Genomic DNA, 72089 nt, shown 5'->3' with positions numbered 1-72089 from the left:
AATTAGTCAATTTTTGAAATCCATGACACTATGATGAAGTTTGAAAATCATGATAGTATCCTGAAATTCATTTGTTTAAGTTTGAAATCCATGACATTGTTATGGTGTTTCAGCATAAAAAAGAAATTATTTTTTAACTAAGCAGTTAGCATTATCTATTTTCCAAAAGAGGGTCCGAAAAGTGGCTATGCTTACAATTTAGGCCGAAAGGTCATGAATCAAAAAGGTATAACTATAACTACACTATAAACATGGGCTAGAAGTCATATAGTTTGGTCGAATATGACATATCTAGCTTATCCGATGGTTGGCAAGTCAGTCCATATTCAACCCAATTTTCTACTAACATTTTTTTTTTTTGAATTTTGTCAATCCAATGGGCTAATTATTAGTTTCAAGTAATTGCACGGGTTGGGCCTTTTTTTTTTTGCACAGATGGACCTTCAAAGGCGGTCTTTAATTTTTGACTCTCAAATTGTTGGTTTCCCTTAAAAAGTGGCCGAAAATATCCCAAGGTTCTAACCTACTCAGTCAAAAAAAAATAAAAAAATTTCAAGGCAAGGCTTCGCAAAAAGTCTGTCTTATAAGACAGAATTTGCCTTAAAATATTTGGGTTCAAATGAGCTGCTCTGTAATTTTTACCCTTCAAAATCGAACTTATGCCTAGAGGGGCATAAGTTCTTTAAGGGAGCTGACATAACTTGTGTATATTTTGAGGTAACCTATGGCCCTCTAAGCATAAGTTCGATTTTGAAGGATAAAAATTAAAGACCAACCCATTTGAACGACAAAGATTAAAGGTCATCACAAAATAGGGACAAAAGTGCAAATGACCCCGAAAAGATCATGAATCAAAAGGCATAACTACACCATAAACATAATTTTTTGCGTGGATTTCCTTCTTTTGGGATGGTCTTTAATTTTTGTCCCTCAAATTAGTGGTCTTTAATTTCTTCCCTTCGCTTAATACCCCTAGGTTTTGGGTTCGAACTCCAACTCAATAAAAAAAAAGGGATTTCGCAAGGTAGTGGTTTAGATTCACAAGATAGAATCTTGCCTAAAAGTAAAATTCTACCTCAAGGCAGTGTTTGAAACTCTGCCTGCAGGCCTAACTTTGCTACAAAACTTTGGTTTGCAATTTTTTTTTGATTGAACTGAGATTTAAACCCAAAATCTCATGGTATTAGAAGAAGGAGACAAAAATTAAAGACCACCCCAAAATAAGGCCATTCCTGCCAATTGCCCTATAAAAATTGGGTTAGGGGTCATATCAGATGGTTGGCCCAAGTAAGTCCGTGTCCAACCCAATTTTCGACTAACAAAATTTTCGAATCTCGTCCATCCAAACAATTTTTTTGTGCGGTGTGACCTTCAAATGCACCGTTCTTTAATTTTCGTCTCTTTCGTCCAATACTTTGAGGTTTGAATTTTAGCTCAGTAAAAAAAAGTAAAAAATCGCAAGGCAAATTTTTATAATAAAGTTAAGCCTTTTTGGACTAAAGTTAAGCCTTGTGGCAGAATTTAAGGTAAAAACTCTAATTAAAAGTAGCAAAATTCTGCCTTGTAAGTCCAAACTCTACCATTGCATTTTTTTTTTTTTAACTGAGGAGTCCGAATCTGAAATCATGAACTTCGCTTCATGAATTTCTAGCGAAGGATAAAAATTTTCTAGCGAAGGACAAAAATTAAAGGCCATCCAAAATAAGGGCATTGCCCCAGTCCAAATGGGTTTAGATCCATATGGAATTTGAATAAAAAGATAAAAAAAAAAGAATAAAAGAGAAAAAGCTTAAACCATAAACCCTAGGCAGTTCCCCTTGTACTTCCGCATCAAACTTGAACACCATTACTCAACACAGTTAAGCAATGGTGAAAACTTACCTCCGTTATGAACCAGCTTTATCATTTGGAGTAATAGTATCAGGTGAATCAAACATTACTTATGACAGTTCAGGCAAACACTTGTTAGCTGCTGCCTTAGAGAAAATAGGTATATGGCATGTTAGACAAGGTGTTTGTACCAAAACACTAACTCCTTTACCTTCATCAAATTCAAAAGGGTCATCACTTGCTGTTACATCAATTGCTTCCTCTTCTTCATCATCCCATGTAAATCACTTTTCCTTTTTTTTTATTTTTTATAAATCTTATTGTATGTTGCTATTACTGCCTATTATAATTGTTGTCTATCGGAAACAGCCTTCTTACCTCACAATATAGGGGTAAGGTCTGCGTACACTCTAACCTCCCCAGGGCCAGGGGCGGAGCCAGCGTATGTCCAGGGGTTCCTCGGCGAAAAATTATAGTGTATTTTCGAAGTTAAAATTATTTTATTATGTATATATAATAGATGTTGAACCCCTGACTTCTTCGTATATTTACCTTTTAGAATTTTTGAACTCCCTGGATGAAAATCCTGGCTCCGCCACTGCCCAGGCCCCACCATGTGGGAATATACGTTGTTGTGGTAAAAGGGGAAGTTTTAAGTTTAATTATTTCTAAATATAGAAATGTATCTTTTTTTTGGGATAGACTAAAAAGGAAAGTGTATCACATATATTGAGACGGAGGGAGTAATATAAGTCACAATTGTAAATCATTTCATTACGGGTGATAGAGATAATTGCTAAATTTCAGTTGTATATATCATTTCTATAGTGCTTTGTTTGATACAGTTAGACCTCTCTATACAAAAGTCGTTGGTTTTGATATTTTTTGGCTGCTATATCGAACTGCTGTTATAGAAAATATTCGTGATAAAATACATGAAAAATGGGTTCTAAAAAATTTGGCCGTTATAGTGTAGATGGGTAGGTGTTAAAAAAAGGGACGGGGTTCAGTCGATTATTTCCAAACAAGGGTGTTCTATTCTGTTGGTAATAATGGAACAATTCTGTTCGTAGGAACAAAGAGAAGCAGATTTATTCTATACTCGATAAGTACCAATGCGCAAATGGGGGAGTTGATCCCATTTTCTATGAGCGAATGAGTCCATACTTATTTATCATTAGAAAGACCTATTCGTAATAATTTGAGACTTAAAATCATAAAGTTATCGCGAATGATCTAAAATTTAGCTAAGATAATAACACAATCAAAGCACACACTCCATCATCAACCTACTAGCAATGGGGGAAGGAAACATATCTCGTCTTGTAATAAAAGCTTGGTTCAAGCAGTCTATGTGGCAGGTGATACCAATTGCTCTGCTTTTTCTGCATTTTTCAGTATCTGTGTATTTATAGTGTTAGAGACAATTGCTAAATTTCAGTTGTATTTGTCATTGCTATGTTGTTTTGTTTGATACAGTTAGACCTCTCTATAACAACTTCGTTTGTTCTGATATTTTTTGGCTGCTATAGCTAAATGCTTTTATAGAGAATACAACAACGACGAAAACCCAGTGTAATCCCACAAGTGATTTCTGGAGAGGGTAGTGTGTACGGAGACCTTACCCCTTCCTTGTGGAGTTAAAGAGGTTGTTCCCGATAGACCCAAAAGGAAATAAAGAAAAGGAAAGCATTTCAAAGCAGTTTTGGACACAGAAAGTATGAAAGTGAAACGCTGTTATAGAGAATATATATATATATATATATATAAAATATAAATTAACATGAAAAATCGGTTCCACAAAAGTTGGCCTTTATAGTGAAATGTTATTATAAAGGATGATTTTTATAGAGAGGCGGTACTTGTTTTTTTGTTCTTTGGTCATGCCTTTCACAGACGTGCTGTTGCAGTAGAAATGGTGCAGACAATGGGTGCTGAAAAAGGAATGGGGTAGGCGTAACATCATAAAGTTATTGCTAATGACCTAAAATCTAGCTAAGATAATAACACAATGAAAGCATATACTCGATCATCAACCTACTAGCGATGGGGAAGAAAACATAGCATGTCTTATAGTAAAAGCTTGATTCAAGGCGTTTAAGTGGCGGGCAATACTAGTTGAGAGTTATTAAGTTGTTATTGTTTCACTTACATTAGATCGTGTGTTCTCAATTATTGGAAGGTTTTATATAACCAATCCCAACTAGTCTGTGATTGAGGTGTATTTGATTTTTGGATAAGTTCTGGTACGCGTATGGTAAATGGGGAAAAATTATTTCAAGTATGATTTTCTCCAGGTAAGTATTATTTCCTGTATGTCCCTAGGGCTTTGGTAGTTTGGTTCAATAGGAAAGGTGGTGTACAGTGCATGATGTGTTGTGTGGGCACATCACATGTTTTGCGTCAAGATTGTTTAACCAATTCTGGTATTTACGTGGAGAATTGTAGAGGAGCGATTTCATTATCCATTGAGTTTCAAACCTGAAAACAACGGATTTCTCGTTTTATTAAGAAAAATACTTTTCCTGTATGACTTATTTGTAGTGATACAGGTTCTGCGGTCATGCTACTCGTTCGTCTAAGATATAGTTGTATCTAAAATGTAAGGCGTTATAGAAAATAATTTGGATGTAGGGCAGGAAAGTTAAAATGTCAAGATGTGTTCTGAGGTCAATGTTTTGTGCTCTGTTTGTTGGGTCAGAATCAATATATTTGTTTGTTATAGTGGTTTATTTCATAGGAAAAGATTGTGAAACTTATGACTTGTATTCATTGTTTTAGTAGTGACAAATTGGACTTAATTGCAGATAGCAAGTGGTTATGCTGAAGGAAGCATTAGAATCTGGGATTCTGAGAAAGGGATATGTGAAACCACACTGAATGGGCATAAAGGGGCTGTGACCGCCCTTCGATACAATAAGCTTGGATCATTACTAGCATCAGGAAGCAAAGATAATGACGTTATTTTATGGGATGTGGTGGGTGAGACTGGCCTGTTTCGCCTTCGGGGACATCGTGATCAGGTTCATACTATCTTCAAACTAGGCATACTGGCATAACACATTTTTCATTACTGACTTCATCATGTGTTACTTGTGAAGTTTTAATTTTGTTCCATTGCCATCTGTGTTGCAGGTTACTGATCTCGTTTTCTTAGATTCTGGCAAAAAACTGGTAACGGCTTCTAAGGACAAGCTTTTGAGGGTATGGGATCTTGATACTCAACATTGCATGCAGATTATAAGTGGCCATCATACTGAAATTTGGTCCATAGATATTGACCCCGAGGAAAGATATCTAGTCACTGGTTCTGCTGACCCTGAGCTTCGTTTTTACACTATAAAGCATGATTTAGCTGATGGACAACTGATTGTTAACAAGAGCGAGACAGATGTAAATAAGGACTTGCCTACAAAAAACAAATGGGAAGTACTGAAGTCATTTGGTGAAATTCAGCGCCAAACCAAGGATAGAGTTGCAACAGTGAGGTTTAACAAGTCTGGAAACCTGCTGGCTTGTCAAGTTGCAGGGAAGACAGTGGAAGTATTCCGAGTGCTGGACGAGACTGAATCTAAACGCAAAGCGAAAAGAAGAATGAGTAGAAAGAAGGAGAAGAAAGCTGCCAAAGAAGGCTTGGAGGCAACGGCAAACGGAGAGATAGATATTGGAGCTGAAGGAGGCAGCAATCCTGCTGTTACAGTCTCGGATATCTTCAAGATTCATCAGACCCTACGGGCTGGAAAGAAGATCTCCTCAATTTCATTCTCCCCAGTTACTTCAAAGAATTCACTGGCTACCTTAGCATTGTCTTTGAACAATAATTTACTGGAATTTCATGCTATAGAAAGCAGTTCAACTACTAAATTGAGTGCTATTGAGCTTCAGGGGCATCGCGCTGATGTCAGAAGTGTTACTCTCAGCTCAGATAACACTCTTTTGATGTCAACTAGTCACAGTGCAATTAAAATATGGAACCCAACTACTGGTTCTTGCCTGCGCACAATTGATTCAGGATATGGTCTCTGTGGACTGTTTGCTCCAGGCAACAAGTATGCGGTTGTTGGTACAAAAGGTGGAACCCTTGAATTTATTGATGTTAGAAGCGGTACTTGTGTGGAAGTAGTGGAAGCCCATGGCGGTTCTGTTCAGTCAATAGCCTTAACTCCAGATGGAACAGGTTTTCTCACTGGCAGCGCCGATCACGACATTAAATTCTGGGAATTTCAAAGGGTGCAAAAGGCTGGCGAAGTGCGTAATCTAACTTTTCTATATAAAAACATATGCCAATACACGGATATCTCATGCTAAATTACTCTGCATCTCCATCCTTCTTGACTTTGTAGTGCTGTTATCTGCACGTTTATTCCAAATGTTGGGATTTCATGTTGAATGGTTTAGGAGAGAGATCCTTGGATTCTTATGAAAAAGATTATTCACACTTAACCACGTAGTAGTATAATTGCTCAACAGCTATAATGGTGGTCTTATACTTATTAAAAAAGGGGCTATATAGTGCTTATAAACAAAAGAAATAGTAGCATAGAATAACTGATTTTGCTGTACTTTAGTATTTCTATGGAAGTGATCAGCATAGTGAAGTTCTCATTTGACTTGGCATTTGTCTAATATAAACATGTCAAATCCTTGATACAAAATGGATTCTTACAACCACACTTTTTTTTTTTGACATGCACTAGTTTCTGTATTGATAAAAGAACCTGTATTCCTGCTGGTGAATAATGATGGGCTCTATTTATTGATATACAGGGGTCTAAGCATTTAACTGCATCTCCCACAAGGAGCTTAAAAATGAATGATGATGTTCTAGTCGTTGCTGCAAGCCCTGATGGTAAATTTATTGCTGTTGCCTTGTTGGATAGCACAGTAAAGGTAACAGTCTAACTTATTTGAATTATCCATGTTATGATTTCTGCAGAACAGCTTTAAAGTTAGAAATTCTCATCTCTCGGGACTTGGAAGTATTCTTCATGAAAGTATTTGTGAAATTATCTGAATATCTTGGTGTAACATTTTTTATCCCCCCTTCAAGTTAAGCTCTTCGACGGTGATAGGAATATTGCCTACAACAGTCAACTGCATTTTTCATTTTCAGTTTCCTTAAGATGGTGGGTGGAAACATTATTTGGTACCCATGTTTTGAGAAACAAATGCTGCTTGTCCTATCAGTTCCCTAAGGCTTTGCAATTGTCATTGTTCGCCATAGCCCATATATTTTTCTGCCCAATTCTGAGTTTAATTTTAATCATTGGCTTACCCATGCTCCTTATTTACTATTTTGATGCTATACCGGCGTCCTCTAACCTTATGGAATAGAAGAAAAGCAATTTTCATAACTACACCTAGTCATTTCTCAATATTTTAGCCTTTAATCTTGATAAAGGATACATTTGATATTTAGTCCTAATACTTATGACGTCCATATGTTTTCAGGTCTACTATATGGATTCACTCAAGTTCTTTCTTTCACTCTACGGTCATAAGCTGCCTGTATTGTGTATGGATATTTCTTCAGATGGGGATCTGCTTGTCAGTGGCTCTGCGGACAAAAATGTGAAGATTTGGGGTCTAGACTTCGGGGATTGTCATAAGTCACTTTTTGCGCATGCTGATAGGTGCTTTGATTAGAGTATTAAGTAATCTAGTATTCAACTGGGTAATGTTTTACAATTAACAAATGCTGATACTCTGTTTTCATGGCAGCGTTATGGGAGTTAAATTTGTGGGCGACACCCATTACTTTTTTACTGTGGGGAAAGATCGCTTGCTGAAGTACTGGGATGCTGACAAGTTTGAGTTGCTTTTAACCCTTGAAGGTCACCATGCTGAAGTTTGGTGTCTTGCTATGAGCAACCGTGGTGATTTTATTGTCACAGGATCGCATGATCGGTCCATACGCCGTTGGGATCGTACTGAAGAACCATTTTTTCTTGAGGTATTCTGTGTTAATGTCTGAAATACTGCAACAGTTTTTAGACAGTTTAAGCAAATAATTATAAGTTTCTACCTGGATTTGCAGGAAGAGAAAGAAAAGAGATTGGAAGAGATGTTTGAATCAGACATTGACAATGGATTCGAGAACAAGTATGGACCAAAGGAAGAACTTCCAGAGGAGGGAGCTGTGGCATTAGCGGGGAAAAAGACTCAAGAAACTCTTACTGCTACAGATTCGATCATTGAAGCCCTGGACATGGCAGATGCGGAACTGAAGCGAATTGCTGAACATGAGGTTTCCTTTCCACTTACCTGGAGGCATCTTCTTACTGTTCTTCTTTCCCTGGAAAAAGAATGAAATTAAGTAGAGTGGTTTTAGGTTTGATATAATCTTTTTGTATAGACCGAAGCCTACTTGATACCACATTGATAAAATGATTTTAAATTATCGAAAATATTTTCAGTGAAACTGACGAACAAGATTTTTATAGAGAAACTGACTGAATTAAGGTCTTCAAAAGAGGTGGTTATCTAAATATATGTGTTTTTTCCTTGGTCTCCCTTTTCTTTGGAACTGGGTGATTGGACGTGGAGGGTAACAAGTGGCTAGTTAATTATTCTTTTAATAAAAAAGGAAAGTGTTATCATAAACTTTGACTTGGTAATTTCTTGAATGGCGAATACTATTTTTACATGTAGGAGGACAAATCAAAGGGCAGAGTTTCAGAATTCAGGCCGAATATTCTCATGCTTGGACTTTCTCCTTCTGATTATGTTCTTCGTGCATTATCTAGTGTTCATACTAATGATCTGGAGCAAACATTGCTGGTAAGTGATTATTTTGAAGTAAAGATTTCGTTTTAATTAGGAAATCAGTTTCCTCTCAGTAATTATTTCCTGACCTGAAATGTTATTTAACTGTTTCAATTCAAATGTCATCATGGCGATTCCATACACTTGAGGTTAAAGCTTTGACCATGCATATTTTATTGAGCTTAAGTTTGCAAAGTTGTTACTTGGAGATTCTGTGCCTAAATGTGGGCCCTGGGTTAGGTTTGTTTTTGTCCGTCCTATTTAAGTTCTGATGGATGTGGAAGGTTGTGTGGCATCTTGGCACAAAACTTAACTGAGTTTACATGGTTGTGTGGTTTACTCAAAATTCATATAGTGCTTTGAATCCATCTGCTCTGAAGGCATCCCAAATTACCTTATGTGGTCATTGCTTACATCACGTGTCACCCAGAAAAGAAAGACTTCGGACACCCCAAGATTTTCCTATATCATATCATCTAACATGTGTTAGCGTCTTGTAGAATGACATCGTTGAAAAACCTAGCTTTAGTTTATTCTAATCGCCCTAATGGTCGAATTGTGGGTTGTATATGTCACTCCAATAATGTGTTATCCTACTCAATCCCACAGAATCTGTAATTCAACTGTCCAAGCTTTACATATATTAACATTTGGTATCTCTTTGAATTTCGCTTTTCAATTGAGCGTAAATGGTTTTTTTCCCCGTCAATTTTGATTTTGTCTTATATATATATGATTATATTTTGGAATGAGGATATTCGGGACAAGGTGGGAGTGGCCTCGGTGGAAGACAAGATGCGAGAAGCGAGATTGAGATGGTTTGGGCATGTGAAGAGGAGAGACACGGATGCCCCAGTGCGGAGGTGTGAGAGGTTGGCCATGGATGGTTTCAGACGAGGTAGGGGTAGGCCAAAGAAGTATTGGGGAGAGGTAATTAGACACGACATGGCGCAGTTACAGCTTACCGAGGACATGACCTTAGATAGGAGGGTTTGGAGGACCCATATTAGGGTAGAAGGCTAGTAGATAGTCTCATTACCCTGCCTTATTAATAGTCGCATTATCGTAGTATAATTTCTTGTGCTCTAATTTATGCTATTATGCTATTATCTGTTATTTCCTGTGCTTTGATTATTCTATGTTATCTGTGTCGCTTGCGTTACTTCATTTCCATATCGCTTTGAATCTCTTAGCCGTATCTGACCTCTTTTTATGTTTTTATTGAGTCGAGGGTCTCTCGGAAACAGCCATCCTACCTTGGTAGGAGTAAGGTCTGCGTACACTCTACCCTCCCCAGACCCCACGTTGTGGGATTTCACTGGGTTGTTGTTGTTGTTGTTGTTGTATATATGATTATATTTTAAGTAATCTTTGCAGGCTTTACCCTTTTCTGATGCTTTGGAGCTCTTGTCGTACCTGAAGAATTGGATCTCTATACCAGATAAGGTTAATATTTTCTTTCAAGGAGATGTAGAATTTGTTGCATTTATATTCTGAAACACAAATATTGTGCTTGAGCTTTTGAAAACAAGATAATTGAGTAGAATCTTCTCATATTAAGGTCAGTCTCCGAAAGAGTGGAGAATGGGTAATTACAGTAGCAATCAACTGTTCTTTTTCTGTTTTTTGTATAAAGTAAGTAGCAATCAGCAAATTTTTGCAGAGTCAACATCAAGTAGGTAGTATTATGTCTTCGGACTTGTAATTGTACAAAGTATGCTTTGCTGGAATGAAGTTCCCGTCTTTGCTGTTTACAAGCTATGTCCAATCTTGAATTTCACGGTAGTTATCCTTCTACCTTTCTTGCAGGTGGAGCTTGTTTGTAGGGTAGCAACACTGCTATTGCAACTACATCATCACCAACTGGTTTCAACTGTCTCTGCCAGACCCCTCTTGACCCTTCTAAAAATTGGTCTTCATGCAAGAGTCAAGGTAAGTTCGACGACTACATTTGGCATGACTTTTTGGAGATATTTTAGCAAATTTGTGGATGTTTCTTGTGTTTTTCTTTTCTAAATTTTAAAACTGTTCAACCATGTCTATGACTTCCACTACCTGCACACCTCACCCCATTATACTATCTTTTTATACAGATTTTAACTTCACAAGTTGCATAATTGCAGTTAGGAACTAAATTGGACCAAATATGCCCTTAAAGTATGCGTGTAGGTCAAGATATGCCCTTAAACTACGCATGTAGGTCCAAATAAGTATTGTGTGAAACAAGAGCATTTGGGCCCAACTAAGTTACGGCAGGGGCATGGTTGGGCCAAACTATTAACGGAGGGCAAATGTTGTGAATTTTGCATACTTTAGGGGCATTTTTCAGCCTTTTCCGTTTTGATAAATTAAGCTTGTAAATGGAGAACCAGTGTCCTCATAGGGGTTTCTATTTTTGACATGAATCCATGTCTTGACTACCACAGGAATGCAAAGATACCATCGGTTTCACACTTGCTGCAATGGATCATTTCATGGTAGGTCTTTTGTGATTTTTGATTTTGTCAGCCTCTTTTCCAAGTTCATGAGGATGTCAATAATTTACTATTTCTGTTGTCCTCAGCAAATGTTGTCTTCGAAGTCGGATGCTCCATTTCGAGATGCAAAGACTAAATTATTGGAGATACGCTCACACAGCACGAAACGTATTGAAGAAAGAGCAGACACAAAACAAGAAAAGAAGAGAAAGAAGAAACAGAAGAAGTCAGACGGGGGGCATGTTTGGTCATGATTATAACGTCAACTGCAGTTTTAACCTTATGTTTGTACCTTTGTATATGCCTTCACTTCTTAGTTCCATCTGGAGGAGGGGTGGGGGCAACAATTTTGGTCATAGCTTCAGCAAGTATGGTTAAGCTTTGATATAAAATTTTGTATATAATTTTATTATTGAGTTGTAAAACTTTTGTAGCCGTACCTAGTAATTGCTTCATTAGACCAATCATATTGAATTGCAAACCTTGATGAGTGTTAATTTCTTAAATGACAAGAACATTGTCCTTGTACTATTACACTCAGAAGCAACATGTGATTTTTAAGTCTGCATTGGTATATTTTAGTAATTGTGAAAAACCTCTCATTTACTTTTTTGAACTTTAATTTCCAATTAGGTAACTTTTACGGTAGTCTTTAGAGTTTTTTTTCCTTCTGATGCGCCAGTGAGGAGGTGTGAGAGGGTGGCTGTGGTGGGCCTGAAGAGAGGGAGGGGTAGGCCAAAGAAGGCCTGGGGAGAGGTGATTCGGCAGGACATGGCGTTACTCCAGCTTACCGAGGACATGACCGGTGATAGGAGGGGGTGGAGGTCGAGTATCAGGGTAGAGGGCTAGTGGGGGGTCGCGAGGTTTCCTTTCTCGTATTAGGAGTATTTTTATCCTGCTTCTATGTGTTGGTCTTGTCTATCTTTGTTATTTTATCATGACTTCGTTGCTCTTGCTATTTCTCATTTTCACATGGTTTTGATTTGCTTGCCCGTATCTGACTCTTTTTCCTTGTTTTCTTCTGAGTCGAGGGTCTTTCGGAAACAGCCTCCCTACCTTCCAAGGTCGGGGTAAGATCTGCGTACACTTTACCTTTCCCAGACCTCATGTTGTGGGATCCAACTGGGTATGTTGTTGTTGTTGTTGCTGCTCCATATTTTGATGGAATCAACCAAGATTGAACACTATAGCCCCATTTTGTAGATGGGTGGGAATTAGTCTTCTATTTCAGTGAACAATTTTCACTGAATAGGCGGCGAATCTATAATCTTCAATGAATGAGTCAATTTATTAGTGTTATAGTTCTACGTTTTCTGCACTTATTATAGTTGTTGCAATGCGTAATGTATGAATTAGGTGAATGTCACGAGTTCAAACACTATTGCAACAAAACTTGGTGTTTAAGTGAAGAAGGTATTCGGCGTGCTAGCTGGCCTCGAAATTTCTTTGATTATAAACTAAAAATAAAACCAATTCTTAAGAGTTTGACCACACTCTCAGCATATTCCTAACCCTTGCCTTCAATAAACACTTCTCAATTCCATCAAATATTTACGAACTCTATCTGTGAGATTTGCGGGAAACTATGAAAATAAAGGAAATTAGCAGAAAATCACATATACAAGTGATTTTGTAGTTTGTGCTATTATTGATTTATTTTTAGAACTTGGTTCAATTTTGGGATGTAAGTTCTACCATTTCTATTATCCTTGTAGTGCCTAGTGCCATCTTTGAACTAGTTTGCTCTTAAAAGTGATATTATGGGTTGACTTTGACTAGATTGGATGAATGGGGAGGCTGTGACCACACTAAAAATTCCGCTAATTTGCACGATTGTCCTTATTTGGGGGAGGTTTTAAATTTTTATCTTTCGACTAAAATTCTTCGAAATTTTGTGTTCGAACCCCGGCTTGGTAAAAAAAAAATCACAAGGCACAGTTTTGTTCAAAAGTAAGCCTATTCGGGCAAAAGAATTATAGCAGAGTAATTTTTTTCCTTAAGGCAAACCTCTGCCTTAAGAAAAAATTTGTTCTGCGTTATAAGTCAAATGTTTTGCAAAGCCTTGCCTTGCAAACTTTTTCTTCTTCTTTTGAATGAACGGGGGTTTGAACCTAGAAGATCGGATTATTTTCGGTCACTTTTTTAAGCGAAAGATAAAAATTAAAGAGCAGCAATTTGAGGGACAAAAATTGACAAGTAGAGCAATTTAAGGGCCAAAAATTAAAGACTAGTGCCTTTGAAAGATAATCCGTGCCAAAAAAATGTAAAAATTCATTAGCAAAATTGTGAAACGTCTTCGTTAAGAGTCGCTAAGTGAAACATTTAACAATCTTTGATTTGGTTATTTACAACGGGATGTTGGAATAAGCAAAATAGGTTTATGCTGAAAGTTTGATTGAATTATAATTTCTTGAATGATATGTGAAAATCCAGAAAAATGGGCAATGAAGAAAAAGAAAATTAATAGATTTTGGTAATTTAGATTTGAACAATGGACTGAAATTATTGCACCACGTTATTGACGAGTGAAGAAGATGTAGTATAATGCTGGAACATGTCAACACTTTCTTTTTAGTTTTATCTAAGCATTAAAAATTAACTGAATAAATAAAAAAGCAAAACAAGCATACGTACTAATAAATGACGTTTAATGAAAGATATATATTGCTAAGGGCAAATAAGTCATATTGTAATTTTTGTACATTATTATTGAATGATAAATAAAAGAAAGAATTGTTACATAGAATGCAAAATAAAAGAGTTAGACGTAATATTATAAACCAATTATCCCAATTAAGAATAAAAAAAATTAAAAAAAAAAAAAGTTACTCGATATCTATTGAATTGTAGTATTAGATACCCTTAAAATTAATTAGGGCATGAACAAATTTCTTCACACATTGTGATTATTATTAAAATAATAAGGTAAAAGCAAAACAGTAAACATAGGAAAGAAAACAGAATTAGAGCTTAAACCCTAATCCCTAAGCGAGACTTAAACCCTAAACCCAAAAAATTAGTTACTCGATATGTATTGAATTTGTAGTAGATACCCGTAATATTAATTAAGGCATGAACAAACTGCTTCACACGTTATGATTATAAATAGCAAAACAAAAACATAGGAAAGAAAACATAATGACCTTAAACCCTAAACCTTAAACCCTAATAATGTTGAAATCTTACCACATGTATGAACCGGCATTGTCATTTGGAGTAATAGTATCAGGTGAATCAAACATTGCTTATGACAGTTCAGGCAAACACTTGTTAGCAACTGCGTTAGAGAAAATAGGTATATGGCACGTTATGCAAGGTGTTTGTACCAAAACACTAACTCCTTTACCTTCTTCAAATTCAAAAGGACACTCACTTGCTGTTACATCAATTGCTTCATCTTCTTCATCATCACATGTAAATAATCTCTCTTTCCTTCGTTTTTTCCTGCATTTTTCTATGCATGTGTATTTAAGGTGACGTTTTGGTAGTGGGTTAGAATTATGCATGTATTACTTATGCACGTATTAGTTGTGCATGTATTACTTATGCAGGTATTAGTTGTGTATTACTTATGCAGGTATTAGTTGTGCATGTATTACGATTTGTTTTCATGGTTTTAGTAGTGATATATTGGACTTAATTGCAGATAGCAAGTGGTTATGCTGAAGGAAGCATTAGAATCTGGGATTCCGAGAAAGGGATATGTGAAACCACACTGAATGGGCATAAAGGGGCTGTGACGGCCCTTAGATACAATAAGCTTGGATCATTACTAGCGTCAGGAAGCAAAGATAATGACGTTATCTTATGGGATGTGGTGGGTGAGACTGGCCTGTTTCGCCTTCGGGGACATCATGCTCAGGTTCATACTATCTTCAAACTAGGGATAACACATTTTTCATTTTTGACTTCATCATGTGTTACTTGTGAAATTCTAATTTTGTTCCATTGCCATTTGTGTTGCAAGTTACTGATCTCGTTTTCTTAGATTCTGGCAAAAAACTGGTAACAACTTCTAAGGACAAGTTTTTTAGGGTGTGGGATCTTGATACTCAACATTGCATGCAGATTATAATTGGCCATCATACTGAAATTTGGTCCATAGATATTGACCCTGAGGAAAGATATCTGGTCACTGGTTCTGCTGACCCTGAGCTTCGTTTTTACACTATAAAGCATGATTTAGCTGATGGACAACTGATTGCTAACAAAAGCGAGACATATGTAAATAAGGACTTGCCTACCAAAAACAAATGGGAAGTACTGAAGTCATTTGGTGAAATTCAGCGCCAAACCAAGGATAGAGTTGCAACAGTGATGTTTAATAAGTCTGGAAAGTTGCTGGCTTGTCAAGTTGCAGGGAAGACAGTGGAAGTATTCCGAGTGCTGGATGAGACTGAATCTAAACGCAAAGCGAAAAGAAGAATGAGTAGAAAGAAGGAGAAGAAAGCTGCCAAAGAAGGCTCGGAGGCAACGGAAAACGGAGAGATGGATATTGCAGCTGAAGGAGGCAGCAATCCTGCTGTTACAGTCTCGGATATCTTCAAGCTTCATTAGATCCTACGGGCTGGAAAGAAGATCTCCTCAATTTCATTCTCCCCAGTTACTTCAACGAATTCATTGGCTACCTTAGCATTGTCTATGACCAATAATTTGTTGGAATTTCATGCTATAGAAAGCAGTTCAACTACTAAATTGAGTGCTATTGAGCTTCAGGGGCATCGCGCTGATGTCAAAAGTGTTACTCTCAGCTCAGATAACACTCTTTTGATGTCGACTAGTCACAGTGCAATTAAAATATGGAACCCAACTATTGGTTCTTGCCTGCGCACAATTGATTCAGGATATGGTCTCTGTGGACTGTTTGTTCCAGGCAACCATTATGCGGTTGTTGGTACAAAAGGTGGAACCCTGGAATTTATTGACGTTAGAAGCGGTACTTGTGTAGAAGTAGTGGAAGCCCATGGCGGTTCTGTTCAGTCAATAGGCTTAACTCCAGATGGAACAGGTTTTGTCACTGGCAGCGCCGATCATGACATTAAATTCTGGGAATTTCAAATGGTGCAAAAGGCTGGCAAAGTGCGTAATCTAACTTTTTCTATGTAAAAAACATATGACAAATTGCCGTTCATGTTGGATGATTTAGGAGAGATCCTTGGATTCCTATGAAAAAGATAATTTATACTTAACCACATAGTAATATAATTGCTCAACAGCTATAATGGTGCTCTTATACTTATTAAAAAAGGGGGATATAATAGTGCTTATAAACAAAAGAAATAGTAGCATAGAATAACTGATTGCTGTACTTTAGTACTTCTATGGAAGTGATCAGGACCCTGAGGTTCTCATTTGAATAGGCATTTGTCTGGTATAAATATGTCAAATCCTTGATACAAAAGGGATTCTTACAACCACGTTTTTTTTTTACATGCACTAGTTTCTGTTATGATAAGAGAACCTCTATTCCTGCTGGTGAATAATGATGGGCTCTATTTATCGACATACATGAGTCTAAGTATTTAACCGCATCTCCCACAAGGAGCTTAAAGATGAATGAAGATGTTGAGGCTGTTGCTGCGAGCCCTGAGGGTAAATTTATTGTTGTTGCCTTGTTGGATAACACAGTAAAGGTAACAGTCTTAACTTATTTGAAGTGTCCGTGTTATGATTTCTGAAGAACAACTTTAAAGTTGGAAATTCTCGTCTCTTGGGACTTGTGGAAACATTATTTGGTACCCATGTTTTTAGAAACAAATGTTGTTTCTCGTATCAGTTTCATAAGGCCTTGCAATTGGCGTTGTTCGCCATATATCTTTCTGCCCAATTTTGAGTTTAATTTTAATCATTGGCTTACTCGCTGCATCTTATTTACTATTTGTTTATTTTTTATGCTTTACCAGCTACCTCTAAGCTTATGGCATAGAAGAAAAGCAATATTTTTCATTACACCTTGTCATTTCTCAACATTTTAGATTTTTGTCTTGATAAAGGATACATTTGATATTTTATCGCCGACCTCATTATTGGTGTGAGCTATGTTTGTTGGTGACGCTGAAAGCAGGAAGCTATAATACGTTGAAGTAGGATCTGTAAATAATAAAAGATCAGAACTTCTCAAGCAAAATCAAACAATGGTTTTCTCCAGTTAAAGTGCTACGCTAGTAAGCTGAACAGAGAAACCTTAGGTTTAGCCCTTGAGGTCCTTGGTAAAAGTTAACCTACTTCCTAAAATATCTTGTTCCCTAACTTAGACCCATTTGAACAGCCTGGAAAACGTTTGTGACTGAGACAAGATCCTAAAATCAGGTTCCAAATTTTCTGTCTAGCTTTGAATTCTAGGTTGTTTCCATTACACTGTTAAAACTTTTAAATCAATTTGTTTTTCTGTTGTATCATTGTTGTTTGTAGTCTAGTGAATGGATTTGTGTTTTAGTTCATGTCAAGGCTCTTGTTTCTGTCTGATCTTATCTAGTCCTAATACTTATGATGTCCATATGTTTTCAGGTCTACTATATGGATTCACTCAAGATATTTCTTTCACTCTACGGTCATAATCTTCCTGTATTGTGTATGGATATTTCTTCAGATGAGTATCTGCTTGTCAGTGGCTCTGCGGACAAAAATGTGAAGATTTGGGGTCTAGACTTCGGGGATTGTCATAGGTCACTTTTTGCGCATGCTGATAGGTGTTTTGATTACATTATTAAGTAATCTAGTATTCAACTAGGTATTTTACAATTAACAATGTTGATACTCTGTTATCATGGCAGCGTTATGAGAGTTAAGTTTGTACGCAAAACCCATTACTTTTTTACTGTGGGGAAAGATCGCTTGGTGAAGTACAAGGATGCTGACAAGTTTGAGTTGCTTTTAACCCTTGAAGGTCACCATGCTGAAGTTTGGTGTCTTGCTATGAGCAACCTTGGTGATTTTATTGTCACAGGATCTCATGATCGGTCCTTACGCCGTTGGGATCGTACTGAAGAACGACTCTTTCTTGAGGTATTCTGTGTTAATGCCTGAAATACCGCATCAGCTTTAGACAGTTTAAGCAAATAATTATGACTTGCTACTTGGATTTGCAGGAAGAGGAAGAGAAGAGATTGGAAGAGATGTTTGAATCAGACATTGACAATGGATTCGAGAACAAGTATGGATCAAAGGAAGAACTTCCAGAGGAGGGAGCTGTGGCATTAGCAGGGAAAAAGACTCAAGAAACTCTTACTGCTACAGATTCTATTATAGAAGCACTGGACATGGCAGATGCGGAACGGAAGCGAATTGCTGAACATCAGGTTTCTTTCTTCTGATTGTTCTACCTTTACTGAAAAAGAGTTAAAATAATGAAAATAAAGTAGTGTGGTTTTAGTTACTTGATGCAAAATTCATAAAATAATTTTTGAATTATCCAAAATATTTTTAGTGTAACAGACGAACAAGATTTTTATAGAGAAAATGCTGAACAAAGGTTGTCAAAAGAGGTGGTTATCTAAATATATGTGTCTTTTCCTTGCTCTCCTTTTTCTTTGGAACTGGGCGATTGGATATGGAGGGTAATAAGTGGCTAGTTAATTATTATTTTTTTAATAAAAAAATGAAACTGTTATCAGGATTTTTGACTTGGTAATTTCATGAATGCTGAATGCTACTTTTACATGTAGGAGGATAAATCAAAGGGTAGAGTTTCAGAATTCAGGCCGAATATTCTCATGCTTGAGCTTTCTCTATCTGATTATGTTCTTCATGCATTATCTAGTGTTCATACTAATGATCTGGAGCAAACATTGCTGGTAAGTGATTATTTTGAAAATAAGATTTCATATTAATTAGGAAAATCAGTTTTCTCAGTAATTATTTCCTGACTTGAAATGTTATTCAACTGCTTCAATTCTAATGCATCTTGGCTATTCCATACACTTGAGGTTAAAGCTTTACCATGCATATTCTATTTTTTGATGACATGGGAATCCGCAGCCGTTACCCTTCGGGTGCGCACAGGGTAAACCCACCTCCAGTGCAATAGCTCGCAAACCACACAGAAGAGGTAACTCGCACTAGGCAAACCCCGTGCGCCGAGCTCGACCCAGAAGGCAAATTACCTGCTATCGCAGGCAGGGGGTTTCGAACCTGAGACCTCCATTATGAAAGCCCCATGCTCAACCAACAGAGCGAGCCTTGTGGGTTTTACCATGTACCATGCATATTCTATTGAGCTTAAGTTTGCAAATTTCTACTTGGAGACACCGTGCCTAAATGTGGGCTTCAGATTAGGTTTATTTTTTATAATGGGAAGCTTATTGGTCCGTCCCATTTAACTTCTGATGGTGCGTAACAAGAGATAAAACTTCCTTTAGAGGGTGGTGAAATTAATTTGAAACTAGCCCAAATGGAAATCTTATGTTCAATCTCGTAGGGTTTTATAATTTTGCCATACTTGTGTTTTTCCTAAATCATATCATCTAGCTTGTGTTAGCATCTTATAGAATGACATCATTGAGAAACCTAACTTTAGTTTATTCTAATCTCTCTAATGGTGGTTATACTTATATATCTCACTCCAATAATATGTTATCCTACTCAATCCCACAGAATCCTTAATTCAACTTTCCAAGTTTTACACAATATTACTCCCTCCGTCCCATAATAAGTGTCACCTTAGAAAACTAAGACATAAATTGGCTAGTTTTTTCCAATTTTACCTTTAGACAAAAACTGATAAGTTAAAGTAGATGATTGGAAAAACCACATAGTAACTTGGTATTGTTGGATTCCCAATGTCAAAAGATTTACTACTTGTGCATGCTCTAATCAAGAGGAAAAAGTAATTTGTTTTTATTATATAAGGGTAATTTGGTAAACTTCACGTTGCATTATTGGTTTCTTAATACGCGTGTTTTTGGCTAAGGTGACACTTATTATGGGACGGAGGGAGTAACATTTGGTATCTCTTTGCATTTGGCTTTTCAATTGAGTTTAAATGGTTTGTATCCTGTCAATTTTGATTTTGTCTTATATATACATGATTGTATTTTAAATAATCCTTGCAGGCTTTACCCTTTTCTGATGCTTTGGAGCTCATGTCATACCTGAATAATTGGGCCTCTATACCAGATAAGGTTAACATTTTCTTTCAAGGAGATGTAGAATTTGTTGCATTTATATTGTAACGCGAATGTTGTGTTTTTTTTTTTTAACAGAATAATTGAATAGGATCTTCTGATATTAAGGCCAATCTCGAAAAGAGTGGAGAATGGGTAATTTCAGTAGCAATCAACAATTTTTTTTTTCTGTTTTTGTACAAAGTAAGATAAGTAATCAGCACATTTTTGCACGTCAACATCAAGTACGTAATATTATGTCGTTGGACTTGTAATTGTTTTATCTACGGCAGCTAGTGCTTCTTTTTCTTAGACTGCTTTATCATGACTTTTACGCTTTCGTTAGTTTCATTTCCATATTGCTTTGAACTGTTTGTGCTTATTTAACCTTTTCTCGTCGTGTTTTCTCTTGAGCCGAGGGTCTTTCGAAAACAACCTCCCTATCTTCCGAGATAGGGGTAAGGTCCGCGCACACTTTACCCTCCCCAGACCCCACATTGTGGGATTTCACGGGGTATATTGTTATCGGACTTGTAATTGTAGAAAGTATGCTCTACTTGAATGAGGTTCCTGTCTTCTGCTGTTCACAAGCTATGTCCAATCTTGAATTTCAGGGTAGTTATCCTTCTACTCTTCTTGCAGGTGGAGCTTGTTGTTAGGGTAGAAACACTGCAATGTCGACTTCATCAAGACCAGCTGGTTTCAACTGTCTCTACCAGACCCCTCTTGACCCAACTAAAAGACATTCGTGTCGGACATAAGGTAAGTTCGATGAACACCTTTGCTACGACTTTTTTAAGAGATTTTAGCTAAGTTGAAAATGTTCCTTTTTTTTTTTTATCTAAAAGCCGAAACTAGGAGTGTAAAACGGGCGGGTCAATGACACCCCCCAACCCGCCAATTCTTTTATAATTTTTGAGTACCTAATATTTTGTTAAAATTTATGACTATATGTAACATATCAAGCAACAAAAAAAAAGTCTTACAAATATTCTGACAAGGTTTATGTGGGTCAATTCGGGCTACATATAGCCTACTTTTTATATGGACTGAAATGGGTTGGGCTAAAATGAGTTGAGCTAATAAATAGGCGGGTCGACCCGCCCATGCTTGAACTGGTCATGTTTTCATGGGCTAATTTTGCTATGCCTATCCGAAACTATTAAACCATGTCCATGAATTTCAGTACCTGCACACATCACCCCATATTAAGCCTATAAACGGAACTATTGTCCTCATAGAGGATTCTTGTTTTGATATGAATTGTCTGACTATCACAGGAATTCAAAGATATCGCTGGTTTCAACCTTGCTGCAATGGAACATCTCAAGGTAGGTTCTATTTTGCGATTTTGATTTTGTGTCAAGACTCTTCTAAGTTCATTAGGTGTGAATAGACTATATTTCTGTTGTCCTCAGCAATTGGTATCTTCGCGGTCAGATGCTCCATTTCGAGATGCAAAGATATTGGCGCTACGCTCAGGATTCACGAAACGTACTGAATCAAGGGAAGACACAAAACAAGAAAAGAAGAGAAAGAAGAAACAGAAGAAGGTTGATGGAGGACATGTTTGGTCATAACTTATTATAACCTCAACTAAACTTATTACTATATGCCTTCATTTCTTAGTTCCCCTGGGGGAGGGGTGAGGGTAACAATTTTGGTCATACAGCTTCAGCAACTATGGTTAAGTTTTGGTATAAAATTTGTATATAGTTTTGGTTATTGAGTTGTAAAGACTTTTATAGTAATAACTAGCAATTGCTTCATTAGACCAATCATTTTGACTTGCAACCATGATTGTGTTGATTTCTTAAGGCATAATACATAAACAGGACCTCAAATCCTTAGCCTTAACTGGTAAGTATGCCCTTTAAATTTGGTGTGCACAAGTAGGCACCTCAACTTGTACAAAGTTGAACACGTAAACACAAATGCCGATGTGGCACTGACGAGACACAAATTTTGAAGGTGTCTAGATGAACATTTTGTAAGTAGGAGTGCTCAACTGATAAAGCGGAGACGAGTTGAGGTGCCTAATGTGCACAACCAAAGTTGGAAGGCATACTGAGGGCATGTTTGTTAATTATGCCATTTCTTAAAGGACAAGAGCTTTGTACTGATAATAGAACGTTCAAATGGTCAGGTTTAGAGGAGAAATTTGGATTCTTAGCAGCAACCTGAGTCCATTACATGTTCTAGTTTTGTAATTGTGAAAAACTTCTTCTCGTTTATTTTTTGAAATTCTGTGATGTCCAATTAGGCAACTTTTAAGGTTTTCTTCAGGATTCTTTTATTTTTATTTTTTATTGCTCGAGCATATTTCTTCTTCCCTACCAAATTTTAGAATTGTCTTTTTGTTTTGTTGTCCCAAAGGGGACAATCTGGTGCCCAAATAGGAATTTGCTCTAGGTAAGAATGCAATACAAGATCTGCAAGAAAGATAATTAGACAATATTGTTTTGTCTTTTTCACAAACTTACAAGTAGGAAGTTTCTAATTTAATAAAAGGATCAATATAATGCAAAATTTATCCACCTATTTCTTCTAGTCGAGCTGCTCGGCTTGTCATTATAAGAAAATGAATTACAATCCCCATTCTTCCTAAATTTGTAGAATTCATTGATTTTACAATGGATTCGTAAATCAGGTTGATTGGTTTGTTTTAAACTTAAAATTCTTCTATCAAGTCTTTTCCTATTTTTTCAATGTCACAGGTTTATAAAAAAAAAAATTGTTGTTTTCTGATGTTTTTGATAAACTCTTGTAAATTGAATAATATTTTTGATAATATTTGTAGTTGTTATGATCACCCTTTTTATCCATATCAACTTAAGTGGAGAAAAGTAGGGAGCATTATCCAAAGTGCTAGTTGGCCTATTTCTTGATTATAAAGTAAAATAAATAAATATTACGAGTTTGACGTACCCACATAGCATAGGCCTAATTATATGATCTCACCATAAAATAAATGGACGGTTAATAAAGCATTTCTTCAAATACTTTTTAACTCTAGTGATGCAATAATTTTAGCCTTCGACAATATTTATAGCCTTTTACACATGCACACAACACCTGTCAATTCTACAAATCTGAGTACAACCTGTTGCTTCGTTGTCCTCGTACGAGAAAATGACAAAAATGGTCCCTTATGTTTTAGGGTGATTTCAAAATAGTCCCTTATGTATACTGTATACATTGAACAATTTTAGTCCTTTAAGTTATCCAAAGTTAATACTTTTAGTCCTGCGGAAACTATGAATATAGAGTGCAATTTTTTTTAGTTTTTTGCGGTTATTGATATATTTGTAGAATTTGATTCAACTTAGGTGTAAGTTTTGCTACTTGTATTATTGCATTTTTTATTTTATTATTTGTATTATTATTATTATTATTATTATTATTATTATTATTATTATTATTGTTGTTGTTGTTGTTGTTGTCTCTTCTGCTATTGTTTCCTGATGTTTTTCTGCTTTACTTGAACCGATAGTCTGCGTACACTCTACCCCTCTACCTCACAAGGTAGGTGTAAGGTCTGGTCTGCGTACATTCTACCGTTCCCAAACCCACTTGTGAGATTACACTAGGTATGTTGGCATAGTGTCTAGTGCAGTTTTTTATGTTGCATATTTTAAGATTTGATTAGACTTTCTAAGGGGTTGTTTGGTTTGAACACAAGTTATGGTGGGATTAATTATGTTGAGATAAGTTATATTGAGATTAGTTATCCTGATATTATTTCTTATTGATTGTTTGGTTTGTTGTATTATAAGTAACATGCATTGCATAACTTTTAAGAAAAAGTTGTTTGTTTACAAAAATACCTTCCACCTTATGTAGTAGAAAAAGAGTTTTGAAAATCTCAGGGCTATTTTAGTCAATTTTATTGTTTTATCCTGGGATAACTTATCCCAGGATTACTATTCCACCCTCTGATGGGTATACGTTATCCTAACACTATTTTTAATCCTGGGATAACTTATCCCACGGTTAGTAACCAAACAAAGAATAAGGTGATACTAAGGTGCCGTTTGGCCATAAATATAAAAAATAAATTCACTTTTTTGGAATTTTTGAAGTTGGAGTTGGAGTTGTGTTTGGCCATAGTTTTTGAAATTGTAGTTTTTGGTGAAATGTAGTTGTAAAAAAGTAATTTTTTTTTTGGAAAATAAGTTTTTTGAGTTTTTGGTATTCCGGAATACAACTTCAAGTTGTATTCGGAATATTTATGGCCAAACGCCCAAAAGTGAAAAAAAATTTCGGAAAAAAGTGAATAATTTTTATGGCCAAATGACACCTAAATTTTTATTCCATCACTATTTTTGCTTATCCATCGTACCAAACCATCCCTAAGTGTTTATAGTTAATTATTTTATCTCGCTATTTTCATCAACTTGTTAAATATTTTAACAAAAGACTAAATATTTAACCCTGTATACTTTAGGGTCCTATTTTGAACCTACTTTCAAACATAAGGAACCATTTTGGTTCATTTTCTCTCTACTTGTATCTTCTTTCATTTTTATTTTTTCACAAAAAACTCTGTTTTTGGTTAGTTTTTCCTCTGTTTTGGCGATCTCCTAAATTAATGGCTTCTTCCAGTTCTGGCAATTATGTACCTGCTGCTGGTAACCCTTTTTGCCAATATTCAATTTAATTAAAAAAAATTGTATCTTTTTGGTATTAGATTTAATTATTTTTTCTCTCTTTTGGATTATTGGTTGTTGTGTTATTATAGAGGTAGTTCAAGTTAAAAAAATTCTATCTTTTTTTGGATTGGATATTTTTGTGTTATTGGTGTTGTGTTATAGAGGCAATTCAAGTTAAAGATTCTTTCTTTTTGGGTTATTGGTGTTGTGTTATAGAGGCAATTCAAGTTAAAAATTCTTTCTTTTTGGTATTGGATTTACTTATTTATTCTTTTGGATTATTGGGGTTGTGCTAATATAGAGGCAGTTCAAGTTAAAGAATTCTTTCTTTTTTGTATTGGATTTATTTATTTTAAAATTTTTGGTTTGTGGGGCTGTGGTATAGAGGCAGCTCAAGTTAAGATTTTTTTTTTTTTTTTGAGAATGGTAACAGTTTAAGAATTCTTTCTTTTACTTGTGATTGGATTTATTTATTTGTTCATTTTGTTACTGGGGGTTGTGTTATTATAGAGGCAGTTCAAGTTAAAAATTCTATCTTTTTGGTGTTGGATTTACTTATTTTTACTTTTGGGGTTGTGTTATATAGAAGCAGTTCAAGTTAAAAATTCTATCTTTTTGGTATTGGATTTAATTATTTGCTAAAAAAAATAAAATAAAAATTATTTGCTGTTTTGGGTTATTGTGGTTGTGTTATAAGGCAGTTCAAGTTAAAAATTCTTTCTTTTTGTGATTGGATTTACTTAATTTTTTCTTTTTGGGTAATTAGGGGTTGTGCTAATATAAAGCAGTTCAAGTTAAAAATTCTATATTTTTGGTATTGGATTTACTAATTGTTCCTTTTGGGTAATTGGGGGTTGTGCTATAGAGGCAGTTCAAGTTCAGAATTCTTTCTTTTTGGGATTGGATTTAATTATTTTTACTTTTCGGTTATTGGGTTTGTGTTATAGAGGCAGTTAAAGTTAAGAATTCTTTCTTTTTGGGATTGGTTTTATTTATTTGTTCTTTTGGGTTATTGGTCGTGTGCTATTATTCTTTCTTTTGGTATTGGATTTATTTGTTTGTTGTTTTGGGTTATTAGGCGTTGTGTTATAGAGGCAGTTCAAGTTAACAAATTCTTTCTTTTTTGGATTGGATTTAATTTTTGTTGTTTTGGGTTATTGGATGTTGTGTTATTATAGAGGCAGTTCAAGTTCTGGTATGTTCATTGGCGGACGATTCACCAATTGTACGAGAATCGTCAATGGCTGCTCTAAAGGAGATAACTTTCTTGTATGTCCACTTCCTAGTTATATGTTTCCAAGTCTTCTTTCTATTTTTTTGCAGGTCACTCTGAGTTTATTGTATTTTGTTTTCTTTCAGAAACCCACTACTGGTTCTTGATTGTTGCTTAACAGTATCAAGAGGTGGACGACGGGTACTGTTCTGGAATTTGGTTTTGTTTGTTCATCATTTCTTAGATATTGAGTTAATTGTCAAAAACACACATGAGCTATTACTTTTTCGTGAGTTTCACACCTCAATTATCAATTGTTCCTTTTTTCCTACTTGGATGATCACCATATATGTATTAAAACAAACCTCGATATTTTCTACTTGAACTAGCACCATCTACTCAACTAGGTGTGTTTTAATACATAGATGGTGATAGTTTACGTACGGAAAAGGGAACAACTGATAATTGGGGTATGAAACTCGCGAAAAAGTGATAATGCAGGTGTGTTTTTGACCATTATCTCTTAGATATTTTATTGTAGTGTTCTTAATTGGGATGTTATGGATTTCAGAGGTTTGGAAATATAGCTGGTTTATTTCAAGTGATGTCAGTGGCAATTCAGGCTTTGGATAAGGGAGATGTTGATCCTAGTTATCTTGGAAAGTTGGCCAAAATTGCCACCTCTGAGGTGATCTCAACAAAGGTAAAGGAAACTGCCCTTACTAAATCTATGCTATAATTTGATATAACAGCTAGGGTAGGAGCTACGTTACCAGGAATCCATGATTTTAGGCTTTTTTGGACATGAGTGCAAAATTAGCATACATATGTATTTCAAAAAATTCCAAACTACTCCCACCGTTTCAATTTGTTTATCTTAGGTTGACTCGGCATGGAGTTAAAGAAAATAAAGAAGACTTTTGAATCGTGGTCTTAAACTGAAGATGTGTCTAATGTGCCAAAATGCCCTTTGAATCTTGTGGTCTTAAATATGCTATGTACGATATTGGATGTACAGAGTTACTAAATATAGAAAGTGACATTCTTTTTGAAACAAACTAAAAGAAAGTAAGACAAACAAATTGAAACCGAGGGAATACTAAATTTATGCTACAATTTGATTTAACAGTTGGAGCAGGAGCTATGTCACCATGCTCACTAACCAAAGGCAGGTTCATCATTTTACGCTTTTCTGTGACATGGGTGCAGAATTAGCATACAGAAGTATTTTTGAAAAATTTCCAACTTTTTATATAGAGGTTGAGGAGAAAGCAGTGGGCAGTGGCGGGAGCCCAAATTTTCACTAAGTGGGTTCAAATAAATAAACAAGTAAATACACGAAGATGCCAAGAGATTCAACATCTAGTATATATACATAAAAATAATTTTAACCATGTATATATAGTGTAGTTTTTCGGCGAAGGGGATTGCCCTTGCTTCCACCTGGCTCCGCCCCTGGCAATTGGTTTGGACGAACTTGCTGTTGGACCCTTGCATCCGTTTGTCATGAACGGATGTCCTAGGAATCAACATGTAGCAGTTTAGAGTTTCAATTTAGGGTCTTTGGTGGAGATTGATTATTTTGTTGTATCCTCAAGTATAATGTCACATTATTGGAATATCGAATGTGATGTTTTGTACGCTGGTTGTTCTTTCTTGTACGTTTCCGAGGATTGGCTGGACTTGTTATGATCATAACTACTTTTTTTTTTTTTTTTGGGATAAAGGTAACTATAATGATCATAACTACTAGTTTTGTGTTTCCTTATTGTGGATTTATTAGTTTTATCCACCAAAATTTGGATTGGTGTCAGAGTTGGTTCTTTGTCCATGTTGTTTGATGTGGGTTTCGTACTTCCTTATTTGTATAATGGATGTCAATTTTACATCCTCTATGTCCGGTGCAACGCTGGTAATATTCATATTACTCTAACAACTAGTTTGATCTCATGGTAGGAACTTAACGCTGACTGGCAAAGAGCTGCAGCTGGTGTACTCGTATCAATTGGTTCACATATGCCTGATCTGGTGAGTGTGTGCTTTTCTTTTTCTTATGAAAATAGATTTTTAGCAGACGAATGTAATCTGTGCTTTCTAATATATATTCTTTTGTCTTTATGAAAATAGATTCTACAAGAGAGAACGTTATCTTATGAACATATCTTTCATCATTCATGTTTCTTATTTATATGACTGTCAATAGAAAATTATGAGCTTTGTGGTAGAGTTGATTTTGTCAAACTACTAAATGTTGCTGTGGAACTCCTCAATTATTCATTGCTTTCCATATTAGCTCTGTTGAGTTTTGTGCATCACCTCATTTAAAAATTTAAAGTGTTAAGAGAGGGGCCTCGGTAAGCTCAGGACATGACCTTAGATAGGAGGGTTTGAAGGTCACGGATTAGGGTAGTAGGTTACTTGGTAGTTGCGCGTTCCCTTGCTTTCCTGCGAGATAGGGTTGACGGTCGTACTTGCATCTACTTTCTTAACGGTATTAATATTATCTCGTAGTTTCTTGTTCTTCGATTTCTGTTACCACCTGTGTTTTTTGAGTTTCGGTTATCGCATTATTTTGTTGTGTTACCGTTCTTTCTTCTGAATGATATGTCCTGCTTTCCATTTCGCACTTTTTTGTTGTTGTTGTTACTGCTTTTATTTCTGTATTCCCTTTTTCATTCTTCTTTGAAATGCTTTACTTAAGCCGAGGGTCTATCGGAAACAACCTCTCTATCTCTTCAAGGCAGGGGTAAGGTTTGCGTACAATCTACTATCCCCAGACCCCACCCGTGGGATTACACTGGGTCGGTTGTTGTTGTTCTTTCTTTCCATGTGGACCAACATACAGTTGCAGAAATAGAATCACAAACTTCGATAGAGGCTTTTCCCGGCCCTTTTTTGTTGAAAGAAAGAAATGCAAGAATTTTTGAGAATAGAAAGAATCCGTTTTCATAGCCAGGTACTGCTGTATCTCCTTACTTTCCTTTTAGTGCAACGTGGCTTCAGTTAATGATGTAGAACCCATGGTCGATGAAGGAGCTACTCTGTATTTACTGCCTAGCAATAATCTTAATGCTCTTAAAGTGATATTATGGGTTGACTTTGACTAGATGGAATGAATGGGGAGATTGTGAGCACACTCAAAATGCATTAGCAAAACGGTTTTTCGATTTTCACATATCTCATACCGTCTCAACTTCCAAGAACATTATGATTGTCGTTAGTGAATTGGAGTTTTTGCATGTTTGTTCCTTTATGGTAGCTAGAATATTGAACACCTTTACATCGATGAGACCATTTGAAATTCCTTTCTAGCTGGTGCGGTACATTAGGCAATCATAATTAATCTAACTTCCATTTGTTTATGCATTACCCTCTGAATAGACTTATGTGGTAGAAGTTATTTTCTGCTGGGCAGTGTTTTATTCTTCTCAGCACTAGATGATTTACACTAAGTTGTACATTCTGTCGTAGTTGCTAATGTCCGATTACAGAGAAGAATGCTTCTTTTCCTTGAAAAACTTACTCGTCTCCCCCGAAAAAGTACAAAGGATCTGGCTCGTTATCTTCTTTTGTATTAATGTCTAATTGTTTAGTTTTTGTTGCACAGTTTTCTGACAAATACTTGTATGTCCAGCACTCTTTCTTTCTTCTTGTTTTTTGATATTCTGAAGCTTCTTTATTCTAGTTTAATTCTTTAATTGTCTGTGGCAGATGATGGAAGAAATATTCCTCCATCTCTCAGGGTCAAATTCAGCGCTTCCAGCCATGGTTCAAATTCTTGCAGACTTTGCATCATCTGATGGTTTGTTTTCGGTTTGTTTGCAAATACTTTGTGGGTCGCTTTAACATTATGACATAAGTTACTTATCTGATCTACATCTATGATATTTGAAGCTTTGCAGTTTACTCCTCACCTTAAGGGTGTACTGGCACGAGTGGTGCCCATTCTTGGAAATGTGAGGGACATCCACCGGCCAATTTTTGCAAATGGTAATAGACCCCACTTCTCTTCCAATTTAAAATATATTTACTCATCAAGCAAGACGAAAGTAATAGCAGAGTGTTGTGGAAACCACCCCTAAATACTTTCTAATTAAAAGCAATGAGCATTTTTCTTCTATAAATTCTGGTAGAAAGTGAAGCTTCTGTTCATTGCAAAGTTTATATCAGTGCACATGATTGGTAAAGAGGGATAGAAATCAAGAAGTCATTTTACCTTTTTCATCAAAAGGAAAAAAAAAAAAAAAAAGAAATCACGAAGTCATTTATTCATGAGAAAAGTTGTTCTAGTAATTTATGTTACACTTCACTGCTGTTGTTCTAGTAACTTATGTTACACTTCACTGCTCAACTGTGTCCTTTGTTTTCATTGAAGGTACTTACGTTTTTTACTTTTTCCAGCATTCAAATGTTGGTGCCAGTCTTGCTGGCAGTGCAGTGTAGACTTCCCTCAGTCTTCAGTTGTAGATGCTGATATCATGTGAGACCAATTTGCTGTTTCTGGCTGGTTTTGATTTTCTTCAAGGATATTCATTTAGTTATTCATGGTGATATGAGTGCGCCGACTGTGCAGGTCCTTCTTGAATTCTGCATTTGAACTGTTATTGAGAGTTTGGGCAATTTCACGGGATCTGAAGGTTTGCCTATTCAGTTCTTTTTAGAACAATTTTAAAAATGTTGTCTTTATATGTAGTTACTGTCTTCATCAATATTTTTTACGTTTCACTTCTTACAAGTCTACCGAAGTTCTCGTGATGGTCGAACAAGTGTCATGATCAACTTTGCTTTCATTGTGGAGTACCTTTGACTGAGGTCAACTTACTCTTGTTTAAGGAAAACTACCTGCATTCTTGGGTGAAATTCCCGTTAAATAGTTATATACAGATGAGTTTAGAAACAATTGCTCCTGAGTTTAACAAAAACCTTGGTGCTAACTTTTAGCAAGTACCAACCGGAAAAAATCAATGACAATATCAATGCAGTAAAAGTAAATATCTTCTGTCAAAGTTTTACCTTTCCTTCCGATTTGAAACATGGTAGCCCGTGTGACATCATTAATGTGAACTGAGGGGAGAAAGGTAGTCTCAGAAGTCATCTCATCGAGGCATTGTGGCAGTTCTAGAAGGGCAAGAATGGTTAGATGAAGGGGGAGAGGAGGACCAAGGTGAAAAATGCTTAGAAAGATTGGGGGAGAAGGGACAGTGGAGAGCAGCCAACCTTTGGAAGTCACACATAAGGAGTAATGGATAACTGAATGAGTGGGTGGAAAATCTGTGGGGTTCGGGTAATTCGTAGGGGTTTCCATGAGGGTTTTGTGGATAAATTCATAAAGTTGCTTACAAACATTAAACGGAGAGCTAGGAGAGCACATGCGATGGTGGTGGTGGCAAGAGGGAGGGTAAGAAAGAGAGCATGTGGAAGAAAACAGATAATGAGAAAAGCACCCAAGGGTGTGGCTTAGTGGTCAATGAAGTGGGAGGAGAACCATGAGGTTTCACGTTCAAATTTTAGCGGAGATAAAACCACTAGGTGATTTCTTCCCATCTATCTAAGACTCAGTAGGCAAAGTTACTTGGTAGCTGGTGCTGGTGGGAGGTAGTAGGTACCCCGTGGAATTGGTCGAGGTGCGCGCAAGCTAGCCCAAACACCACGGTTATCAAAAAAAGTCTGGCAGATAATCCCTGCCTGTATATTTTGGTCTGTCTGCACCGAGAGGAATCATAAATGCTTTGATGGGTTATCAACTCCTTGCCACACTCTTAAAGTTAGGTGTCTTTTATGGTTATATATATAGGTGGCAGAATTTAGCCCCTGTAGCTTGCCTTATTCCGCTCTAGCTTAGCACTGTTTGTACCAAGCTGAATTCTCCTTCCCTCTTGTACTTATTGCATCTTCTTGATGCCTACTATATACTAAAATTTCTTGCTTCATCAAAAAAAGAAAAGAAAAGAAAAAAGAATCACATTGGAACTAGTTGAATTGATGATAGATAAGGGTGCTTTGAATCAGCAAGTAATATGTAGCTGCTTTCACCTATTAATGTATCCAATAAATTACACTTCTTTTGTTGTCCTTCCATTCCACTACATTTATTGCTCATTTTGAATTAGGCAAGGAAAAGGAAGTTTGGTTTCCTGACATACTATTTTCTCAGGTTCGCCTATCTTCTGTGGAAGCATTAGGGCAGATGGTTAGTCTTATTACTAGAACGCAGCTGAAGGCAGCTTTGCCAAGACTTATTCCAACTATATTGGAACTGTAAGACATACACTGGACTGCTATGTTTCAAGAAAACATATAATTTCAAATGCTGTGAATATCTCTGATGTCAAATGATTAGCTCCTTGCTTGTGCTAATTCTTTTTTTCAACTTAGAAATGCGAGTGATACTTTGGGAGAAATTGTTTGTTGTATCTGTTGGGGGCATTGGGGCTCTGTAACAACGAAAGCTTTCGATTTTCAGGTACAAGAGTGATCGAGATGATGTGGCCTTTGTGGCAACTTGTAGCCTTCATAATCTATTGAACGCTTCATTACTGTTGGAAAATGGTCCACCATTACTTGATTTTGAGGTAGAAAAGCTGTTTGAGTTGACATTCTCTCTCACACACCCAGCAATTTATGTTACTATCTGCTGTCTCTTGTACTCTGATTATTGTATTAGTTTGCTGTTGTTACTGTTCCCTTTCTTCATAATGCTTTATCATGCTGTCGATTGTATTTTGCGATGACTTCCTCACTTCTTATAATTCTTGTCTGGCCTTCTTTGAAATGCCCTTTCTTGAGCTGAGGGTCGTCGGAAACAGCCTCTCTACCTCCCAACGTAGGGGTAAGGACTGCGTACACTCGACCCTCCCCAGACCCCCCCCCCCCCCCCCCCCCCCCCTGTGGGAATATACTGGTATGTTGTTGTTGCTCAATACTGTAGGATAACTTGATTTTCCGCTAATTCTTACCCTATTACTTCTAATTACTAGTGAATACTTGTCTTGTCTTGGAATGAGGAATTGGAATCATTTATTAATAGCATCAATCTTGGCAAAGTCATCATGACTAGTCATAATTAATAGTATTCCCGGCCAACAGACGGTCGCTGTTTGGTGCTTTTGTAATTTTCTATGGTACTGCCTTAGTACTGTACAACAATAAAATATTACTTTATAAAAATAAGAAAAGAAAAAGACAGTCACTCTTTGGACCATCATACACGGTCCAATTTTTTGCTTCGTTGGTGACTTGTCACGACTGTTGCTCAGGTCGCCTCCTCCTTCTGGTCCAACCTGGAAATTCCACCTTTTCCCTTCTTTCTTGTCATGACTGCTGCTCAGGTTTCCCTTCTTTCTTGCATATAAAGGGTAGTCAAATTTGTCAAAAGAGTCATCCTTCAAATCCCGATGGATAAAGAGGCGACCCCTCATCATCACTAGTTTCCTATTCAGTTCTAGACTATCTCTCTTGAGAAACTTGGGTCAAAGCAGCAGTATATGGATATTCATATTTTATCTGGAAATATCAATATACACGGCCTTATTAAAAAAAATCAAAATATACACGTTTTGGAAGCATAGAGATATACTTGTTTTGTCAAACTGACCTAGTACTTAATGGAAGCATTCTGAAGCTGGTCAGGAAGGAGGATAGATAAGCAGTGTAGGTTGATCCAGATCACGCCTGCATGCATTTTTGGTTGTTGTTTGGAAAAAAGAGAATTAACATGTGCAGTCTTAAAGATAAGTGTTTGTATCTATTAGCTTTTTGTTGCAAATTGAAAGCTATACACAAGATAACCATGTTACTCAGAACTCCTGAACTCCTTTAGAGGAACTTTAGGCCATGGCGCTGCTATTGATGATTGCCTAAATCTGACTTATTAAAAATATAGCGAAGTTTGATAACCAAGTCCACGTGACATAGCTTGTTAAACACCTTACTTAATTCACCCTTTAGGGCTTTACCACATCGATGGGAACCTTAGAGGCTAGGGTTGAAATCCAGAGGGGACAAAAAACACTAGTTGATTTCTTTCCCTTTCCCAAAGCCTTGGTGGACTGAGTTACCCTTATCTGTGTTTGGTGGGAGATAGTAGGTACCCCGTGGAACAGTCGAGGTGCACGCTAGATGGTCCGAACACCATCGATATAAAAAGTAAAAAATAAAAAATAAAAAATAAAATGAAGTGTTACATAAAAAGTCATTAAGAATCCAGTCCAAGGAGTATATCTTTGACAAAGTGCAAACAAATATTCTTTGTATGGTCCTTTGACCAAACAATTTTGTTGAACCTACTCACTTTAGCAATGGTAACTTGATGGTCTATTCTAGGTTCTTCTGGATATAGTCTTGCCTCAGATTGTACTTCTGTTGGGATGCCTCTTGTAATTTTTTTCCGATGACCGAAAAATCCGTCTGGAGCACCCCTCTGGACCAACTGCAGCCTTTGGAACTCGGATGATTGGCCTGCCCTCTATTCCTCTCCACTTAGATACTGAACTTAGTTCGCTTGGCGCAGGGCTCGAATTTGTGACCTAAGACACAAGTCCTTGAACCTTTGCCAATTGAGCTGACCCCTGTGGACAAATGCCGCTTGTAACTTATCTCAAGAGCCGTTAAGGTTTCACCAATTAGAGTGATGTATACCTGATGTTATGCAATCATTTCATTGTTAAACATGTTGCTATATCGTTTCCGTTTATAGCATTATTCTGATTTAGATAGGTAGCTAACTATCTTTGATGTGTGCAGGACCTTAGTGTCATATTGTCAACTCTTCTTCCTGTGGTTTGGAGAAGCAGTGACAAAAAAGAGCATTCAGATTTCTCAGTTGGGCTAAAGGTCTTGTTTATTGATTTATTTATTGTTTTGACTTTAAGAGTAAATTTCATTGATTGACTAGTTGATGGTTGTTTCCTGCTTTCCTGCTTGGAAGCTGTTCAGGTCCCATTTCTGTATTTGAGGCCTTAGTTTGTTTTTATTTTTCAATAGTTAGATCTTATTAACCCAAAGGGTAGAAACACATGGGTTTACAATCTCACATTAGCATTCTAGGAATCCCATTCAATTATCTACACAAAGAGAGGTTCTCCGTGCACTTCAAAAATAATCAAGATATAACAAAATGTTCTTAATCGGTCAGATGAATTTTCCTCCTCAAAAAGCTCTTCTGTTGCTTCTTGCCATATCGTCCAAAAAATGGCACGTGGAAGGATCCTCCGTAACCTTAACTGATTGGCCTCTTGGTTATTCCTCTCCAACTTTTAAGGGGATCACACTACTTGTCGGCAAATTAAACCAGATAGAAGATTACACAATTTTGAAGAAAGACCAGTACAAGTGTAGATGTGCGTGACCTGTATGACCCCTTCTCCAGACTATGCATGAAGCACCAACAAACATATATTTCCTCTCTTCCTAAGATTTTTAGGAGTAAGAATCGCACTACTAGCAGTTGGCTATTAAGAAAAGGCAACTTTTTCGGTGCCATTATGCGCAGATAGCTAGCTATGTGAGAGAAGCCTTTGGATTCTTTCTTCAACAGAGCATGGTAGAAAGATCATACACTAAAAATGTGTGAAGATAGCCTCCCTCTCCCAGGTTGCACGTGCCTTAGTTTGTTCGTCCACATGTCTGTATAGATAGTTTGGTTACCTACATGCTGTCCTTTTAAAGAAGAAGTTCTGTTGCTATTAAAGTGGTAAGATACCACCTCTTAAAAAAGAAGAAGCTTTCTGTGAGTGGATATCATGCTTTAAATTAGTAGATTCTCAGAAGGTAGTATAGGGTGGATTTTCTTTCTTCCCTAAGTTTCTGGTCATATTAACATTACCGGGGCTTTCTTTTTGCCCTGTGACAAACATCTGCTTTGTCTCTTAAAATCGTTCTGTGTATCTACGCATGTTATATTTGACTAATATATAGTTCTTTTGTCTTTTGTGCGAATGGCAGACTTATAATGAAGTTCAGCATTGTTTCCTAACAGTTGGTTTGGTGTACCCAGAGGATTTGTTTGTCTTCCTTCTTAATGTGCGTATTTTTACCTACATGCATTCCGATGCAAGAACTTTGTGATATTATGCTCAGTGTATCACCTATCAAGGAGGCAATTAAAAGGAAACCAAAAGCTTGCAATAGGGAATAAAACTGTCTTTTTTCATTTTCCTCCATTTGTTTTTGAACTCCAAAATTCAACCTTTTCTTAAAAAAAATGAAATAGCGAACTTAGTTGTGAGACTTGATTATTTACAAGGTAATTGTTCCACTAAATGTTGGGTATTTGCTCTTTGCCACTGTCAGAAATGCAAGCTGAAAGAAGAACAACTTGCTGTTGGTGCACTTTGTGTATTAAAGCATTTATTACCCAGGTTATTTTTTCTACCTTAATTTGTTAATGTTAAGTTTATCTTCTCTTTCCCAATGTGACTGTCATCGACTACTTTTATAGATTGTCCGAGGCTTGGCATAGTAAGAGGCCTTTACTAATTGAAGTTGTGACGCTGTTATTGGATGAGCTTAATTTAGGGGTCTGCAAGGCCCTTGCAGAGGTATTTAAGAGTTGAAAGTTTGCGTCTAGTGGCCAAGTTATGTAAACACTTACTCTACTTCTAGATACTATGTGACTGTGTTGCTTGCTTTGCAGCTAATTGTGGTTATGGCTTCCCACTGTTACTTGGTTGGTCCTTCTGGAGAGTTGTTCATTGAATATCTCGTTCGCCATGCTGCAATGTTTGGTCTGCACAGAGATTATACTGAGAGATCCAGGGAATTGAACTCGTCACCTGGTGGTTATTATCCTTTTGTGTACAAGAAAGTGGAGGTATGCATCTCTTGTAAAATATTCTGGAACTTGCAGTGGGTGGTCTGTTGTCTCTGTTTCAATATCTCCACCAATTTCATCTCTTATTCATGATTGTGTTGAGTTGCTTGCCCTTCTCTTCATGTGTGATAAAGAGAGGAGTGCTTCCTCTGGCTTTTGGGGAGGGAGAGTGAGAGATGGTTCCCATCATTTTTTTTTTTGTGGTCAGATGAGGTGGTTCCTATTCCCCATCTATGGAGAGCTTCATCTTGAGTTGACTCCTGCGTATGTTTCAGTTAGTGTGTCAGGATATCTATCAGAATGTGACGCCTGTTGCATAGATTTAATTTTTTATATGCTAAACTATAAGATGCTTGAATTCTCTCAGATGAAGATGGAGGTTGGTACACTGTCAGAATTGAGTTCAATCTGTGAAAAGGGTCTTCTTCTAATAACTGTTACTGTCCCTGAGATGGAGGTATGGGAGTACTTCTCCCTTTAAGAAATTTCACTTTAGTATTCCGTGTGAAGATTTTTGCAGTTATTTACTCCCTCCCCCCTCCCCCCTCCCCCGTGCGCTTTTATGCTTATTATCATTTGTGGACTAACTGAATTCAGTTTGTGCGGATTGTAGCATGTTTTATGGCCATTTTTATTAAAGATGATCATACCACGAGTTTACACGGGTGCAGTTGCCACGGTATGAGATATTTTGTCTCCTTTTGGCCTTCATTTTTTGACAAGGTTCACTACCTGTTCTTGCCTGTTGAAAACTTTTCTCTCTTTAAGGCAAGCTAATGTTCTATCTGCCATTGATAATGGGGTTTCACATATACTACCATAACTCCTTCAAGTACCTTCTTTTTAGGTCTGCAAATGCATATCAGAATTGTGCAGGCGTAGATCTTCTCAAAGTGGTGCATCGGTTTTGGAATGTAAAGCTCGTGCTGATATTCCGCATCCTGAGGTAATGAACTTTAGTTTCACTGAACAGTGGAGAATTTATACATTTTCATCTTGTTTAAGAAATTTATACAGCTACTTTACCTCATTTTTGGTGTTTTAGGAGCTTTTTGCACGCCTGATTGTTCTTCTCCATAATCCTCTGGCTAGAGAGCAGTTGGCAACCCAGATTCTAACCGTAAGTCCTTGTGTATAGCGTCTTAGACTATAATAATTGTTGAAGTGTGTAACCATCTCATCTAAAAGCTTAATCTGTTAGAAAGAGCACACATTTATTAACTGAAAGTCCTTGTGTCTTGCAGGTCTTGTGTTATTTGGCACCACTTTTTCCAAAGGACATTAACCTGTTTTGGCAAGATGAGGTATACAATATATGCAATATGTTAACCAAGCTTATACTTCAGCAATTTTTTTAGTGTTTTCGTGCATTGAAATTATATACTATATAAACAACCAGACAACTGAAGATTGACGTCAAAGGCCTAGTTATTCTACTAATTAGCCAAAATTGAATTATTTCTATATCATCTCGATAACTGTCAGCTACAAACCTAAATTATGGGTTTTTAGTATATGTTCCATGGTTTGATCATTGTATTCATATTGGGACTTCTAAAAGTAACACTCTTCGAACTTACTACTACCACATTGTGGCTAAGTTTTCTCTTTTTCGAGTTCAGACCAGATCTTTGAAGCTCCTCAACTGACATCTTGCGACTAGGTTCTTTTTAGTATTCGCCCTTTGACTTATTTCTTCTATTATATTAGCAGAAAGTGAGGACATTGTACACAATTCCTTCCTAATATGCTCTCTGCCTTTGCCTATTCCACATTGTCGCTTCACTCTTCTTTCTGAGCCCTATCCACCATCACATCACACTTCCCTCCACCTTTAACAGCCCCCATAACCTATTCATGGACATGTGAAGGAATAGGCGTGGGTAAAACGGCCAGTGGAGGGGTAGTAGTACAGAGGCTGTTCAGGGAAAGGTGCAACGAGGGTGCATGAAAAGGGGAATTAAATTGCAGATCTGAAATCTAGAATATGTAATATCCAGGGGCCAAAATAGGATGGGATCTCTATTTATTCTAGTGAAATATTGGATACTTTGCTTTTTTATGTAATACGGTGACAATATTTTCTGTATGTCTTAATGGGTTATCTTATTTGCTAAGCTCTAGATTCCGAAGATGAAGGCATACGTCAGTGATACAGAGGACTTAAAGCAGGATCCATCATATCAAGAGTCTTGGGATGACATGATTATCAATGTAAGACTAGTAACTTTATCCCCATGTTTGAAGCATTGAAATTGTTTCCTCGTTCTTTATGATCAAATTATTATTCAAGACTACATAGCTCGATGTGTAGGGTACTCTTTGTTCCTTGAGAATATGATTTGCTTTATATAAGAAATAATGCCACTGAGGAAAAGCATAAACAAAGTACTAAGAGCAATGAATATTTTTTATTACTCAGAATAATAAATATTTCTCAATCTCTTAAAGCATGTCGTCTCTTTTGGAAACAATGACTTCTCTGCTCCTGATTCTATGAGAAATTCTTTGAATGCATCTCATCTCATAACTTTTTTGGAGCCATAAAAAGGGTAATTTCATTAATATCAGTACTAAGATGGTGCATCTCATGTTAACTTTTACTGACTTGAAGTAAAGTTTCACCACTGCCTCAATACATATTGGACCTAAATTCGTCTATTGACAGTTTATTGCAGAGTCTTTGGATGTAATTCAGGATGTTGACTGGGTTATATCGCTTGGAAATGCATTCGAAAAGCATTATGAACTTTATAAACCTGATGACGAGCACTCTGCATTGCTTCATCGGTAATGTCAGTGATCTTCAATTTGATAACTTCACTGGGAACTGCAAATTCTTTTTATACTACTCTCGCTTAATTTGCTTATTTGTGTGACTGCCTCAGTGCATATTTAATTAATGAAACTTTATGATTAGCCAACTTTTCTTATTGTCACTTGGCCAATTCAATATATAAATTGTCATAAAAGCTGAATTATTATCTTTTGAGCTCTTCTATTCTATTTTCTTATCTTAACATCATAGTTATTAGATTTCCATTGGTTGATTATTTTTGATAGAATTCTAAACTATTCTAAGTACCTCCTGACACCAAACACTTATTCCTGGGGAATAAACAATTTTATTGATGAGAACCGAATTGCATGCAGGAAAATTTCTAATTGCTTGTCTAAGAGACTTTTTATTTGAATAACTTCAGTATAGTATAAATAAACTGAACATCCCAGGCCCTTGATAGTTTTTGCTTGGTTGGGATCAAGGAGGCCCTTCACTTCTTCTCTTCATCCTTCTTCAGTTTGAGGGTTACTAAAAGTCATTTATTCTCATTGAGCAGTTTCTCCTAAGTTCTTGTGGCCATTGAATCTTTCAATTACATATCCTGATTATGTATTTGCAAACCGACCTGCATTCTGAGCAGGCATTGTTTACTTGAGCATTCTAATCATTCATTGTTCTGTATACCCTTTTTCTGATGAAATGAGAGGAGATAAAATGAAAATGATATCCTCAAATTTGGAAAAAAAAATCCTGATTTTGCTGCATTGCATGGATATGGAAATAGCTATTGTTGGGATAGAGAATAATTGAAAATACAGTTAATATTTGCCGATTGTTGTTAGATAAGATATTGTATTGATTCGAAAAGGTGATTCAACCCCTTGTACAGGTTTATACAATTATTAGTTTTAGAACAATTTATCATTGTCTACGTAGAGTGAGTAGTCATCTGTATTAATAGGAATCTTATAGGCGCTTTAAAAATTTCAAAAGACAAAAAGATCCAACGAAGTTGCGTAAGGGAAATTTCGGTCCTTTCAAAAACCCTCCAATTTATTTCTTTGCAGGTTGTTCACATTAGTGCGCAAGGGTCACTGTATCTTAATAGTTACCAATTATTGACTTTGTAATCCCCGAGGATGGTAAATAACTTCCTTTAATATCCATATGCAAATAGAAATGGGAACCATATAGCGTTAAAGTTTTTCCCTTGAAACTGACAATGGCCATGAATGGTTAATTTTAATATATTCTAGTTGTCGAATTTTGTATTCAAACTAGGATGGGTTGTTGTCGTGACTAATTGCAGGCTCATCCAACATTTCTTCCTCGTATTTCTCAGGGAGGGTTTTCTTAATTCCAACTTTCACCTTCCAGAAGCTCCTGATTCTTCGCTAAATTTATTATCCTATTAACAGAAAATTTCCCTTGTCGTTGTTCTAAAGTGAATAAAGAATTCTAATTTTGTGGACATGAAACTATTGAATATATTATCCTCCATGGTAGGGGTAAGGTCTGCGTACACTCTACCCTCTAGACCCCACTTTGTGGGATTACACTGGGTATGTTGTCGTTGTTGAAACTATTGAACCTCTTTGAGAAATATGTTCCCTTCTGAGCATTGAAGAAGAAAAAGGGAAGCATCTCTAGAAGATAAGTTATCAGTTTTATGGTTAAGGTACTGCAGATTGCTCTTTTCACAGCACAACTGCTAAGATGTGCAAGTTGAATTTCCTCTCTCTCCCACTGTTAAGTTATGCTTTAAGTGCAATTGTCACAATGATTTGATTCCTGTTTCTGCAATTGAATATAATTAACTGGTTTGATGATTAACCAGAAATTTCCAACCTTCTGTAATTTGAGAAAGATTTTCTTGAAACCTTGTCATTTCTTGTCAGGTGTCTTGGAATTTTGCTGCAGAAGGTTCATGCCAGAGCTTATGTTCGCGCTAAGATTGATCTGATGTATAATCAAGCCAATATTACGATTCCGACAAATAGACTTGGCTTAGCAAAAGCCATGGGATTGGTAACTAATTTGCAATTAGACTATTTGCTTTCCTAGTTTACAAATAGAAATATAATTCTAATAGACTTTTGAGTCATTGGAGTTATCTTACTTACAGTGCGCTGAATCAATGTTGCTTAGGTGGCTGCATCGCACCTAGATACAGTTCTCGATAAGCTGAAAGACATCTTGGACAATGTTGGGCAAAGTTTCTTCCAAAGGTGATAGCTGAGCCAGGAATGAATATAGTTCCCTGCATCCTCTTGTCATCTCAAGGCTCTTTAGACTTAGTTTTTCTGATGAAGTAATTATTTAATTAATCTGGCGGGGAAATTCCCCTGTTAACAAGTAGTACTTTAGGCTTGGTAATTACATTTATCAACTTGAAGGATGGAATTCCGCAACCTTTATCATTTGGGACTTTCTAACTGTGTGGGTATATTTTGTGAATTGGAAGATGTAATTGATCTTATGGGCTTAAATATGAGTTGTCTCATTATCAAAGTTACTGATGATTCAAATATCTTAATTTATAACTTCAACTAAAACGTTGTTGCATATGGTAATTATTGTTTAGTGATTCATTCTATGCTGTTATGCTGATTTCATTGTTCTATGTATGATTTCATCTCACCTGCTATAAACTAAATTTTTCCTCGCAAAAGTAGGATCACTAAACACTTGATTCCCCCTAATACTGATCTACCTATTCTTAATAGAAACTGGTTCATGATGTCTGCCAGATGCTTCGAGTTTCACGGTTCAAGATGTTACCAACTACGATAGCTATGAAATTAAAATAAATGAACTAACATGCCCATCTAAATAAAAGGAATTGATAAGGAAAAAAAGCAGAGGCGTAGGAACCCTGTACAAAATATATTATCCTCCTTATAGTTTAGAAGTTGGAACAAGTCCTGCTGTGTCATGCAATAGTCTTACAAAGTAACAACTCATTTAGTGTCAATTTGATAGTAATAGATAATAACACTCACTTTGACAGAACAGAGCTTGTGGCAACTGTGTACTACAATTCTTATATTCTCGGTATCACATCTAGAGTATGAGAAGATTTGGCTGTTGCAGATTTCTATCCTTCTTCTCGGATAAAGCTAAAATGGAAGAATCTGATGATATCCATGCGGCTTTGGCTCTAATGTATGGATATGCTGCAAAATATGCTCCCTCAACTGTTATCGAAGCCAGAATAGATGCACTAGTGGTATGTAATAGATTGTCATTACGCAAAGTCCTATTTTCATCGTTTGTCAGAATATGAATTTTCTTTTAGGTTCTATGTATTACAAAGCCTTATTCTTGTCACTAAGTGAGAGTGTAAGTTCATTTTTTTGACAAATTAATAATTTTATTGAAGTTCATTATTTAGCACATTGTACAATCAGCTGCTGGAATATAATTGTTTGAACTATATGGCTGTTGTATTACTTACAGGGGACCAATATGCTGTCACGACTTCTTCATGTACGCCACCCTACAGCAAAGCAGGCTGTCATCACAGCGATTGATTTATTAGGTTTGTATGGATAGTAATTTACCTCCGGTAATGGAATATGTTTCCGTATCAGCCGCTGGAGTTTCTTATATATACTAGTGGAACAACGAATAAATACTGGGTCATCTTAGCCAAAAGTTTGATAACAGTGGGTATTATATTAAAATAAATTTGTGTTGAAGTGTTGAGAGATAAAATATTGGAACTATGTTTTGAGTTCTGTTATCATAGATTTCATGTTCTTTACCTTCTATTAATACTTTTTATTTTACTGAACAAGAAGTTGTAAAATATAGATTTAACAATCAAAAGAAGTTTTAAAATTTAGGCGATAACAGTTAGTTAGGTATATTCATGTTAGTATGTTTAGCTCTTATGCTTTCTAAGATGTTTTTTGGTCCTATCAGATATTTTTTTTCCAAATAAGTACTACTACTTCTTATTTATTTTTATTTTTTGTATAATGTTGGCCTGAGATGAATTTAAATGGAGAAACTTTGCGAGTCATTCATATAACCGATGCCAACTTGTTTGAGACCGAGGCATTGTTGTTATTGTTATAGTCTGTCACATCTATAACATCTGAGAGCTTTCCTTCTTTTGTTGGTAAAGATTGTGAAATCTTATTCAAGAAGGTGAAATGATGGCATAGTGACATTCCCCCCTCCCCCCACCCCCCTCCTTGCTTCTTTAGCATTTCACATTGCTTTGCAGAATTTGTCAGTTTGCCTATCATGTTTTTTCATAATTTGATCAACAGGGAAATAATATCTTACTCCCGGCTAGTTTGGGATTTAAGTATAGTTGTTGCTGCTATTATCATCGTGGCTACAATCATTTTCACATATTTGATGCAAGTAAAAAGTGAGGGTGCTGTTGATTAATCATTAAACTACAGGGGTTTATGTGTGTATCATTGTGCTTTAGGTCAGGCAGTCATAAATGCAGCTGAAAGTGGTATATCATTCCCGCTGAAAAGAAGAGACCAGTTACTTGACTATATATTAACATTAATGGGCAGAGATGAGGAAGATGGATTTTCTGAATCCAACATTGAGCATCTGCGCACTCAGGTTTCGTTTATTGTCAATGATTTCTCTGCTCAATGCCATTTCACTTTCTAAGTTACTCTATTTTCCTCCTCTTATTTTGGAAGTTGGTTTTTGAATTGCAGTCGCTTGCTTTAAGTGCCTGTACAACTCTGGTTTCTGTAGAGCCAAAATTGACTGCTGAAACGAGAAACCTTGTTATGAAGGTGATAATAGTTGAGCTTTTTCATCTGTGAAGTGGTCTTGATTTGTCTGTCCTTTTAACACCTTTTTTCACATGGCAGGCCACTATTGGATTTTTTGGTTTGCCAAATGAGCCTGCCGATGTTATTGACCCCCTTATTGGCAACCTGATTACTCTTCTATGTACAATACTTATTACAAGGTATTCCCCCTCTGGTTAACTGGTCTCTATTTTATATATGTTGACTTAATAGCAGCAACTGTATTACTTTTGGAGATAATCTCTTAACTATAATTCAAGCCAATCAGACTCATTTTATGTTGCATATTCAATTAACAAAACTAGCTGTAGTGCAATTACTCAAAGAAAGTACTCGTCTTACGAAATTTTACAAAAGTTATAAAAAGACTTTGAAGTCGAATTTAGCTAATGCATTAACAAATAAAAAAGTTACGGGATTATTTCAAAAGCACAAAAAGTGAACCATGCACACTGTACATAATTTGTTTTGTTGTCTCTGCCAAATACAAGAACATGCATGTGGCACACCCACACACACATCCTCGATATGCAACAGTATTTTATGAGCCTAAGATTCCATTTCTAAGCACAATGTACTTAATCATAATAAATGTATGCATTGATTGCAGTCAAGTAAACCATAGACCATGTATTATGAATGTTTTCGTAAGTGATGTTTCTGTTGCTTTCTCATAATCAGTGGAGAGGATGGAAGAAGTCGAGCAGAGCAATTATTGTACATATTGAGAAAGGTCGATCAGTATGTTTCCTCTTCATTGGACTACCAGAGGAACAGAGGCTGTCTTGCAGCTCATGAGCTACTTTTCAAGTTTCGGATGATCTGTATCAGTGGATACTGTGCACTAGGCTGCCGAGGAACTTGCACTCACAGAGAGAAAACTGACCGTTCTCTGCATCACACCTTATCTAATTTGCCTTGTAAGTGCCCTTTCTTTTGCATAGATTTCATACTAGGTTTTTTTGTACTGACCTAATACTTTTTCCTTGATACCAGCTGCATTTGCTTTACCAAGTCGTGATGCTTTGCGCTTGGGAGATCGTACAATGATGTATCTTCCGCGATGTGTAGATACAAATTCTGAAGTTCGAAAAGTTTCTGTCCAGGCAAGATTCAATATGTTCCAATGAATTCAAGTTGGCCTATGTGATTGGCCGGCAGAATTCCCCCCTTTCTTCCTCTCTTTGCATCTAACAGACTTTGATGGTTTTCTCCTGGCAGATCCTTCATCTCTATTTCAGTATATCTCTGTCACTTCCAAGGCCTGCAAACTCTAGTTTCAGCAATGACATCGAGTTATCCTATAGTGCTTTGTCTTCCCTTGAAGATGTTATAGCTATCCTACGAAGTGTGAGTTTTCCTGAATGCTTCCTTTGTTCCCTTTCCTGAGAAATCTTTGCTTGCTTGAAGAATAGTAAAAGGAGAGATCATTGATACCTTAGTACTTCTCTTTGCATCTTCAGTGTATAAACTTTTTGCTTCTGAACACGAGTTCATATTTTCAGGATGCTTCAATTGATCCATCAGAGGTGTTTAACAGGGTTGTTTCATCTGTTTGCATGTTGCTGACAAAGGATGAGGTATCATTTAGCTTGTTATAAAATGCTGGCTATTTAACGCATTCTCTGCAGCCTCATGTTATTCCAATATGTACAGCTTGCTGCAGCCCTGCATGGTTGCTCAGGTGCTATATGTGACAAGATCAAGCAATCTGCAGAAGGTGCAATCCAGGCAGTTAACGAGTTTGTTACAATGAGAGGTAATGAGCTGAATGAGACAGATATTGCAAGGTATTCTCTTCTAAAACAATCTCAAACTAGCGTTGATACTGAAGAAAGGGGTTATCAACTTATTGACAAGGTTTCTGTCAACTTTGTTTTATGTTTTTCTGCTAACAGAACAACACAATCATTACTCTCAGCGGTAATTCATGTGACAGAGAAGTATTTACGTCAGGAAGCTCTTGGTGCTGTATCTTTGCTGCAATTTCTTTCTACTCAGTGAAGCAGAATATGTTTAGTTGTTTACACATTATGGCTAGATTAGCCATGTTTTCCTGTTCCCTTATTAATCACTGGCCACTGTGCTATGTGGAGGACTCTTTGATTGCCTTTTGTAGTGTTATAGTGTGTTGATTGTCATCAATCTTTTCTTTAACTGTGAGAAGATATGTTCCCTTGCGGAGAACACAAGCTCAAGAATTGTTTTCAATGAAGTTTTAGCTGCTGCAAGAAGGGACATAGCCACAAAAGATATATCTAGATTACGGGGTGGGTGGCCGATACAGGATGCCTTCCATGTGAGTATCTTAATCTGTTGTTTGCTGGCATGTTTATCGTTATTCAGATCTGCCTTCATGTGTTGTATAATTATGCAACATTGAAAATAGTTGAAGCATCAAAAATCAAGAAATGGAACTGGTAGCACATTGGAGGAATTATAAGTAAAAGGCATGAAAAAGGGAGGAAACACTCAACATAATAGAAGTAATTAAAAACTGATTATGAAAGACTAGTTACAAGACAACCACATAAAAGTATGAAAAATATTGTCTATTCATACATCAACTTTTTATGTGCTTGCATATTGATAATTAAGAAACTGCAACTCGTTGAATAGGTAATGAGGCTGGTTCATAAGTTGGTTCTCATGAATAAATGGAGGACCAATTTCTATCCTTTAGCATATCCCGGGAACTAGTTTGGGATTGAGGCACTTGTTGATTGATTGCAACGATTCGTGCGCCAGCTGCTGGAATTGACATTCAGATAGTCTTGAACTGGTTGTTGTCATTAACAACTAGATGATCAGTTTTTGATAATTCAGTGTAAGAACTGGGAAACAATCCTATGTTCTGATATTTAAAAAGGCGCTAAAGATCTTCATATGGCTTGATGAAGTTAGTTCACGCAGTGAGCCTCCTCCAAATATTTACTAATCTCTACCCAAAGAACATCCAAAAGAAAGAGTCATTTAGATTGTCATGTTTAAGCTGGCGAGACGTTAGACAGAAGCACTTTATTGAACTGCGAATGCGAGATAAATGAGTATAAAATCTTATGTTGCTACTATTTCATTTAGCAAAGCTTATGTGGTTGGACAATTATTAAAAGATTTTAGGTTACTTTAGCCTAATGTATGATCATCACCATTTTTAATGGTAGTTTTATGGTTAGATTATTATAGAAAGAATATAATTTACATAGCTGGTCCACAGGAATTCTGACCGCTAGAGGTTGTGAACAAGGGTCAAAATTAACAGTATGTTCTTATGTGTGGCCCTTTACCCTCTTTTATCTGGTTATAAATGTTGGTACCTAGAAGGCTAAGATATGACAGAACATTTGACGTGTTAACTGAGGTGAAATACTTTTGAAGGCAACTCTGCACCTTGGAACTTTCACCTTTTCAGAAATGTATTGTTTTACAGTGTTCTAAGATGTACTCTTCCTAGCTTATGTTGCTTCAAAATTATTCTCTTCCTAGCTTATATGTCATTGGGGAAATCCGAGATCATCAATGATGTCAAACATATTGTTGGTAGAACTAATAACAAGAATCTATGCCATGAGCCCATGATGAAAGAAGGAATGCAAGAATAGAGGACAACAAAGTCCTCTTAGTTTTTCTCAGATACCTAAAATTTTAACATCGTCCTCTTATTACATGCCCCTTACAAAAAAAAAAAGAAAAAAAAAAAGAAAAAAAAACTTGATTATATGCTATATTAACCAACTTACTTGTCGTCTCCATCGATGTTCTAGTTGCATTTATCTGAGTTGACTGGCCATTAATTGCCAAATTTCTGCTTGTCTTGAATAGGTGTTCTCACAGCATTCAGTACTTTCATACATGTTTCTGGATCATGTTATGTCTGTCATCAATCAGATGCCTACTCTTGGAGGGGATCTAGGTCAAGATGAAAGTTCTAGCCATGCAGTTGATAGTAATTTAGAGAATAATATTGCAAGAGCAGCTATGGTTGCTCTTACTGCTTTTTTCAGGTATTTTTTCCAATTGCAGTTGTCTTTTCCCTTTTCTTTCTTGTTGAATTTGTTGCCTTATCATTTTTTTTCCAATTCATCAGGGGTGGTGGTAAAGTTGGTAAAAAAGCTGTTGAACAAAGTTATGCTTCTGTTCTTGCAACACTAACGCTTCAACTGGGCAGCTGTCATGGCTTAGCTAGTACTGGTGAACTAGAACCACTGCGGTAGTGTGCCAGAGAACTCACTTTTTGTCCTTGGTTATCAAATTATTTTCGAAAGCATGTATTCGGATTCTTATTTACAGTTACTTCACCTGTTTTCTACCATCCTTAGTGCACTACTGGCTGCATTTCAAGCATTCTGTGAATGTGTTGGTGATCTGGAAATGGGAAAGGTGAAGATTTTTCAGACTAGCTTCCTGGAGATCTTCTTAAATACTGACCTTTAATTATAAGGTTTCTCTCCTATGATCAGATTCTCGCACGAGATGGAGAGCAAAGCGAAAATGAGAAGTGGATCAACCTTATAAGAGATCTGGCTGGCTGTATTTCTATAAAAAGACCAAAAGAGGTACGATGTTCCTGTACAAACACAGCCTCTTGCTTCATTCTTCCATTTTTACTATTTCTATCTTCTTGTCTCTCTCTGCACATGCTATTTCTATCTTCTTGTCTCTCTCTGCGCATACTTTTATCAAGATTACTAGAGTCGAATGACTAACTTTTTCTTCCAAACTAACAGAACTTGCTGAAATGATACTTGCAGAAAGAAAAAGAACTTGCTAAAATGACAAAATACCCTTGTTTCAATATATGTCTACCCTTTCTTTCCTTTTTTATTCGTCTGTCCCATCCCTTTTACCTATCACTTTTGGTTTTTGGTTTTCTTCCATTTTTGTGCATAAGCATGTCATTTTGTTATCTATGATGTTCTTTATAAGTTTTATCTTTTTCCTTGGCAATTTCTGTACTAAGGAATTTTAATTGAAGACTTCCCGAATACCATGCATAACTTTGAGCTCTGAATTAGTAATAATTTTGCTTGAATAAGTTTAATTCTTTTTCATTTTTCTGTAGAATAGCATTTGAATGTTTTCATCAATTAATCATCAACTACACCTTCGTTCCAAAGCATGGGTTTGGCTGTGTGAACCTTTTATATATATACTGCTCCATCCAAACCAATTTTCTGGTTTATATTTTGAAAGTGTTCTTGAAGTAGGTGAAGAAAATTCTGATTGGATACTCGTGAAATTAGTTTACAGAAAAGCAATTTGGGTATGCTTTGTATCATAAAATTTGATTTGACGAAATACTTTCCAGTACATATAGATTGGCTGTCAATATTTATATGAAATATTTTGTTATACTTGAATCTCCAATTTAGGGATTAATTGGAAGAACAAGTAATTAAGGTTCCCGGAATTACTGAAAATATTGTCCCTAAGGCCTAGTTCAAGTGGCGAAGGTTGATAAACTTGTGATTTAGGTCATGGTTTGGGCTTTGCGCCATGGAAACTAAGCCTGATATTCAAGGGGAGAAGGGTAGAGGGGCAGGCCTATGATCCCTGAATTACTTGGTCAGAAAATAAATTAAAGAAATATTCATGGACAATTGAAATGATGATAAAAGAGCACTATCGGTTACTTGTATTAGCACATAGAAAGAAGGGGACTGAATAAGAAAAAACCCTAAAATTTTATGGAGCTTAACATCAAAGCCAAATGGTGCTCTATGAGAATATCCAGATTCCATTTTATGCTGTTAATTCATCTAAGTTATGCCTCCACATTGGACCCAAAAGCTCAAGAAGGTTAGAGGATTCCCTTTTTCGTCTCTAAGTGTGCTTGTAGATATTTAGTTCCTTGATTAAATTTGTGAGAGAACATTGAAAATTTCAATAGGAATATTTTCTCAGGTTCCAGCCATATGTTTGATGCTGAGTAAAGCGCTGGATCGATCTTTAAGATTTCAACGGGAATCAGCTGCTGCGGCTTTGTCAGAGTTCTTGGGCCACAGGTATGTGAAACTTCTGACCTGCTCTCTGTTATTTGGTGATGTTTGAAGCTGAATTTGAAATTTAACAAAATTCTGAAACGTGTTGGGCACATTTCAGCTTTACTATTTGGGTTTTGAGGCAGCTTGTGTACGTCCCCATTTCCCTACTGAGTTAATGAATCACAATACTATGATGAAGGCACCTAGCAGGTGCTGGAAAACCCAACTAAACAGAAAGCTTTGTAAGCTTACAACCTTCTAAAGTGTTAACTGAAAGGATGTGGTCTAGTAGTCAATGAAGTGGGTTGAGAGCCATAACGTTTCAGGTTCAAATCCCAGCAGAGACAAAAACACTAGGTGATTTCTTTCCGTTTGTCTTAGCCTTGGTGGACTAAGTTACCTGGTACCTGTTGCTGGTGGGAGGTGGCAGGTATCCCGTGAATTAGTCGAGATGCACGCAAGCTAGCCTGAGCACCATATTTATCAAAATAAAATGGTTAACTGATATTTTATGCTGTGATAGTATTTTGTTTTTTTTTGTTGGTGTCAAATCCTATTCTTCTCTTAAGCTTCCTAAGGTTTTAGATGCAAATTTCTGCAGTGATGGCTTTGGTCCCCTATTAGAACAGATGGTGCAAGCACTTTGCCGGCATGTATCAGATGATTCTCCTACTGTTAGGCGCCTTTGTCTAAGAGGGCTTGTCCAGGTATTCCAGGTCATAGAGTGTTCTTTTTTCTTTTTCTTTTCTCCGGGTCGATGAAGGAGGGATGTTTACATGAGGAATTTCCTGGATGTTTTTTTTTCTTGATTTTATCATTAAGGAGTCCCTCTGGTGGTTCAGTAGACTTCATTGCTTAAATAATATCATGGTGTCATTTCGGAAATACTGCTGTAGTTACATCTTTTTTCCTCCTTCTGTTTCCCCTTTCCTTTGTGGCTAGGTGCATATTAATTTCTTCTCTGGAAGAATGAGAAATTTTTAAGACAAATTAGTTAAGTTGTGAATGCTGCCGTAATCATTGCTCAAGTACCTTGCTCTTTCACTTCTCTGGGGTTGAGGCTCATTCTTCCTGCGGATCTTGCAGATGCCATCTATCCATGTTCTCCAGTATACTACTCAAATCTTAGGGGTGATATTAGCTTTGCTCGATGACTCAGATGAGTCGGTTCAATTAACCGCAGTCTCATGTTTGCTAATGGTAAAGGTTGCTCGGTCTTTGTTTCACTCTTTTATTCTACCTTCACATAAATGTTTTCCTCTGGCATTCTACGATGTAGGTTCTTGAGTCCTCATCGAGGGATGCCGTAGAACCTGTTCTCCTGAACCTTTCTATACGGCTTCGAAATCTCCAAGTAAGTTGATTGACTATCCAAGTGTAAGTTTTCTACAACTTTGGATTTTCTGGTCCCATAATAGCTTCACATTTGTTGAATTACTGTATTAGTCTGATTGTATCACATTCTACATTATTTTTTTAGAGCTGATAACAGGGTGGCGTTGCGTAAGAAGACTTTTATATCATGACAGTGTCTAACACAACTCTGTTTGGACATCCTAGGGTGATGTCCTTTGCCTTGACATAATAGTTGCATCATTTGTCAGCCTTCGGGACATCTCTCTTGATACAAGTTGTACTTTAATTTTGTATTATACCCCCTGTTAAGTGTATGTACAAGTATTTACATATATGAGTGACACCCAGAGTCAGATCTAGGATTTGATATTTATGGGTTCCTACAGCGCCTCAAGTTAATATACAATATAATTGGGTTCAGAGTCGAATAATTATCGATATTTTGTTAATTTCTTAATATATATAAATGGTTTGAGCAAAGTTATTTGGTTCCCGTGAACCTGTATACTCTACTCTAGGTCTGCCCCTGTGCTGTTGTTGCCACAATGTGGTCTGAGTTCTATAAGAGTTGAAGTAGTTTAATTTTGCCAGAATTTAATGGTAGGTTTTATATTTTGTCTCTCAAAGTTAGTGGATATCAATGTGTGATTTATCTCTTGGGAAAGAAGCACATTGTTACATCATTATCTTCTAAACTGTGGATTACTTGAAATATTAGCAAGTGCATGTTGAGATGGCCAGTGTATAACATTATTTTCTTGCCTCATAAAAGGCGTGCATGAATGAGAAAATACGAGCCAATGCGTATGCTGCATTTGGAGCACTGAGCACGTATGGAACTGGGCCTCAACGAGACTCATTTCTTGAGCAGGTATCTTATTTGTCACGAAACCATTTGTCACCACCTAAATTTGATTTGATATCTTTTTCTCCTTAGCACATAGTTTTAGATATTCTTGCAAATTTCATCAAATTTGGTTGCATCATAAAGTCCCATATCCAACATAATGGCCTCAAACCTTGATGTTTTGGTTGTGTTGGTTGACTTTATCATATTCGGATGAGTGCATGTTAAGGACATTCATTGTCCTAAACTTCATATTCAACGGTTTCTTATTCATGAAGGGGTCGTATGGTTGCTGGTTAGAGTTATGCAGGTTATTGTAATGCAGAGAATAACTATGCAGGGTTTAGTTATTTTTGTATTAGTTATTCCATCTTCTACCCTGCATAAAATAATATATAGGTTCCCTCATAACTTATACAGTTATTAGTTATGCGGGATTGTGGGATTGTAAGCTGGTAACCAAACACCATACTTTGGGTGCTGAATTTTATACATAGCAACTAACATACTACCATACTAGTTATGCTGGTTTCAATACATGAATAATTCACTTCCTGACCAGCAACCAGACGACCCCTAAAGGATCGATATTTATTTGATTGACAATATAATTCACTTTTCACTAATAGTTGCCCTTCGTGTATATTTAGTGAATCATGAAATTCCGAGGTGTTTATATATTATGCTGGATCTCGTTGACTTTTAAAACCGTCAATCTAATGCCTTAGGCTGGGATATCTGAAAGAGGAGCATATTCTAGACTAATCTTTGCTGTTAATCGGTCTGTTAATTTCCCCTGAGGCATCTGTTAGCAGTGAAAATATTGTTTTACGGTGCCCATTTCTTGATCAGTTTACTGTATATATGAAGGAGCTCATGCTTCTTTGTTCTCGTACTTTCTTTTTTTGAATAATGTAAGGTAACATTAGTATTTCATCCAAAAGTATCAGCATATCAACTGCTGCTCAAGGTACTTTACAAGTAAAACCACAAGCTGTGGCCTGGGGATAAAAGTCAAATTACAATTTACATGTTGCCTAGAAAACCTACCAAATCTCCTATCTCCCCCACTATATCTTGTTTACACCAAAAATACAAGAGACTTAAGATATTTCGTTTTTACTATCTGAATAGAATTTTCTGTCATCAAATTGTCTTAGAGTTTCTCTCCTTCCATATTGTCCACCAAATACAAGCTGGAATGGCTTGCCACCAGTCTTCTTGTGCATTTCTTCTTCCAATTGCTTTCCAATTGCATAAGAGTTCTAAAGTTGATCTTGGTAATACCCATTTCACCCCAAGTATACAAAAGAACATGTGCCACAGATTTGCAGTTGTCTCACAATGAAGGAATAAATGCTCATTTGTTTCTGCATTTTTCCCACAGAATAGACATCTCGAGCATATCTGTAGACCTCTTCTTTGTAAGGCCTCTTGTGTAAGACAACAAGCCCTCTTCAAAACTAACCAAACAAAAGCAGAAACCTTATATGGAATTTTGACTTTCCAGGTAAATTTCCAGGGCCAAATCAGTGATGGGTTCACAACCTTGTTTTTCTCCCAGTATAGTGACTTGACAGTGAAGCTCCCTTTGCTGCATAGTTTGCAGACCGGAATGTCGGGGGTATTTGTGGTACCAGTGAAGGAATTAATCAACAAAAGCAGATCTGACACTATCCCTATTTCCCAGTCATTCAATGCCCTTCTAAACACCAGATTCCATCCCTGTTCCGTCCACATTTGAGATATTTTTTCATTCTTTTGGAGACTGATGATGTGTAAATCTTGGAACAAAGTTCTGAGATTACAATTCCATTGATCTTCCCAGAAGCTTTTGTCCCACCCCCCACCTTTATGCTCAAATTCTCCCTACATTCATTCCAGATTCTTTTTTTGAGACTGGTAACATGTATATATATATATATATATATTAAACCTGCACCATGACAGTGCAGCCATAAAAAAGCCACCCCACCATGCTGAGGACTACTGCTTCACAAGGAACCTATCATATCAACTAGTGATTCAGCCTCTTCTACATAGTTTTCTTTATACCAAAAGTGAAACAAAATGACACAATTCATCTTGATTTTCTGCACAGAATTGCATTTGTCTTCAAAAACTCTATTGTTCCTCTCCTTCCAAATTATCCACCAAATAACTGCTGGGACAAGTTTCCACCAACTCTTTTGTCTTACTGCTCCCCCATTATAGTTCCAGCACTTTAATAACTCACAGCTGTTCACCGGCATAGTCCAACTTAGTCCTACCATGTTCAGGAAAAATTGCCACAATTGTATAGTGAAAGGACAATGTATAAATAAATGTGAATTACTTTCTCTGGCTGCATCACACAGAACACATCTAGTACATAGATGAAAACCCCTTCTCCTTAAGTTTTACTGGGTGAGACATGCTTCTCTTGCTACCAGCCAAGAGAAACATGAAACCTTATACGGTGCCTTAGTCTTCCAAATGGATTTCCATGGCCACTGATCGGATTGTGTATATTGCCTGAGCTGATAATTGTATGCTGATTTGACAGTAAAAACACCATTATTGCCATGTTTCCAGTACAAAGAATCCTCAGATTCTTTAAAACCTTGAAATTGTTCCAAGGTCTTGAATAATTCCACAGCTCTTTCCAATTCCCAGTCATGTAGTAATCTTATGAAAGTAATATTCCATCCATGTACTCCTTTAGCTGATTCAAGTTTTACCTCCGGTAGAGTAACAATATTATAGAACTCAGGAAACAAATCTTTTAAGGATCCATGCCCAAGCCAGTTGTCATGCCACAAGAGAATTTTCCTTCCATTGCCCACTTTTATACTGATATTTTCGGCCAGAGATGGCCACAATGATCTAATAGCTTTCCAAACACCCACTCCAAAGGGACTATTAACTGACTTAGAGCACCACTCTTCTTCTTGGCCATATTTATCATGCACAAACCTCCTCCATAATGCATTGACCTCCATGTTATATCTCCACAACCACTTCATAAGTAAGCTTTGATTATGGATTTTGAGATCCCTAATGCCAAGTCCTCCATCCTTCTTACTGGTGATGAGACAGTCCCATTTAACCAAATGGATTGCTTTCCTTTCTTTGTTGCCTTGCCAAATGAAATTTCTCCTCAATGAATCTATTCTTTTCAGAACATTAGATGGGATAGGAAACAGAGACATGACATATGTGGAGAGGGCATCCAGTACACTGTTGACTAAAATGACTCTGCCGCCCAATGATAAATACTGCCCCTTCCAACTAGCAAGCCTCTTTTCACACTTTTCCAAAACACCATTCCAAATTTCCAGAGCTTTACTTTTTGCACCCAAGGAGAGTCCTAGGTAAATGGTGGGTAAGGCTCCCACCTCACACCCTAGAATTTCTGCTAGCACTTGAATATTTTCCACTTTATTGACTGGAAACAAGATACTCTTATTCCAGTTAACATGTAGCCCTGATACTGCTTCAAAAATCACCAAAATAGACCTCAAATATTCCACCTGGCTGATATCTGCATCACAAAAAACCAGTGAATCATCTGCATATAGTAAATGTGTGATCTCAGTGCCATTGTTCCCCCCAACTGCAGCTCTAAACCCCTTCACAAAACTCCTTTCCTTTGCTACCTGAAACATCTGATTTACACCCTCCATGGCAATGAGAAAGAGGAAAGGTGAAAGAGGGTCACCCTGCCTCAAACCTCTTTCTGAGGCAAAAAAACCTTCTGGTGAACCATTCACCAAAACTGAAAATTTTACTGTCTTTATGCAGAAAGAAATCCATTTAATCCACTTCACCCCAAAACCCATGTCTTTTAGAACTTTAAGTAGATAGTTCCAATTAACGTGGTCATATGCCTTCTCAATATCAAGTTTGCATAATATGCCTGCTTTCTGTCCTTTAAGTCTAGAATCAACACATTCATTTGCTAACAAAGCTGCATCCATAATTTGTCTACCTCTTATGAAAGCCATTTGGTGTCCATTTACCAACTTGTTGATCACTCTCTTAAGCCTCTCTGTGAGCAACTTAGAGATGATTTTATACACACTCCCAATCAGACTAATGGGTCTAAAGTCTTTTAGTCTCTTGGCACCATTCTTCTTGGGGATTAATGCAATATAAGTTGCATTAAAGCTCTTTTCAAAGAATTCACTTCTATGGAAATTCCTAACAGTGTTCATCAGATCCTCTTTCACAATCTCCCAGCAGCAATGGAAAAATCCCATAGAAAAGCCATATGGACCTGGAGCTTTGTCAGCTGCACATGATTTCAGACAGTCGAGCACCTCTTGTTCTTCAAAGTCTCTCTGTAGCCAACCATTTTCCTCTTCAGTAACTCTGAACTCTCCTCGTAGATTGAAGCTAGGTCTCCAATATTCTGTCTCAGTGTAAAGTCTCCGATGGAAATCCACAATTTCCCCCTTAATTATTTGTGGATCAGTGATGGTATCTCCCTCCACTTCTAAACTGTCAATGTGGTTGTGCCTCTTATGGCAATTAGCCATCCTCTGAAAGAACTTAGTGTTCTTATCCCCTTGCTTCAGCCATAGAATTCGAGATCTTTGTCTCCATGAGATTTCCTCATTTTTTGCCACTTCATGATACTCCATTTGTAAACTTGCTTTCAAAAGTAGTTCATCTTCTGTTAAGGTTCTTTGCTCCTGTATGGAATCTATAGAGTTGATTTTGTATAGGATATCTGCTTTCTTGACCTTCAGATTCCCCCCATTTAAAGCACTCCACTCCTTCAGTTTTGATTTCAGGAACCTCAGTTTACAGGCCAGAATATAATCTGGTCTACCTGATTCTTCACAAGATGTCCACCATTCCTCCACCCTTTCCTTGAAACCTGCATCCTCCATCCACCAATTCTCAAATTTAAAATATGATTTTGAGAAATCCCATTCTCCACATTTCAATGAAATAGGGGAATGATCAGAGATAATCCTTGGTAAAACAGATTGTTTAATCATGCTGAACTTTTCATCCCATTCCACAGAATGCAAAAATCTATCAATTCTTGAGGAACATTCATAATTATCACCCCTGAACCAAGTGTATTTTCCACCTAGCAGAGGAGGATCCACAAGTTCAAGGTCTTCAATGATTCTAGAGAAATCCTTCATAGCTCTAGATAAAACAGTGCAATTCCTTCTTTCAGTAGGGAACCTGGTGGTGTTAAAATCCCCACAGACTACCCAGACTCCTTCACATGCCCCTCTAGTTCCTGCTAGTTCCATCCAAAGCTCCTTTCTTTCTTTTCTGCAATTAGGAGCATAAACCCCAGTTAACACCCAGCTACAATTGTCCAATCTGGAACAAAGTTTACAGGAAATAGAGGAAAAACCAAAATTGATTAATTCCCCTGTCCAAACCCTTTTATCCCACATGATAAGAATCCCTCCACTTCTACCATTCGCCTCCAAACCCACGTAATCTGCCCATCTATTACTGAATAAATGCTTAACTACTTCCCCATAATCCCCTTCCAATTTAGTTTCCTGGAAACAATATATGTCAGCCCTCCAATCGAGTATTAGAGATTTGATCACCCTCCTCTTGTCGAGATCGTTTAATCCCCTCACATTCCACGAGATAATGTGTACTTTAATCGGGAAACATTACTAACTTCCCTCCCCCTATTCCTTGGCTCACCATCTTTGAATTTGATTCCGAATTCCAGAAGATTCTTCACTTCATTCTGACCCCTAGGTTTAGAAGATGAAGGTTTGGTCTTGCTGAGTGTTTCCTGTATTCTTTTATCCAGCTTCAAGAATAAGGCCCATATTTCATCTTCATACCCCTGAGTTTCCACACCCAATTGTTTGCTAAACTTCAATATATTTTGTTGCACCCTTAAAATTGCCTCTCCCTCAACTGCCTGCACTTGTACATCCAAAGGTTGAATGTCCTCAATTGTCAACTGCTCCAACTGTTGAAATTGGTCCATCTGTGAGCAATTTCCCTCTGTGATATTTGTGACCAAGTCCCTGGATCCTTGATCATCATTACTGTTGTCATCTTATCCATGAAATCGAGCTAATTGGGGTTTGCATGTGCAATCGATCTCAGGATCGTGTATATTCTCCTGTCGCACTGCTACTGCCAGCTGTAATTTTTTTGAGATGAAGCAGTCCGAGGTTTCTTCAGCTTCTGGGTTAAGAGGGTCGAGATAAATGTGCTGCTCTAATTGATTGGGGATACAGCAGACTGGTCCCATATCTTTCTTTAGGGATTTGGGCTTTAATGAAAAGCTCAAAAGAGAACTCTTTTTCCCATAGGTTTCGAAATTTGCTTCCTCTGGTATTTTCAATTTGTTCAGCCCACTATCGTTAGAAGGCCCAATATCCTTCCTTCTTAAAATATCGTTGATCAGCTCTCCCTCACGTGCCGTCTCCTGCTCCCAAGAAAATCTGCTACGATTTTTGCCCTTTTCAGCATCCACGTGCTCTGATATGTCAACTTTGCAGCTGTCAACCCTATTATGGGAGTTGGATCTCTCTATTACCCAATGGTCTGTCACCAGTTTCCGACCATCTTCTCCAGCAACCACCCTCGCCGGCGTCTCGCTCCAAATAGGTATGATGAAAAATAAACCCTTTTCTTCTATTATTACTTCTGTAGGTACATTCCTGCCCCCTCCTTTTATCTTCAACCTAGCCCATTTGAGATGATTCTTAAGGGATGTTTCTTCCTCTGTTTGTAGCCATCCACCGCATTGGTCGCCAATAGCTTTGAAGGTTTTCTCTGACCAGAGATGAGGCGGAAGCCCCATAGCTCTGATCCAAGTCCCATCTTTCTCCTGAATATCAGTGCTACATCCGGCAACCGGCGACCACCATTCCAGAAAGATTCTCTCCTTTTTCCAAGTCCAAACACCCTGCAATACATGCTCCGCCATATGTTTGTTTGGAAACTCAAAAGGAAGAACGATTCTGCCATTTCGTAGATGTTCACTCTGAAAGCGTTCTTCCAAGTCAAGACGACCCATCGTCTTAGATCAGAAAGCGTTGGTGTCTCCTTCAATTCTCTTCTAAAATGGCCAACTACACATCTTGCCAGTAGCCCATTCTCAGCGGAATCATCATCTCGTTCCACATCAATTTTATTGTTGCGAGTATTGACCATTGCGTCCTTTTGATCATTTGCCTGCCACTTGCTAGTTCTGACAGTAGCCGCATATGTGGTTTTGGGGTCAACCTTCCTGGGAATGTTCGTAATAAATGGACTTTTGTCTTCCTTTATGAATCTGATAATCTTAAATGCAATATCCTTCCATCCAGCATTGAATGTGACTTCTGGTATTATAATAATAGCTCTGTTGTCACCCTGTACTGAAACAATAGAGATAAATCTGCCATGTTTGTTGCTCTTCCTTGAGCAGAAATATAAGGAATTTTGCTCCTTATTTTTCCACCTTCTCGGCTCCGTTCCGTTGTCCCCCGAGGCTTCCTGAAGGACATAGCATATCCACTCCATTATCTTGCCGTTGAAGGTGGTTCTACGCATCAAATTACGGCTTCTTTCCACCCAATCAAACCATAGTTCCGACCTTGATTTAAGTCTAGTGATATCATAAGACTTAAACCCTGCTGTAAAATACATTCTATTCTCCCCCATTAAAGAAAGTCAGACAGATCAAAATGCTGTTCTCTGCCGGAAAATACTGTTCATTGACCGGAATCTCTGTTCACGACCGGGATAAGCTCGTGCGACCGGAATCACTTCTCACGACACTGGTGAAGGATTTCCAATCGCAAGGTAGAAGAGAGAGGAAAGAGAGAAAAAAAAACAAAAAGGAAGAAGAAAAGAAAAGAGAGAGCAGAGGAGAGAGAGAGATCTGGGATCTGGCTGGCCGGTGGTCGTCGTCACCGGTCGCCGGTGGCTGGTTTGGGGGGTGGGTGGGGTGGGGGTTGGGGGGGGGGGGAGAGGAGAGAGTACAAATTTTAGTCCGACTACACACCTAAATTCTGTCAACCATCTCATTGGTCATTGAATTTACAGTACATTTCCTTGAAGATAACAATTGTCAATTTCACATCGTTCACATGATTGGAAAAGGAGAAAAAGATACGGAAGTTGTGGACACATTCATTCCAGATTCTTCTAATAGTCTTCCAAACACTGCATCCATAGGTAACATTCACTTCATTTGTTGCCCATTGGTTCATCAACCCATATTTATGAGCTATGTAATTCTTCCAAAGAGACCTATCTTCCTTGCAAAACCTCCACAACCACTTCTGTACTTATCATCAGACTTTACTTGCTCGGTTAAAAAACAGTATTAAATGTACCCTTTCTATCCCACATCTTTGTGGTCACATATGAATTTTGAATGGGGGATGTGATTTATTTTAGTTTCCATTTCTGTTAGACAGAGTAAAAATATCTTTAATCCTGCTTCACGATGTGGATAATCAATACCTAATAAATGACAAAAATGGTCCCTTATGTTTTGAGGGTAGGTTCAAAATAATCCCTTAAGTATGCATTGAATAATTTTGGTCCTTTAAGCTTGCCGAAAGGTAACACTTTTAGTCTCCGTCAATTACTGAACTTTGTCTATTAGATTTGAAGGGAACTATGAGTAAATAGAAATTAGCAGGAACTCACATTTAGAGGCATTATTTCCGTAGTTTATGCTAGTTTTGATCTATTTGTAGAGTTTAGTGCAAGCTTTTTGAGGTGTAGTTTATGTCACTTTTAAATATTTTTAGTGTTTAGTGCAGTTTTCTGTATTACATAACTTAGAATTTGATGAGACTATTGGTGTTTATAGTAAAAAATAAATAAAAATATCCACAGTTTTCATCGAATCTAACGAACATAAATTGTTAAATATTTGACGGAGACTAAAAGTCTTTAACTTTTGGCAAACTTAAAGGATCAAAACTGTTCAGTACCTACTTAAAGGACCATTTTGAACCTACTCTCAGACATAAGAGACCATTTTTGTCGTTTTCTCCTTGTTTCGGCCTTGTACTCAGCTTTATCAAGAGATGACCTTCACTTTTTACTCGTCAGGTTCATGCTGCTTTTCCCCGGATGGTTCTACATCTTCATGAGGATGATCTTAGTGTGAGACAAGCTTGCCGAGTAAGTTTAACCTGCCAGATTTTCTTCTTTATGTTGTTTAGTTAGGATGCGAAATGAGTTAAAACTTTTCAACATGCCAGAACACTTTGAAATGCATTGCTCCCTTGATGGAAATTGATGGAATAACTGCTGTTTTTAACAGTCATTGGTTTAGTTCGGACCACCGGTATGTATCCATTTATTTGAACAGTCCTTAATGGTTATTAATGAGAAATGGTATTAAGTTCCCTTCAACTTTTAGAAGCGACTATGAAGACTTTCTGCGAGAACTTGCAAGGCAACTAATTCAAAATCTTGCTACCCGAGTTGATACGTACATGGCATCAGTAATACAGGTACGTGTTCTTATTCTAATCTTGCATTAAGAGAAGAAATTTTGAAGATATACTATCCAACCCTTCTTCCTTGATCTATACATTCACGCCTTTGAAGTAAAGGAGTGGTCACTAATAGAAAAAAAGAATTAGGTACAAACTTATTCTGTAGTTAAACAACAAAATCTGTCGCTAATCCTATTTAGCGACGGACTAGTGAGAGATTATCAAAAAATTTGTTAGCTACAAGCAATTTAGCAACAAATTAGTGACAAAGTTTATAGCTTATTCCAGTTTTTCTTTGTAGTTGGTGGTTAAGCGTTCTTTTTGTTTTTAGTTGCCACTTAACTATTTATACTATAGCTGAAAACTGTGAAGACGAAACACTGATAACCTCTTTTAAATGAAAACTGTGAGATGAAGTGTTTTCTATACCCTCTTCTACACTCTGAAAACAACTTGGTAAAACTTTCTGGTGTACAGGCATTTGATGCTCCTTGGCCAGTTGTTCAGGGAAATGCGGTTTATTTATGCAGCAGCGTTCTTGCTCTCTCCGTTGATAAGCAGATATCATCTCATTACTACAATCAGGTTTTTCCAGAGCACCCTTTGCCTGTCTGATTTTAGTACGGGATAATTGCACTTTTTGCCCCTCGGTTATTGATGAATTCTTGTTTTGGTCCTTGGAACATTTGGCTAAGCACATTTAACCTTAAGTTAACTGAAATATGTGTTTTTGATCTCTTTATATAAGAATTATGTGATATTTGAAGTATTTTTAGAATTATATCACCCTCAAATATGAAATAACAATACTAAGTTAACATAATACATCGATAATTGAATGATTTAGCATGTAATAATTCGTTAAATTTGTGAAGATTCACAGTTTGAGGGATCAAAAGTGTACGTGTCAATTAATTGAGGGTTAAATGTGCTAATTCATAATATCACAAGGACCAAATTTAGAATTTATTGATACTCGAGGGGCTAAAAGTGCTAATATCCCTTTTAATAATGATCCTATATATGTTCTAAATCTTTTTGGGATCCCCGCTGTTTTAGGTTTTCGGGATGTTAGTCGGCAAAATGAGTCGTTCAACCGATGCAATTGTTAGAGCAACTTGTTCTTCAGCCCTAGGGTTATTGCTCAAATCATCCAATGCAAGCTCGTGGAAAGACGTTCGACTTGATCGATCTGATTCATCGCATAGGGGTCATGAATCGGAATCTGGTAGGAGATCATGATAGCGATGATTAGTGTAACATACTGAGTCTGCGAAAGCACGAAACTGTCACTTTAGGTCCTGCAATTTCAAGAGCTTTGATGTCCAGTGTACAGTTATAATACTGTTTGGTGTCTGCAAGGTTCCATTTTTTTTTTCGTGTATATTAGTGTTGTATAGATAGCTTGTTATATCTATGTAACATAGTGTCCGTGTGTTTGTACAGCCTTGTAAAGTGATTTTCCCACGACATATTTAATGTTAACATATAATTCTATTTATTATGTGAAAGCTTGATTGTAATTCATGGGTTTCTCTCTACTCTTGATTGGTACTTTATGTGCACTTTCTTTTGCGATTGCTCTGCCATTCTCTTTGGCTGAACATTTATGATGTTTGGATTTAGCTTATATGCAGACTGAAGAATTTATGCACTATTAGTATATTTTTTATCGCTTTTTCAAACTTGATGTAGTGGGGGGTTTGACATCGGCCCCTACCACATTGAGGGTGAGAAAAAAACGAACCTCTGTAAAGAGAAGATGAATTGGACCTGCCCAATTCCATACAAGTGAATGCAATTGCTTGAAAATGTGGTGTGATGTACAATGATATATTTCTACAAGAGTTATTTACCGGATGTTTTTTTTAGATTCACCAAATTATGATAACTATAGATTGTTCATGTTGTTGTAGGTCATTTTAATATGATAGTGTGAAAAAAATTGTAGTAAAATAACTTCTTTTTTAGTCCTATTTGTGGAAGAAAATTGGTGCTTCGACATCATTCGGTAGAAATTAATCCTTAAACTGCAGATCTTCTTGTTCTTTGTATTGCTTCTCCTCCAGCTCTCTCTTCTGTCATACATGTTCTCACCAAACCTATCTTTTTGTTTTCTTCAACTTCGTGGTAATGAAAGGTACACGGACATGACCCAACTTGAATAGAAGAAAATGCTTCTGTAGAAATCTCGTTTGTTTTTTTCAGATATATTATGTGTGAAAGTAAAGATTTCTTGTAACAAGAACACCTAAATTTAAATGTGAAAGGCTAAAAATTCCTTTTCTGTTGATTCTCATTTTAATTGTTGAATGCTTGAGCGCTCTAGGATTATCGCGAGTTCCTTGTATACAAAGTATCGTTTGGGCCTTTCCCTTGTTTTGAAGTGGATTCGACTGGCATAAGACTTTTCTCTAATCAGCTGAGCTACTTGAACTTGTGAATCACTTTCCTAAAGTTTGTTTTCTTCATCGAATAACGACCTACATTGCCACTTGACTAGCAAGGGAAAAGCCGTTTCTCTACAACTATTTAGATTTCTTATGGGGCTCTCCAATCTAATACAAGTCCTAGTCATTATACAAACCCTCCCCCAAGCTGTTACCGTTTTCCTGTTTTATTTCCATTAGATGAATTCAAAAACAAATGTGAGAACGGCGAGACAAAAACATGTGAGAAACATACACATTGAGCTAAATATGATAGATATTCTATCAAGATGGTATAATGATACAACCGCTTATTTATCACACAAAACAAAGAGAAAACAAGAGACGACAAAAGGTACAATTACAAAATGGACCCACATAAGTAAATCCATCTTATTCTTCTCCTCATCATTAATGCATAGTACCAAACTGTGCGGTTGTCATATTTGATTCCATCAGACTTACGGCCCTGCATCACAAAATCGAACCAGTGCAAATCAATATACAAACTGCCATTTTGTATAGCAGGGTTATTGTTTCCACTAAATAGCCCGTAAACATGTTTTTTTTTTTTTTAGAATCGTCGGCTAATCTGTCGTTAAATTATTCGTCTCATAGTTTATCGCATTTCTAGTTAAAACACGGAAAAACTCTTGCGTTGGAGTTTGAAGTTTTGACAAATGGAACTCCAGCACATTCGAAAAATTCCTAGAGTTAACTCTAGCATTTAACGTGTTTTTAGCTAGGGCGTACTTTTGTTTAAAGCTAGAGTTCTGAAATGTTTGCTAAAGCTTGATTAGCTGTCCAAAAAGTGACTACTGGTCAACTTTCCCCATTTCTTACATTAGCAATTTTAATGCGTCTAATTAAAGAAGGTGGACTATATACGTACTTGGTGCAGTCGATGGTTGCGCTGATAGTGTATGGAAGACTAACTCCACATGTGACCGGAAGAAGAGCGGCTTTCTCCCAATCAATTCCTTCGGTGGTAGTACCATCCGCTTTCAGGCAATTGCACGCGGTTTCGCGATCCATTGTGGTGGTTGCCACGGCGTCTAATTTCTTGACGCCGTCGCAACAACTTCCTAATAGTCCCTTATTCGTAAGGAAAGGCTTGCAAGCCACCATGTAGGTGTTAACATCGCTGCATGTTAGGGCATTTGCATGGGGTGATGAGGCTACCAACACCATGCACAAAACCACAATCCATGCAATTTTTTCCATTGTTTTGGGAACAAAAGGGATTGAAATAGATAGAAAGAAGTATAGGAGATATATGATATGCTTTGTGAGTAGGAGTGTTGGTCTATAAAACTCTATTGGCGCCTTAAGGTTTTTATAGGAAGAGGATTAAATTATTTTTATGTTTTTCCATTAACACTTGTTATTATCGTGTTCAAATAATTTTGTATGCATACTTTATGATCGGTAACGACTTTACTTAAAAGGAATATTCTTGTGGTTACTGTTGGGATATATACTATTAACCATGTGTTTGCATATAGTATTTATTATAAAACAATTATTTATTCATTGTTTAATAAAGAATAATAGATCATGTACCAGTATGTGTGTCCTTTACTTATATAGTAGATGATTTAGTGTATAGAGTTTAGCTTATACACGGAAAATTAAATCGTCGGTTCTTATAAGTATAAAATTTATGTTCACAATCTAAGATGGAAATTGGACAAAGCCATCGGTATGATTGTAGCTCAAGATTAATATAATGTATCTTCATTATGGGAACGGTATAGTTTTGTCTTCTAGTGCTAGTACATTTTGTATGTATTGAACGGACCAAGTAGAGATAAGTGTTTTTGTACTGAACAGATAAAACAAATTCTCTAGTTCATTAAATGTACTTATACTCTTAATCTTGATATAATTATTATGATCAATGTGATTTGTTCATTATTTTGATTTATTAAAAGGTACGACTCAATTGCGGGTCTATGTATTCCTGGTGAATTGGATAATGGCAAATTACATTTGTGAAATAATAATTAGTTGATAGAATCCATGTCTCGACTTTAAGATTGATGATACCCCGTTATGGATGCTTATAAGTCTCATGTGAAAACCCTGCAGGTGGATTTTGTATCCGTCACATGATGTAAGTTAAGCAGAAATATAAAGGATTCAATTAGTCAATGAATTAAATTGTCAGTAATTTAATTTAATTGATTGGTATCTGTAATCTTAACATGGGGAGTTAAATAGGTTTTAATGTATGATTTCGAAATTGAACTGAGGAGTGCAGTTACGATTTTTTACTGGAATAATTCCTAATTTATTATAGTAGGATTAATTTAGATTTCTTGAATTAATTACATAATAGGAAGCCTCGTTAATTAAATTCTGTGGTCCCTGCTGTGCCCGAATAATAAAGAATTAAATGGAATATTATTTCTTGGTGGAAAATAAAGACCCAATAGGTTTTGGAAAAGGGAAAAACCCTAAACCTGTAGTGATATAATAGGGGTCTTATTCCATAAAGAGGCTAAGGGTTTTAGAAGTTTCTACAACTTTTCCATAGAAATTCGCCCACACGAATTTCACAAATTCTGGTATTATTCGGGTTACACAGCAGAAAACTGTGGAACTGAAGGATGATGATCTAGTGGATGGTGTGTGTTCATGGTTGAAGATTCGATTCTTGGTCGCGGTCACGCTTCAAGAGATAAGTATCAATTTTATGTTTGATTAATATATATCTTGATTATGTGTTATCTATATTACATGCAAGTTCGATCCTGACTATTTGTTTTCGCTGCATATGCCTCTATTCCATCAGTTACTGACTATCATACCCTAGACACAGATGACCTTACGGCCAATCAGAGTGAATATCTGTTTTTGGGAACAAATAAAAGAAGTGTTTCAAGGCATCTGCTGCAAACTTCTTCAACTTGATCATTAATAAAGTAGAAGTGTGACCTGGCTCTCTGATCTCTTAAATTGTCGCTTGGTTCAAAGTTCACATCTTATGATTACTTTATTAATTTATCTAAGTCGTTTTATTTTATAATTTACCTAAGTCGTTTTATTTTATACTCCATGTAATATGATAATCTGATTAATTTATGTTATAGATGAATAATGTGTTCTATATTTAATATGAAAATTGATAAAGAAGAAAGGAAAGGAATCTTGGTCACATTGATACAAGTGACCAGGTTTTTAAAATCGCCCGTCCTGTTATTCCTACTTGAATTTCCCTTCTTTTTTCTCCCATACAACTTGTTTTTTTTTTCAATACTTTCTTATTGGCTTTTCTTTTAGTTTGTTGACTTTATCTTTAACTTGGTTTTAGTTTAGAAATTCTTCTTCTTTTTTTCTTTCACTTTCTTTTTTTCACTTTCATTTAGTTTTTTTATAACATTTTTGTTATTTGTTTTTCGTTAAATTTTTTCATTACTGTGCTTAAATAGTTTCACGCTTATACTTTATAATCATAAGCAACTTTAAGTGATGTTTATGCTTTTCCGTTAATTGTTCTTATTATTGTGTTCAAATAATATTGTATTTATACTTTATGATCGATAATAACTTTACCTATAAGGGATGTCAGCATCCACAACCGTAAAATTCTGAATCCACCACTATTTAAAGGCATCTGTTACCAACTCCTTCAACTTGATGATTAATATCAACTTGATGATTAATAAGTAGAAGTGCAATCTGGCTCTTCGACCTCTTAAATGGATGATTGGTTGAAAGTCCACATCTTACGATTATTATATATATTAATTTGTCTATGTAGCTCACATCTAAGGATTGCATACTAGTTGGTGTTAGGGTTGATTGTATTTATTTATATTTTTAGCTCTTACGTAATACGTACGTGATGAAACATCCATTGATACGTCAAGTTATATACGTGGGAAATATAAACGAAATATTTAAGTTATATACGTCATTAGTACCGTAAGCAATTTTTGCACCATCAGGATATTTTTATATGTTGTAACAGGTAACATTATATTTAAAAATAAAAATCTCACACTTTAAGAATGTTTACCCATAAATATCCTCTGAATGATCTGATAATGATTTTTTTTTTTTTTTTTTTACTGTATAAACTTACACTGAAAAGATAAACCAAGCATAGAGCGAGACTATTGGGTTTCAACTAAGTTTTCCAATTTCTTCTTGTTACTACCTCCGTTTTACTTTATGTGAAATACTTACATTAGCTTTTTAATTAGTCTATTTAAAAAAAGAACTATACACTTTACAACCACACAAATATTATGGTATGTTAAGACTATAAGTTTTGCTCCCTCCGATCCATATTACATGGTAAGTTTAGCTTTTACATTCAAAATAAATGTCTTTTTGTTCAAGAAGATATTACTTGTCTTTTTTCAAATTTACTCTTATTAATTTAGATATAAGTGGGTTTTACATAGACAAGAAATCATATTAAATTAATATCATTTAATTAAGGGTAATGTACTGAAAATACCTCTTATTTTTTAGGGGTAAATGAATTTCTTAAGGGATGTGGCCAGCTAAAAGTATCATATAATATGGATTGATGGGACTAAGAGTATATTAACTACACAAATGTTATAACATATTTATGACTATAAATTTCAGAAATCTTCATTTTTTAAAACTCCATATGTGTCAATTCAAACTATATATGTCACACAACTAACCGGAACTGAGTGAGTATTTTGTTAGAGAATTAATCTCTTCGCAAATGGAGAGTATTATTCCCGGGTTAAAGCGTATTCGACACTACGTATGGATATTTATGTAAAACGATCATTAAAATTTGATAAATATTAGATGCTGTACTCATAATTTCAAAATTTCTTTAGAGGTTTGATGATAAAAAATATAAAAATAAACCCTTAAAAAAAAAAAAATTATGAATTTTCCTGTGAAGGCGACTCCATTCCACCAAAACTTGCACGCTGAAACTTATTTACCACTCCATCGCAACGTCAGTGATACTAGCTTCGATGTGCACTACTTTCTCCATGCACTGCAAATAGGAGTATTAATTAATTAATTAATTATTGTCAAATCCCAATAGTTATATTTTATCAATAGCAATGTGTCCGTACCTTGTAATAAAAAGGGAAAAATTAATTTTCTCTTAGGCTTACATATACTTTATTTTTGACGTGGAAAACGATAAGAAGCAAATATTAAGATTCAAAACTTTAATTAATTCCATTATGTTACTATCCAATCGATACACAATGAAACAAATTGGTGTCATCCCACGATTATAATCTCAGAATTAAACCAACTTGGTCACAGCATTTACCTCTTTTTTGGGAAATTAAACTGCACAACAACTTTGTTGAAGCTTTTGCTATTTTAATTGGTATGAACGGGTGCATCAATAATGACGTGCTGAATGTGATCATTGAATCATACTCCATATATGGTTTTGATCAATTCTATCAACAAAAAGATGACCTTCTCATTGACAAATTAAAAGTATTATAGAAAAGATTGAAGCTTTGAAAGAGAAGGGATAATTCTATTTTACTCACTACTATAGAGAAGCAAACACTGTTGCAGATTTTATGACTAACTAGAGCTTAACTATTTAGGATAACAAACTTCTTCACAAATATTGTCGACCTTCCTAACAGGATGAGAGTCTCTCTAAAGATGGATAAGGACCAAATGATCAACTTCAGAATTAGAACAAGAAATATCTGTATTTTTCAGGGAGAATTTGGTGGCCGTTTTGGATAAATATGATCACAATCAAATGTATTATGTGGAGGTAGATGCAGTGTGTTCCTATAATATTGGTTATGGTGGTGGTGGCATTGCTATTAGTTATCCTTTAGCAATGGAGTTAGTGAAGATTTTAGATTGTTGCATTAGGCGCTACCATTACTTGTTTGCTTCTGATCAAAGGATTGCTAGTTGTGTGGCTAAGATTGGTGTTCCTCTCACTAAAGAACTTGGTCTCCATCAGGTATATATCTTTAAAATCCAACATTTTACTTCTTGTAATATTATTGTCATTTTAAAATTTGATCTATGTTATTTTTGTGTATAGTTATTAGATATATACTATTTTCTTTGTTCTACTTTATGTAACACATTTTTCCTTTTTAGTTTGTACAAAAAAAAAAAGTTAAAACAACTTAACTTTAGAATTCTAAGTTTACACTTGATGAAATGGCTTATAAACTCATATATAGATGTGTAATGTTTGTTTAGACCACAAATTTCAAAAGTTTTTATTTCTTTCTTAAACTATGTACACAGAGGAAAACTAAATTTATTTGTTAAGAAGCATGTATCAAAAAAGAAATAAAATTTTGAAACTTATAGTTTCAAATATGCCATAACATTTTAATTTTGTGGGTATAAGCCTATTGAAACGAATGATTTTAAATATGTCGTGATATTTTTGTGGCTATATGACTTTTGTAACTTATCGTCTTAATCATGTCATAAATTTTTATAGTCACAAATTAAAGCTTGTCATTAATTAACGGTAAAATTAAATGCTTAAGTTAAATTGCTCGACATTTAGAAATGACAGCTTTGCTTTAAAAATCAAACTCCCCCTTCAACTATAAACAATAGACATTCTCCCCCCCCCCCCCCCCCCCCCCCCCCGGTCCCCTTCCTTATCATATGCAATGTCTATTTTACCCTTGACATTTCAATTCTCCAAAAATGTAATACCTTTTTATATAGTATATAAAATCTATTTTTTTAACCTAGGTATTTATAAATTTTTATTTAAGTTCATATTATAAGTAGAATAATCCTTTTATGAATTTATCACAAAATCTAATGTTACTTTTATGACTGAATATTTTAATATTACATGGATTAAGTATATATTATGTATGTGCATGCATGTACTACACACACACATACATATTACCCGTTGTTTTACATATACATGTACATTTATATTTAAGTTTCACTTATCTTTTATTCTCTATTGTCAATATATAAAACGAGTTTTGGTTGTCATTAGTGGAATATTTTATTTTAAATAATTTAAAATTCGTTTACAATATAAATAGATAATCTTTTCGGAATTTGTTACAGAATATACCTCCATTTTTATTAATTATTTTGTATTACCCGCATTGAAATATATTTATAAAGTTATTATTACCTATTATTTTTACTTGTATAAATACAGATATTAGAGATTTGTTTATTATTATTATTTAAAAAAAGTCTTGTTCTTCTCATTTATTTCATTATAGAATGATATTAAGTTTACTCACTTAGTATTTCTTACTTTTCTTTTTCCGTCTCGAAAATAATTATTATTTTCTTATAGGAAATTTGTTACATACATTAAGGAGATAAAAAAATATCATGATTTAAAGAAATAAAAGAGAAAAAGACAAGTTGATAATGTAAGGATAAAATAGGAATTTAAAAAAGTTGATTAGGATAAAGGGGGGAGAATGAATATTGTTCAAAGTTGAGGGTGAGGGTTTTTGTGTGTGTGTGTGGGGGGGGGGGGGGGGGGGGAGATTTTTAAAGCAAAGTTGGGAGGTGAAAATAATTTTCACCCATTTAAAAATAGGTCGTTGTGTTTCAAACTGTCCAAAAAAAAAAAAGTTCATGTAAATTAAGACGGAGAAAAATAGAAAATA

The 72089-nt window shown here is 36.2% G+C and overlaps 2 protein-coding genes and 1 pseudogene across 8 annotated transcripts; all 3 read left to right on the top strand.

Moving 5' to 3' along the window:
* The first annotated feature begins 1767 nt into the window (after positions 1-1767).
* Positions 1768-11638, top strand: LOC132629973 (uncharacterized). The gene is made up of 12 exons (XM_060345436.1): positions 1768-2109; positions 4638-4853; positions 4966-6078; positions 6598-6720; positions 7282-7463; positions 7552-7783; positions 7868-8077; positions 8482-8610; positions 9973-10041; positions 10405-10527; positions 11022-11072; positions 11159-11638. Exons 1-12 carry the CDS (start codon positions 1867-1869, stop codon positions 11324-11326), a joined length of 2859 nt encoding a protein of 952 aa, XP_060201419.1. The 5' UTR covers positions 1768-1866; the 3' UTR covers positions 11327-11638.
* Positions 11639-14261: 2623 nt separating this feature from the next.
* LOC132629771 (uncharacterized) lies at positions 14262-16178 on the top strand (annotated as a pseudogene).
* Positions 16179-24649: 8471 nt separating this feature from the next.
* LOC132629972 (protein SHOOT GRAVITROPISM 6) lies at positions 24650-63569 on the top strand. Of its 7 annotated transcripts, none has more exons than XM_060345429.1 (51): positions 24651-24804; positions 26004-26094; positions 26185-26239; positions 26610-26741; positions 27995-28066; positions 29750-29840; positions 29933-30028; positions 30440-30518; positions 30612-30675; positions 32193-32296; positions 32502-32610; positions 34781-34870; positions 35981-36058; positions 36329-36396; positions 36477-36576; positions 36672-36848; positions 37216-37305; positions 37462-37527; positions 37696-37794; positions 37894-37968; positions 38093-38152; positions 38973-39062; positions 39517-39638; positions 41529-41658; positions 41779-41858; positions 42724-42859; positions 43090-43171; positions 44078-44223; positions 44325-44405; positions 44484-44584; positions 45105-45343; positions 45420-45529; positions 45645-45773; positions 45929-46003; positions 46080-46213; positions 46322-46394; positions 46591-46722; positions 48246-48427; positions 48511-48633; positions 48743-48803; positions 48884-48979; positions 50328-50428; positions 51009-51114; positions 51494-51607; positions 51687-51761; positions 52536-52634; positions 61653-61724; positions 61805-61890; positions 61966-62059; positions 62522-62629; positions 63104-63569. In XM_060345429.1, exons 1-51 carry the CDS (start codon positions 24765-24767, stop codon positions 63284-63286), a joined length of 5196 nt encoding a protein of 1731 aa, XP_060201412.1. In that variant the 5' UTR covers positions 24651-24764; the 3' UTR covers positions 63287-63569. The 7 variants fall into 7 exon arrangements, with proteins under 7 accessions (XP_060201418.1, XP_060201412.1, XP_060201411.1 ...); XM_060345428.1 differs by having other exon boundaries at positions 29750-29851; positions 29941-30028; XM_060345431.1 differs by lacking the exon at positions 24651-24804 and adding an exon at positions 25052-25073 and having other exon boundaries at positions 29750-29851; positions 29941-30028.
* Positions 63570-72089: the final 8520 nt, after the last annotated feature.

This window comes from Lycium barbarum, chromosome 3, assembly GCF_019175385.1.
Source record: "Lycium barbarum isolate Lr01 chromosome 3, ASM1917538v2, whole genome shotgun sequence".
Classification (NCBI taxonomy): domain Eukaryota; kingdom Viridiplantae; phylum Streptophyta; class Magnoliopsida; order Solanales; family Solanaceae; genus Lycium; species Lycium barbarum.
Note: the sequence above shows the minus strand (reverse complement) of the source record. Positions and strands in the feature narration are given on the sequence as shown.

What these genes read in the sequence shown, in the direction of transcription:
- LOC132629973 (XM_060345436.1), top strand. Translation starts at nt 1,867, where the DNA reads ATGGTGAAAACTTACCTCCGTTATGAACCAGCTTTATCATTTGGAGTA. An exon ending in TTCGGGGACATCGTGATCAG is followed by an intron (nt 4,854 to 4,965) that starts GTTCATACTATC and finishes TCTGTGTTGCAG; the next exon opens with GTTACTGATCTCGTTTTCTT. An exon ending in AAGAACCATTTTTTCTTGAG is followed by an intron (nt 7,784 to 7,867) that starts GTATTCTGTGTT and finishes CTGGATTTGCAG; the next exon opens with GAAGAGAAAGAAAAGAGATT.
- LOC132629972 (XM_060345428.1), top strand. Translation starts at nt 24,765, where the DNA reads ATGGCTTCTTCCAGTTCTGGCAATTATGTACCTGCTGCTG. An exon ending in CAATTATGTACCTGCTGCTG is followed by an intron (nt 24,805 to 26,003) that starts GTAACCCTTTTT and finishes GTGTTATTATAG; the next exon opens with AGGCAGTTCAAGTTCTGGTA. An exon ending in TTCGAAAAGTTTCTGTCCAG is followed by an intron (nt 45,530 to 45,644) that starts GCAAGATTCAAT and finishes TTCTCCTGGCAG; the next exon opens with ATCCTTCATCTCTATTTCAG.